The following is a 61,228-nucleotide window of genomic DNA, read 5'->3' on the forward strand; positions in this document are numbered from 1 at the left end:
ACGATGGTTAAACATTACATATTTTGTCAAATAGTGGTATGTGGCCATTTTGGCCATCTCCCTCTCTCTCATAGCCAAATAGGACAACGATGCCGCGTGAGCGTGTAGAAGCAGAATTTGTAACACACAATTACTACAACTCTTCAATGAAACCTAAGTTCCACAAGAACACTAGGCTAGTAGGCCAAATAATAGAAAAAATCTCTCTAACAAGCTTTTATTAATCAACATATAACAATAATCAACTTTTCTATAAAGAGTATTTATAGGAATAGAATTTCTCCTACTCCTTTTAGGAAAAGAAATAATAAACTTACTTTTACTTGAAAAAGGAAAAACAATTTAACTAGGAAAAGAAAAACAATTAAAATCCTAATTCAACTAGGAAAAGGATTTTCATTAAATTTGTATAAGCAAATAAATCCTAATTCCACTAGAAAGAGAAAACAACATAAAATATTAAAATATTTTATTCTCTCTTAACCAATTTGCATCATTCTCTCGAGGTTGGGGACAACTCGTCCTCGAGTTTTGTGGCAATCTTCCATGGTCAATTGGAACCTCGAATAATCCTCTCCATCCTATCCTTCTGCCCAAGACAAGACAAATCAATATGCTACTTATCAATCTTTTATCACTCTTAATAAATCTTTATGTACGAATCTTTATTCTTGAACTCTTTTGCCACTTTGGGATATATGAAAAAAGTACTAAAAAATAATCCATGCACACATCCATAAACTTCATACCTCCTCCACAATGATTACTTAAAATCACTCGTTCACGCCTCTTATTAATCTCTATCAATTTTTGTTCAATAAAATCCTCCTAGAAGAGATCAATAACATTTTCCATTAATCTTTCCAAATTAATGTTAACTGTATTATAAAAAAAAAAATGGGAGAAGCTCATTAACTCCAATGAAATCATAGTGTTTAATGTGTTCAAGGTCAAGCTTTAGTAGATTGAAACTTCGTTCATCAATTGAGAACCCATCTACTACTGAACAAACCAATTATACCAACGTATGATTATAATCAGTAAAATCAATAACCTTTTGTTTTTGAATGTCGAAAGTCTCATCAATGGTGTGAGTTATGGGCTCACCTTGTATGTATATGACTTTATTTTTATCAAGCTCAATCTTGTCTCCTTGACTAAAATCTTCAAGATAGTCATCGAAAATTGGTGAAGAATCCCAATTTATTGCACAAACTCTTTCAATGTATTCATTGTTCTCTTTCATATCGCAGTCCTCCTCAATACCAAGATCCTCCTCCTCCTCCATATAACATGGATTCATATGGTAGTTTTGAGGTCAATTTCCAACGGCTAAGGCGATGTGCTGCTTTGAAAGCGCATCAAACCACTCCTCTGTTCTTTGAAAGAACGCCTCTAATTGTGCATCGCGTGCAACCTCATCGCGTTCATACACGTCATCTATGGCAACAAGTCTTCCCCTAGGTGCTTCTCTTTGTGCCATTTTAGGAACCTAACTTGGGACCTAACCCATTTGCATCATACATGGCTGAAAGCCTTAAAGGATTGTTCTCTATTGCTCATTGCCACTGCCACCAACAACAATGGCTTCACCTGATCTATTAAACCCCGAGTTCTCTCTCTCATGCCGAACCAAACCCATGGTGGGCCTCCTTGCTCCGCCTTTCGCCTCAAGCTTTTTCCTTCTCTATCTTTGCTTTCTCTCTCTCTCTAGTCTGGCATTTGAAGGGGAAACGAAATGATGGTTAGGTTTGTACTGTTGAAGGGGTGCGATGTGGGTTGTGTTGAGGTGGTACCATCTTCACCATCTCATCCTCAATAGTGTTAGTTGAGATTTGGAGCACAATCTATAACAGGGACCACCTGGAATTTCTTGAGTTCTATTTGAGTGCTCTAATTTTGATGGGTATAAAACACACACATTTGCTGGGTATATTTCTAAAACTCACTTATTTCATTTCTTTTTTTTCTTTTTCTTTTTTCATTTAAGTAGATCACTAGATGATGTAAGAAGTATGGATTTTTTAAGTGGGTTTGTTCACAGAACAGATAAATAGTAATGGTATTTTTTCAATGTGTTTGTTGTTTTGTTGAGAGAAAATATGGAGGGCCGGAGGAAGGAATAAAGAAGTGGGGTTGGGGTTTCACTTTTCATTGTTCCTCACTAATTTCCTCCAATTTTCCATCCATTACCTCTGTTAGTGATTATTTTTTATGTTTGATTTGTTCAATTGTGGTGTTGTTCTAATTTGTATACAATTTTAGTAGGTTTTGGATGTGTATAATTGTTGTAGAGAGTGCTAGCAACAGCTGCGATTGGATAATTTTTGTGTTCTATTGAAGTTCTTGAGCAAGTTTCTAAATTTTTTCAAAGCCACTCTTTGATTTTGTTTTCTTTGGTTTTGTTATGTTTTTAGTGTTTTTAACAAAGAAAGTCCAAAGGTAGGTTGCAAACCCCTAATGGAGTAGACCATAGCCGGGTAAAATGTCAAATTTCAAACCACAAATAGGCAACTTAAATTTTAGCCAAACCACATGTGCGTAAGTTGCAATTTGTCATTATTCTTAAATAGCTCTATTATTGTAGTAACATTTGTTGGCACTTGTACAGTTGTACTTTCACTTTCGGCAATAAGTTTTTGGTTGTTCTTGATGTTTCTTCATCAACAAGATCGTTACCAATGTTATTGTCTCTTGTGTGGCCTTCCGACCTATTATTCCATTTTTTTCTTACTGCCTACTTGTTTCTTATGTGTATACTGTATGGTATAGCTGAGACATGATTTATGGGTCGAGTTAAAATCGGTATGGGTGTTTGAAGCTTGAGTGGGCCAGATGAATCTTCTTGCTTAATGGGTTGAGTGGGCTTTTTCAAATTGAAAAATCCTCCACATTCAAATTTCATGACCTTGAAAGGCTTGAAATACATCAAATTTCAATCGTCCACGTGGTCATAAAGGTTGTAGACTTGCAGTACTGGTGAGAATTTTGATTTGATAATATATATATATATATATATATATATATATATGTATATATAGTTTTCTATATTAAATTTATTAGTTGTTTTATTTAATATATTAGTTGTAATGTATATTTGGGGAATTTTTCATATTTGGGTTATTATTGAGGTCACTCAATTGAGTGGGGTGGCTATCATATGATTTGGTGGTTTTAGGCTGTGTAAGGGGTGTCAGTGAATTCTGGCTCATATCAGAGTTTAAAATTTTTAGTGGAGTTCTTGATCAAGGGTGATCTAGTGTTTTGGTTGTTGCAAAGATTTGAATTTTTGCTCTATATTAAAGATTCAAAATTGATGCTGGACAACCAATTCTCAAATATTTTTACAGAAAAATTGTCTAGAAAAAGAGAGATTACATTATAAATTGCATTTTCTAATTTTGCATAAAAATTAATTTAGTCCTATAATTTGAATTTCATTCAATTCAGTTCTCTAATTTTTAATTTTCTTTAATTTAATTATTCTATCAACTTCCATTATAGGTTGCTGATAATCCCAAAATGATGTAATTTTTGTATTTTTGAAATTTTAAAATTTAGAAAAAATAATAAAAAATATCGATAAAAAATTAGATTATTTTTCTCTCAAATTAGGAAGAACATTTAGATTTCCCTAAATTTACATCAATATGAATTTTTATATATATTCAACTTACTACTCAAATTCGAAAATATAGCCACCCAAATTCATCTCTTCTGAGCAACCAAACAAAGCCATAGCATCTAATCAACAGAAATCCTGAGTTAAAAACTTCCAAATTAACCTTAAAACCCACTAATAGCATCATCAACATGTAACTCACAACCCAGATTTGTGGAAACCCGATAACAAAAATTGTTTTTAGCTCTTGAAAATAGGAAGCTCTGGTTAACTCAATCGTATCACCCAAATACCCAACAGACCAACTACCATAAGCAAGATGACCCAAATGTGGGAAGGATCCATCGGCAAGAGCTCAACTAATGTCAGATGAGGTATAAGGCTTTTAGCAAGCCATCACGAAGCCGCGTCGAGGTAGGCCAGGGGGGCAACGACACCACAAGCTTTTTGAAAATTTCATTTACTACCTTAAAAACTTGAAAAATTTTATCTTAATTATCTATAAATTAACTTATTAGTCCCCCCTAGAATTTGATAATAATAAAAAAAAATGTTATGGGCTTAGACTTTAGACTGTTTCCCACATATCTTAAAATTTGTTAAGAGAATCCCACAAAAAACCTGGTCTATTCCTTGGCCCATCAGCTCTTCCAAATAGCAAACATAAAAATCTCTAATGTACATTGGTTGCCGCTGTTGCAGTCTTAACACTGCAACAACTCAACAATTGGCTTTGTTTCTTGTTGTCTTCTCCACTCCAACCTCCATTCGAGTGAATCAACAACCGGTGACCGACTACCTTTGAACCAGTGGTGTATCTCTCTCTCTCTCTCTCTCCCTATATATATATATATTCTGTTTTATCTGTGCCCCTGATATCTCTCTCTATTTGGATAAAGGATCTCTCTAAAAGAAGTGTTCATTACTTTATTTGGCTTGTAAATGACGCTACTTCATTCACAACAACAGATTAGTGGCTTGTAGCTCTAGCACGTTTTTCTATTATTTTATATTATATTTAACTTTTCAGTATAGGTTACTAAACTAGAAATCAAATTTAGAAAATAAATATTGTTTTTAGTATGTGTAATTATAGACTATTGAAGCATTAAGATAAAAACAAATTTACAAAGTTGTTTGCTTTTATTATTTTTTTTAACATAAACAATATTTTACAGTTTTTTTTAAGTGAAAAGATTGGCTATATATATATTTTTTTGGTAACCCAGATTGGCTATATAATTACTATATAAAATTCAATATTCAGGTTTTAATATGTGGGTAATTTAATGAGAAAACAATCGATAATTGATGCATATTTTAAGAGAAAAAATATTTAAGATTTGGAGACTACTACACAATTATCTATTTAGAATATTGAAATTTCAAATGTTGCACACCTATAATAGCTCAAAGATATGAATTTAAGGAATATTGCTTTATTTGAATCGTGATCTTAAGTTATAACGAATGATATTGGAATGAGTTTTTGAGTGGTTGTTTACTTGTTTAGTGACGTGTGTGTATATAATATATATATATATATATATATATATATTGAAAAATTATTTCAAGATCAGTTATAAATAGTTTTTAAGGTGAGTTTGATTCAACTCTTTTATATTGTGTTATCTGAAACTAGCCCCATCACACGTGCTTCACGTATGCGATGAGGCTTTTTTTTTTTAGTGGTCCTATTTTTTTTTAAAAAAAAACTGTATTTAATTATTTTATATATATAATTTTTATTTTAAAATTTTAATTTATAAGTGAATAAATCAATTTGAAAATTAATGGGAGAGTTGATCTATTTTTTAGATAATGTTTTAGTGGGAGTTAAAGTTACATTTTTACCAGATTGTCCTTTAGTCTACTTAAATATAGGACAGGTTGTTTAACTTATTTTTCTATTTAAAAAAAAAAACAATAAATGTATAGTTACTTTGAAGAAGTGGGTTAGTGGAAGAGTGTTCCTATTTTGTAGGCAATATTTTAGTGCAAGTTAGATATGTATTTTTACAAGATTGTCCTTTAATTTTGTCTCTACTTAAACATAGGACTGTAGGAGCATTTTTGAACTAAAAAATGAAGAATCCAAATAGAGGAAGCCCATTAAATAATAATATAGATAAGATATTGATAGATAACTTGAGGTAAAGTAAAGTAACGTTAAAGACCTAAAGCAATGGAGCACATCTCCTCCTAAACTTATGGCCACGATGGCCGTACTCCTAAAACTAAGACACCACTAACACTAATAACACAATCCAAATACAAATCAAATACTAACAACTTCCTACTCGCACAAATCCCTATCTTAACAAATACCTATAAACATGATAATTCTCGATAAACATGAAACAACTAATAAATAAACATTAATATTATTTCCTAACAAATTAACATACGTAACATTCCTTCACCACTGAAATCAGCCTTTGTCCTCAAGGGCTTAATCTAATATTTATTGTTTGATCTTTTCGGGTTGCTTCTCACACGCTAGATAACTTCTTGGATGAGAAAAGTCGAGGTGGTACAACTTTTGGTTCAACAAAAATGTCTTCAACCTGATCAAAATATTGCTCCATGAAAACTAAAACTCCAACAATTAGTCTAATGGACCCACAATTCCAAATACATGTACATCTCATTCCTCCCCCCTTAGACTAGACCCTTGTCCATAAGTAATTGATCATTTATATTTTGATCATTAATCAAATTTTCAAAATTACATTTAAAAAAAAAGGAAAAAAAAAAAAGCTAACATGATACATATAAAAAAAAAATAGAACTCAAAGAAAGTCATTCATAAACTAAAGAAAAGAAAACAAAGAGGAACTTGCAAAAGATAGAACCTGAAAATTTATTGGAGCCTCTGACAATAAATGTCTTTAATCAAAGAAAAAGAAAAGAGGATGTAGAGCTAAACTAAATATCTTCAATCTGAAGAAGAATGAGAGATAGAAAGTGAGATAGAAATTGTAAAATGTACGTGAGTTTGTGGGTTTTAAAGTGTAGGAGTTTTAATTTACATATTTATCCTCGTTAGTTGAAAACTTGTAAGTAGATATGATGAGGGTACTTTAAGTATCCAAAATGTAGAATCTAATAAATAGGGAAAGCCCCTTAAATAGTAGTATAGAAAATGACAATTTCAAAATGTGTGGTATTAAATTGAGATTTTTAAAAAAGAAGTCTTTTTTTTTTTTCTTTTTTTCTTTTTTTTAAGTTGGGTGTTTGGCAATTTGTTAAAATTTCTGTTTGAAGTGTAAATTTCCAAAAAGTACAAAATATATTATTAATTTTATCTCTTCGTTCTTCCTGAATTAAACGTATTTTCTGATCAAACATCTAGACCAATCACAATACATCAAACACAACAACACCACTCTTTCAAGGACTTTGCTACTCAAACACAACCCATAAATCCAGATCTACTCAAGAAAAAAAAAATTGCAATCCCAGATTCGCTCAAAAAGAAAAGAAAATGAAATGAAAAAAAATGGTGTGAAATGTGAATGAGTTGGAAGGTCTTTTGAGTGCCGAGATAGAGAGAGAGAGAGAGAGAGAGAGAGTGCTGGTGATGGAACAAAGAAAGGTGAGAGAGTGTTGGATTTAGTGTTTAGGGAAGAAGGGCAAAATTGGGTTTATTGAAAAAAAATGTACGGTTAATTAAAGGACACGATAGAATGTTTTTTGCTGTGTTTTTGTATTGCTTGGTTGTCCAATACGAAAAAGTGACCAAACGCAAAAATTGCAATCGTGCCTTTTGGGCCCAAAAAGCCCATCTATGGGCCTTTGAAGAGTTAAAGTTAACTTGTATAAGAATGTTTATTTTTTTTTTTTTTAAGAATATGGTTATATCTCTTTTCTTCTTTTCCTCGAAAAAATAAAAGAAAAAAATAAAATGGGTATATTTAGTTTAGCTACTAAAAAAATTCTTGATTTCGCCACTATTAGTAAGGTTTATTGAAATCAACACTAAAATTGCGTTTGGAACTAGAGTTTGAAGTTAGCTTATTTTATTATTTAGTTTATTTTTGCTACTATTCATGGGTCTCATAACACTTTTTTTGTACTATTTATAAGTTTCACTGTACTATTTCAGCTAGTTTTTACTTTTATCTACAGTACTTTTAACAAAAAAAATTTCAATTTCAGCTATGTTGGGTTTTAAGACTTTAGGTTTAAATGTATTAGAACTTCAATTTGTAATATTGGCAAACCATAATCAAAACGTTTAGTCTTATTTTAGACTTGCTCAAAGTATGTTTAAGTGTAAAGTTGGAATCGAGTTTATTGCAAGATTTACTGTGTAAATCTGCTTAGCTCAATCGATCGAAAATTAGACTCAATCAATCGAACCTCGTGCAGATTTTTTTGCAGAATTTTCTAACTCAGCCCAAGCCCGTTTGACGTGTAGCGTTTTATGTTTTGTCTTAAGTATAAAAGGGAAAACCCCTAACCACGTTTTCTGGTTGCTCTTTATGCTGTGTGTGTGAATCTCTTGTGAGATCTGGAGGTATTTGCCTTCACATACACTTAGGGTTATCAAGATCAAGATTGATGTCAAAAGCTTGGTGATCAATTTAGCTGCAGATTCAAGAGCTTAAAGATATACAAGCGGGAGTGCTTGTACTTGCTGGGAATCCAAGAAAGAAGTGATCCATGAATTCAGAGCTATCACGTGATCATGGTAGTAAGTTTCCTATTCGAGGTAATAATAGGATGTCAGTAGTCTAAGTCGCTATTGTGTAAACTTCAATTCTTTCATAGTGGATTTATTTTACCTTGAGGATAGCTAAGTTAAATCCTCTCTAAGTTTTTTACCGGCTTGGCTTTCCTGAGTTATCATATCGTTGTGTTCTTTATTTTCTGCACTTTACAATGATATGATATATTTGTGTTGACCTAGATTTAAATAATTTACCTAAGTTAATCACTTACCTAAATAACTAGGTTAATCTGGTTGTGTTTAAGGGGTCTAAAAACGTAAAAACTAAATAAGTTATTCCCAAATGGACTCTAAGCTTCTTTTTTTCTTCTTTTTTTGAGAAAAAAAAAATCAACACTAAGCAATAGAAAATTTAGGAATTCTAGGATTTCTTAAATTGACTCCAGATTATTATTGTTATAAAAAAAATTCTAATAAATCTTTTTTTTGGGTAAAATGGACTAATGCTCCTTTCTCCTTCAACTAATATTTTAACCAATTTCATACACAAAAGTTGCGTTTGGTATTGGCTTAAAAAATCAGTATTTAGCTTATTTTTGCTACTATTCAGCTTATTTTTGTTACTATTCAACTTATTTTTGCTATTATTTCATGAGTCTTATTTACAGTACTTTCAGCAAAAAAATTTCAATTTTAACTATATAAACTATTCTCTAATGGACTCGAAATATTCATAAATGGCTACGACAAAAATTTTTAATGTACAAGCTAGCGCTTCCATGCTTGACTTGCTCTTCCCTATACCCACCTACATGCTATCTTCCAAAGTTAAGATCCAGCGAATGCAAACTACTTACCTCAAACTCTATCATTTTTGTACGTACCAGTCCATGATTGTTGACCTCAATGATCTCGCTTGCACTACTACTCTCTTCCTCAATCTCACTCACGCTGCTATGTGTTAAACTGCTTTGTATTCCTGGAAGTTGTAGATGTACTAGCTTCATAACTAAATGTTTGCTTACAAAGCAGTATAAAAGTCTTTTGGACATACGGAACTTGTTAGCTCATTTGGTGTTTAATTATTTCTCTTGTTATTTTATGTTTTGGACACATATTTGGTTATTTTGGGAGAAGAAAATGTATGATTTTTATCTTATGCACGTAAATATATTTATTAAGTTAATTATATCTGTGGATATATATAAGGATGATATATATATATGTGGGGATGTATAAAGGAGGACCCGAATGGCTAATAGGTAATCTATTAATAAAAATTTAATGGCTCATAAAGTACTCATATAAGGATTACCATATATTATAATACATAGAAGGAAGTACTCATTATAATTAAGGGTATTACCGCTATTATTCATGTATTGGATTTTTTATTTAAATGAGAGCATTTCACAACTAGTTGACATGGGTAATATCATTGCCATATTAAATGAATATCACTTATCAAATTATTTAAATGTCTCATGGGCCAAGTGTGAGAATATAAGATTTTGTGGCCCTAATTTAAGTGAAAAATGAAAACTCATGTCATAAGAATTTTATTTGTGAAAGACGTTATGGTAAATAACAATTTCTAGGTAAATCTCAATTGGTATAACACCTTTAGTTAATAAACACCTTGAAATTACAAGTTTTAAACTCCTTGATGGAAGAATAGTAATGAAACAAATCTTAATCTAAAAGAGCCCCTAATTTGGCTTATATATATAGCTTGTGTCTCCATCAAATGGATATATATATATATATATATATATATATATATATATATATATATATATATATATATATATATATATATATATATATAGAGAGAGAGAGAGCTTGAAATTGAGGTATATTTTATTGAACAATGAAGCAGTACGTATATTTTATTTAGCAACTCTAGATTTATCTTACAAATTGAGGTACAAGAATTTTAGCAAGGTTGCTTGAAATCAACACTAAGTTGAATAGAAAACATAAGGAATTATGGGATTTCTTGAATTGACCCTAGATTATTATTCTTTTTTATATAAAAAAATTCCAATAATTATTTTTTGGGTAAAATGGACTAACACCATTAAACTTTAAGGAGGTTGCATTTAGCACTCCCTTCCCCTTCAACTATTCATAAATGGTTGTGATAGATTAAAAAACAAAAGGGAAAAAAATATATACCTATAAATGGCCAAAAAATTCTTCTCTCATCCTTGTTTCCAAATAATTAATGACAACCAGGGGTGGAGCTACATTTTATAGCCGGAAAAAAATAGGTTCTACCACCCCCCCTACCCCATGTGTCCTTGACTTCTTGTTTCTTTTTTTGCTGAATGACTTCTTGTATCATTCAAATATACTTAATTACTTTGACCTTTTTTCCCCCAACACGTTGACAAGCCCACAACTTTCATAAGTTTTACGGTTTTAATAACTTTTACAAAAAAAAACTACTTTCATCTTTTCAATATGTATTTAATGTTGTACTTTCTGGCCACCTTCCAAGAGCTCTCATCACTTATATAAAGTTGTGATTTACAACTATTTTGTATTGGCTTTAATTTCGTACTAAATTTAATTGTAATTTTGTTCAATTTTATGTACCCTGTATTCTATGTGGGATTTCTTTGTATGGGTTGTGTGTGAGAGAGAGTGTGAAAACTCAAGGCAACATTGAAGATCAAAGAAGTTTTCGCGGGTAGCTCATGAGAAGCCTTCCTGCAAAGCGAAGCCATGTGCTCAACACATGACTAAAATGCAAAGAGTCATGACAGATGGTGACAACTGGTTTTTGCAAGTATTTTGCGGGTAAGACCTTCCCACGAGATACCTGCAAAACATTTTGTTTTGCTATTTTGTCATATCTGATACACCATGTCTCTACCCACACTATATATACCCACATTATTCACATATTGTGAGGAGTGCTTTTCAAAGAGAAAACCATAGTCACAATCCTTGAGATATAGAAATTGCCATACCCGCAACCCTCTACACAATCCATTGTGGTTTTCCTCAACTCCTACCTCTCCATATCCACATCCTTGAGAGGTTGATAGCCCAAACACTTACCACACCCATTCTAAGTGTCAAATGAGGTTTTGGTGCTACTAAGAAGCATTGGAAGAAGCCAAGCTTTGGCGGATGCAATCGGGCACATTGCGAGATCTAGAAAGCTAGACAAGACACTGTTTCAAGAAGCCTTGTTGGAGTAGGAGCTTGGAGGGCTTAGGTGCACTGGTTAGATTAAGCTTGGAGGGTCTTTTGATATTCGTATATCCCAACTTATTATTTAGTGGATTGATTTATCGTTTGGAGGGTGGCAGAGAGGTTTTTTGCTGAGTTCTTTAGTTTCATCTTCGATAACACATTGGCGTGTTATCTTATGTTTGCATTTCTCTTCCCTACTCTTTTAACTTTCATTTTATTGCTATGATTTGATAAATATGGCTTAGAGTAGTTTTATTGTTTGTTTGCTCGCATTTACTTTATTCCGCACTTAGTTTAAGTTAGTAAAATCAACCAAGCCGTAATATTTTAATTTAGGGGTCTAAACAAGGTCTTGTGTTTCACACAAATCCGAGTTTTCAACTTATGCAAATGTTCTCATAGTCTTACCATTACTGTCTTCAATCTTTTCACAATTCTGTTTCTTCATCTCTTTTTTCATTTCTATTTTACTTCCAACTTCTATCCATTTCAATCAAGCTTGAATTTCTATTTATTTATTTTGAGGTTGATGATTTTTTTCATTTATCTATAAAACTAATTGATAGTCTATATTCATTATTTTAATCTAGTATGTCATTCTAACATACCCAAACAACCAGATTTAGGTAGAATTTGGTTTGATAAACACATCTAGTGCTATTTGTCTTTATGTTTGACATTTGGAGAAGCAAATCTTAAAATTGATGTTTGAAAATTCAATAGTGGAGGTCATACATTTATGTAATAGAGACACACATATTTTTTATGAATTAATATGATCATTTAGTCTTGACCGGCCCCTAAAGACAATTTTCTAACTCTGTTCCCTAATGACAAGACAACCAATTTGGAAAATTTTGATGATGTTCCTAATTCCAATTCTTTTGTGTCCTAATTTGGCTTTTTTTTTAAAAAAAATTTATGATTTTTTATATGTGCACAATTGTTTTTCATTAATCTTTACTTCTTGTGCATTGTGCATGTCATATATTCTTCAGAACGCATGAAATGAACATGCTTAAAAAATAGATGTGGTGCTGTAGTTAAATTGAAGATGCACAAAATATGAGCTGAATAGATTAAATTTCAGTTTCTAAGAAAATACAAAGTTGGGTCAGTTAGAAATCTAAAGTTGATTGATCCACAGTGTTCAGACACTTTACAACTAGATTGATGATGAAACCAATGACAAAAGTGATTTGTGAATTAGCATTGGTTATTTGCTATGAGGTAGGATTTTTGTGGGGGCTCACATGTGAGTTAGAGGGATGTCTTATATACCTGCATATGAAAATTTCTCCATTGTGAGTAGCAGTATTGGTCTTTGAGTTTTGTTGTCGGTCGGAGGGTGTTTGGCTAAAAATGTGAGGTTCATGATGTTTTTGAAAGAAGATGATAATTCTTGAAAGAAAATTCTAGATGAGAGAGAGAGAGAGAGAGAGAAATAGAAGAAATGAATATTGCATATCTCATAGATTACATCAGGTACAAGTATATATAAGCTAGCTAATCATAACTGAATTATGGCGCCAAACCATCCTAACAGATTTGGATGAAGTCTAATAGAGTAACAGAATACACACATGTGTATAATTGTAACTAACCAATACTTCAAGCACTTAACTATAACTACATACAGTTTTACACTAGACTAAACTATAGGTCATTTAAGCAGATTATGCAGCTGTGCTTTTCTATGAACTGATGCTATGCTAGCTAAACTTCTTGAGGCAACACCATCATCCTTTACATCCCCCCTCAAACTAAGGGGAGGAAGTCCCATGAGTTTGACAAAAAGAGCATGAAAACGAGGAGAAGGCAAGCTCTTGGCAAATAAATCAGCCAATTGATCCAAGGTAGAAATATATTTGAGAACTAAATCTCTATTCAAAACCTTCTCACAAACATAGTGGTAATCGACTTCAATATGCTTAGTGTGGGCATGAAAAATAGGATTAGAAGCTAAGGCAAGAGCTGAGACGTTGTCACACCACAAAATGAGAGGATGATACAAATAAATCCCTAAGTCCTTGAGAAGCATCCTTAACCAATAGACCTTAGCAGTGGTAATAGCAAGGGATCTGTACTTAGCCTTAGTAGAAGATCGAGACACAACAGCTTGTTTCTTGGCAGACTAGGTAATAGGTGAAGAACCCAAGAAAACAACCATGTCAGTAATGGATCTCCTATCTAAAGGATCCCTAGCCCAATCAACATCACAATAGGCTGAAAAGGAAGAGAGGACCAGGCTTGAAGTGAATTCCCAAATGAAGAGTACCTCTTAGGTATCTCAAGATCCTCTTAGTAGCAATGAGGTGATGTTAAGAAGGCTTGCTCATGAACTGACAAGCTTGCTGGACTGCATAAGACAGATCTGGCCTGGTAAAGGTCGAGTATTGTAAAGCCCCAACAAGGCTTCTATAAGCAGTGGGATCAGAGAGTAGAGGACTGACAAAAGCATGAGAATGAGTAGAAGCACATGGATTAGAAGCAGGCTTACAATCCAACATGTGAAATCTAGACAATAGGTCTTTGGCATACTTAGATTGATGCACAAACAGACCAGCAGCAGTATACTCAACTTGCAGCCCTAAGAAGTAACCTAAAGGACCTAAATCCTTAAGGGCAAAGGAAACACCAAGCTGTTTGATAATCTCAGCAACAAAGGCACCATTATTGCCAGTTATAATAATGTCATCCACATACAAAAGGAGGTAAACAACATAAGCTGAATGAATAAGGATGAATAGATTACTGTCAGCACAAGAAGCATGAAACCCCAAGTGAAAATTTGAGATGTAAAGCTATCAAACCAAGCATGAGGGGCCTGTTTAAGGCCATAGCTTGCCTTGTGTAACAAACAGACATGATGAGGCTTAGACTTATCTCTATACCCAGGGGGCTGACTCATGTATACTTCCTCTTGCAAAACACCATGTAAAAATGCATTGGAAACATCCAATTGCCTAAAGGACCAACCAAAATGAACAGCCAAAGCAAGAATGATCCTTACAGTAGTAGGCTTCACCATTGGACTAAAGGTCTCAATATAGTCCAAACCATATTGCTGCAAGTAACCCTTGGCAACCAACCTAGCCTTAAACCTAGCAATACTCTTATCACTATGCCTCTTAACCTTATACACCCATTTACATCCCACAACATTCTTATCAGGAGGCAAAGGAACTAGAGTCCAAGTATGCTGCTGTTGCAAACTAGTAAATTCTAAATCCATAGCATCAACCCAATGAGAATACTTAAAAGCAACAGAATATGAAAGAGGCTCAGTACAGCTATAATCAGTTTGAACAGAAAAAGCTTTAGGCTTGAAAATACCATTCTTGGACCTGGTAAGCATAGATGAGCATTTGTGGTCAAAGGAAGAGTAGCTGAAGTGGAACTAGGAGAAATGGAAGGATCACTTGGAACAGACTGAACTGGCTCAATAGAAGAAGAAGTAGGCAAGACAGACTGGACAGGAACCAAAGAGCAAGAAGAAGAATCAAATTGGATAGAAGTAGAACTAGGAGTAGAGGCTAAAGTGATAGGATTAGAAGAATAACCTAAGCGAGATTGAGACACAGGAAGCAGGGAAGAAAACCAAAGATCACAAGTAAAAGGAGAAGGAGTAGAGGCAGTGGAGAAAGAATCAGACTTAGGAATAGGAAAAATAGGAAAGATAGATTCATCAAACAAGCAAGGACAAGAGATATACACTCTACCAGTAACCACATCCATGCAAATGTAACCTTTGGATTGAGGAGGATACCTAAGGAATATACACTGACTAGACTTGGGATCAAACTTATGAGAAGCATAAGGTCTTAAGTAAGGGTAATAGGCACAGCCAAAAGTCCTTAAGGTATGAAGGGGTGGTCTATGACCATACAATTTTTCCCAAGGTGAGACAAAGTTCAAAACAAAAGAAGGAATCCTATTGAGAAGGTAAACAGCTATACTAAAAGCATATGACCAAAAAGAACGAGGAAGATTGGATTGATGAAGCATGGACAAACTACTCTCTACAATCTGCATGTACTTTCTCTCAGCAACACCATTCTATTGAGGAGAGTAAGGACAAGAAAACTGATGTTGAATTCCATGCTCTAAACAAAAGGATTTAAAGTTATTATTAACATACTCACCACCACCATTAGACCTCAAGGTTTGGATTTTAGCATTAAATTGAGTTGCAACCAAAGAATGGAAATGCAAGAAGACCTTAAACACATCAGACTTTCTTTTCAACATAAATAACCAAGTAAAACGAGTAAAATCATCTATCACATAGAATCTGTGTTCAAGAACAGAATTAACAGGAGCAGGACCCTAGACATCTGAATGCACTAATTGGAAAGGAAATTCAGTACATGATACATGTTTAGGAAAAGGAAATTTGTGCATTTTAGCACTTATACAAGAAGTACACTTGGAACAAATATCGATAGCAGAAGAAATCTATACAGAAGGAGAAAAAGACATAGCTGAATGGAGAATCTTTGCATAAGGATGACTAAGCCTATTGTGCCAAAGTAGAGTTTGTGGAGAAAGGGCAGCAAAACCACCAGAAGTGACATGAGAAGAGGAGGAGGAGGAAGGCAGAGGGGCAGAGACAGGTATAGGGTAGACTCCATCCCTACTCAGCCCTCTGTAAAGCACCTTCCTCGTAAGTAAATCCTGAATTAAGAATTGATAGGCATCAAAATAACAAAATGCATTATTTTGAACACAAAGTTTGTGAACAAAAAGCAAGTTTGAAGCAATTTGAGGAACCCTAAGAATATTGTACAAAGAAAAATTATGAGAAGGAGTAACAAGCTTACCATTACCAATATGTGTCACAGGTAAATCTTGCCCATTGCCAACTGTGATAGACTCACCTGCTGCAGGTTGTTGAGCAAGAGACAATAGACAAGTCTAAAGTGATATGATTAGAGGCACCAGTATCAGTCAACCAATTCTGATTTTGATTAGCACTTGATGAAGCAACCATTGATCTTGCAGCCATGGAAGCAAGCTTGGCTGGAGCATGTCTTCCTTGGTAAGCAAAGTTCATGCGATGGTAACAATCTAAGGCAAAATGTCCATTCTTACCACAGATTTGACATGTGACCTTCTGCCCTTGAGAAGAAGAGGCCTTGGTTTGTGGAGAATAGTGAATTGAGAATCAAACATCTGATTATTACCATGATGAAATTGATTACTTCCTCTACCATTACCACGACCCCCTCTATTATTATTACCATAACCATTCCTACCTCTTCCTCTACCTTGACTGTGATTAAACTGATTAAATTGGTTAGCTGCCACAGCTAAAGATAAGGAATCCCTAAGATTAGAAGCAATTGACCTCTTCTTGATTGATCTTTCTTCTGCATTCAAGAGAGTATTCAACTCTTCAAGTGTGATAACATCATTCCTGGTTCTAATTGCAGAGCAGAATGCATCATACTCTGAAGGCAGAGCTTCAAGAACCAGATGAATGAGCTCTTCTTCATCAGCACAGACTACTACAGCCCCAAGTTTATCCCTGACTTCTTTAATTATTTGAAAGAATGAATCCATAGATTCTGAACCCTTCTTAATACTCATTAGTTCATCTCTAAGACTTAGGACATGAGAGCGTGATATTGATGCAAACATTTTCTCAAGCACCTTCCAAACACCTTGTCCAGACCTTTGGCCTACAGTGAGAGCCAAGATTGATGAGAGATAGTTGAATTGAGGAAAGTGAACAAAGCTTGCTCACAACTCTTCCATTGGAAAAACTCTGGATTAGCTGCAGTTGTAAAATTTCCTAAGCTATCCTTAAGAAAAGGATCTAAAGCATGATCATCATCACTAATGAAATTGATCATTGAGTATGCTACCAGAATGACTTTAATCTGATGTCTCCACACCATATAATTGTTGTAATCAAGCTTCACGGTAACCATACTTGCCTTATTTGACAAGTAATAGAGATGGATTGACACCAAGAGTGATTGATGAATTTGAAGTTGACCCTGTTGTTGCAGAGAACGAAGAGCTAGCAGAGGACGCCATTAATGTGGCTCTGATACCATGAAAGAAGATGATAATTCTTGAAAGAAAAGTCTAGATGAGAGAGAGAGAGAAATAGAAGAAATGAATATTGCATATCTCATAAATTACATCAGGTATAAGTATAACTGAATTATGGCGCCAAACCATCCTAATAGATTTGGATGAAGTCTAACAGAGTAATAGAATACAGACACGTGTACAATTGTAACTAACCAATACTTCAAGCACTTAACTAAAACTACATACAGTTTTACACTAGATTAAACTACAGGTCTTTTAGGCAGATTATGCAGCTGTGCTTTTCTATTGAACTGATGTTGTGCTAGCTGAACTTCTTGAGGCAACACCATCATCCTTTACAGTTTTGTTATCAGTTTTGATTTTGGGAGTGCTGCCGTCAATTGTTTGGCTAAAAGAGTTTATATTTATATTCTACCCATGAATAGTTTCGATACTAAATTGGGCACAAAAGTCATCAAATACCTAATTTTTCCAATAGGGCTAGAATTTTTTCTTTTGGGGGCCGACCTTTAGCTTTAGGATGACACGGGCATTTAAGACCAAAACACACATACACATGGTGGTACTGGTACATAGTTATGTATGTATTTGCTATTTACTAGAAAGTATGAGTAACTTAATAAATTAAGAATTTTAAATGTGTAAAATTGTATTAGAATCACTTCAGAATTTTCATGTATTTTTTTTTTACCAAAGTAATGAATTTAGGGGGCGGGGGACTTTTATAAAATTTGTATAATCTATTTGTAGTCTTGTTATTTTTTAATTGAATTAGAAACACACAAGATTTTTTTTTTTTTTTTTTTTTTGTGGTGAATCTAGACTTAATGAAATGGAAAAATTGCCTTTTGTATCACTCATGAACAGATTTTTTTTTTTGTTGGACAAAGTATGGGTATGGAAATTTTACTACCAACTAGAATTTCGTGACTATAGATAAAGATTTATTACCAAAAAAAAAGACTATATAATCCAAAATAACCTAAAGTCCTCTATACATAAAAAAAGTCAAGTACATTATCGTAAGAAATTTCCAATAGCCGAAATCTTTGAGCAACTTGTTTCCCCCAAATGATACCCTTCGGTTTGGACTAATGCAAAGTCTCTCACATAATATTCACAAAAACATAAATATCTAATATAATAGTGTAAATACTGTGCGAAACATTAATTTAATCTATCTTTTTAAGGTCTAAAGGAAAATAAAAATAGCTGATGTTTTTTTAATAATTTAAAAAGAAAAAGAAAAACACACGGATTGAAAAATCAACTTTGACTTTGACTTCTCTTTTTCTCTCTCATTTTGGACTATCCTCTTCTGTGTACGAGTCTGCTAGAATTTCATTTACTCTCTAAAATAGATTAATAAAAATTAAATATTGTATCTAACATTAATTATTAATCAATAAATTTAGAAATACACTCAATCTTGTTGTAAAAAAAAAAAAAAAAAAAAAAAAAAACCTTAAGAAAGAAACTAGACTGAAAGAAACTGGGCTATTATTGAAACAAAAACCTTAAGAAACATCAGCACTTACCAATGGGACAATGTCCTCCGGAATATCTTTAATAACGTGTCTCTATTTGTTAGAAAAATTGTATATGACTTCTAGCCATAATATAAGCTCATAAATTAAAACCAATCTTTCTAATTAATTCAAACAATATACTCTAAACAATTTAGGTATTAATCATCAATATAGATTTATGCATGCATAGAAATTTTTGGTCACTATATTTATTTACTTATTTATGGGGAAAGTTAATCAAGTAGTACGTAATAATGTTGGAGTTTTTTTCAAAAAACAAATTCCAAACTTAAATATATAGTCTAGCTCAAAGTTATTCTCAAAATAATAATAAAAGAAGCTAGTTTGAAGGCAAGTGCATCCCGTTCTCCATGGTTTAGTTTTGATTTTTGCTCAAAAACTAAAATAAAATAAAATAATCTTAATGATTTAATACTCAAATTGATTCAACTCAATTATTACAAAACAAATTTTGATGGTTTATAGTATTCGATTTTCATAGTTGTTTTCCCCCATTAACATCAAATCAAGATTTCCAAGTTTGGTATACATATGGTTTTACCCAAAAAAACCCTTTCTAGTCTACCAAACTAACAAAGTATAGCTCCTATAAACATCCTAAAATGCAAGTCCACAATTTTCTGTTTTGTATGCACCCAGGTATTTGGCTAATTATAAAATTTAGGAGGAGATTCAGGGTTGAAAATTTCTAAAAAATTCAACAAACATCATAATAATATGTAAGTATTCAGCTTGTTCTTTTCAAAACATAGAAAATCATTCAGATTTACATTTTTTTTTTAACAAAAAACTCCTAATTATTTAATGAATTTATAGGATAACCTGAAAATTTGTAGAGATTCATTATTTGTGATACCAGTCGGAAAACTTATTGTTTGGGAATTATTATGGAAAAGTTGTGAGCTTATTTATAAATCTTTGTGGAATATTGACAGTATTTTGTTTGAAACCACTCAACAATATGTTGTGCAGTTTAATTATTTTAAACCTATATATAAGCTCTTTATGTTTTATCCTTCTGTGAGATGTTAGTGATTACCCAGCTTGCATGGAACCCTAATCTTTCTGACATTGGTATCTAAGCACCCATCTGTATGACTATTATTGAGTTTTTTTTATGAGATGACTATTAAGTTTCATATATGTGATGTTTATTTTGTCCATGTGGGGGCTAATAAGTTCTATCTGTGTGACAGCAATTGACAAGACCTTGGGTTGGATTATTTTCCTGTTTAGGTTGATGTTGTCGTTGTGATTCACATGTACTATGTAATTTCATGACTTTTATCTAAAAATGCTTTATGCAGTATTATTTTAATTATTTTTGCCACATTATCAATGAAAATTGTTAAGCAAAACTTACCTAGAGAATCCAAATTGTAACATATTTTATAAAAACACAACTAGAAAAATATTTTTTCAAGTCAAGAGCATTACTTTGTATATATTAATCAATAGTTAGTGGTGGGAGATTTGAACACGGCACGCATGTCTCTATTGAAAATATAAAAAAATGTCAATTAGTTAAGTTACAAGACTCTTATCAAGTTGAGAGCATTGCCGAGCAAGCTAGAGAGAGTCTATTTGTCTTCAATCTCAGGCATGATTAGTGGATGCGAATTAGCGGATCTAGATGGTCTGAAACAACGTAAAGTCTTCAATTACGAAGTCAAGGTGCGTTGTTAGAAGAAATTTGCTATGGCCAAAATTTTCGTGCAACTTTCTTTCCAGACAAAGAATAGAATAATTTAAGATAAGTTTCAAGTCTTCATGGATGACTTCTATTCAGAGATTAATGGTCTATTGAATAAATAGTATATACAAAAAAAATTTGACAACATTTTTCACATTAGTTGAGTTGATCTACTATTATTAATTCTAAATTGAGTTACTAATATTACTTTTTTATTTACTATTAACCCTCTATCTCATTAACAATAGTCTTTTTTTTTTTTTTTTTGGGGTCTAAATCAAAAGGACGGTCTTTTTATTATTTTTATATATTTTCAAGTTCAAGTTAGCTGCCAATTTCTAACCATGACAATTTTTTGTTTTTTGTTTAGAAAAATTCTAACAGTAACTTGGCCCTTCCAACACGGCTCACTCGGTCCCTCTCACATTTCCCTCCTTTCTTGGGTTCAAAAAATGTAAAAAAGACCTTACCTTTGAACATCAACACTGCCAGAATTCAAACTCACCTCTCTCTCTCTCTCTCTCTCTCTCTCTCAATCTCAAATGGTTCGGCTGATATATCTCTTTACCTTCATTTTCTCCTTCCTAACTCTTTCATATGCCGATGACGCTGCAGCCATGGCCAAGATCCTAGCCTCCTTCGTCCCCGCCCCAAGCGGCTGGTCCGCCACCACATACTGCTGCAAGTGGAAAAACGTTAACTGCGACGGAAGCAACCGTGTCACCTCCATCAACTTAGCTTCTCAGTCTTTCACAGGCACTCTTCCTTCCGATCTTGGCACTATCACCCAACTCACCACTCTCTCTCCAAGGCAACTCTCTCTCTGGACCTCTTCCCTCCCTTGCCAACCTCACTTCTCTCCAAAAACTCTACCTTGACAACAACAATTTCACCTCCATTCCTTCAGGTTTCTTCCAAGGACTCACAAGCTTACAAATCTTAACCTTGAGCCAAAACCTTTATCTTGCACCTTGGACCATCCCCACCGAGTTGAATCAGGCCACTAGTTTAGTCACTTTCTAGGCTAGCAATGCAAACATTATTGGGTCTTTACCAGATTTCTTTGGTTCCTTCCCAAGACTTCAGGATCTCCGACTTTCTTACAATAATCTTAATGGCATTTTACCTAAATCCTTCGGAGGATCCAGGATTCAAATCCTCTGGCTCAACAATCAGCAAAATGGCTTGTCTGGTACCATCGACGTGTTATCTTCGATGACACAGTTGTCCCAAGTGTGGCTAATGAGGAACCAGTTCACTGGTCCCATCCCAGACTTGTCAAACTGTACAAGTTTGTTTGATCTTCAGCTCAGAGTCAACCAATTTACAGGCCTCATCCCAGCCTCACTGATGTCAATTCCCTCACTGAGAAACGTTTCCTTGGATGACAATGACCTCCAAGGGCCTTACCCACAGTTCCCATCTAGCGTGACTACTCACACTCATGGTATCAATAGCTTCTGTAAAAACACCCCAGGTCCTTGTGATCCCCAAGTGACCACATTGCTCGAAATCGCTGCGGCATTTGGGTATCCAATCAAACTAGCCAATACTTGGAAAGGTAACAACGCCTGCACTGACTGGACTTCCATTATCTGCGATTCACAGGGTAATATTATCACTATCAATTTTGCTAAGCAGCAATTCGTTGGGACGATCTCTCCTGTCTTTGCAAAACTCACATCGTTGAGGAATTTGCATCTGAATGATAACAATTTGACGGGTTCCATTCCGGATGCTTTCACCAACATGACAAGCCTTCAGGTTCTTGACGTCTCGAACAATAACCTTACTGGGTTGATACCAAAATTTGGAGATTCAGTGAAGCTAAATACGACCTGTAATCCTTTGATTGGGAAGAATACTCCGAGCTCTGGAAGTGGAGGGAGTGCTCCGCCAGGTTCGAATGGCACATCGCCTAGTGGCAATCCGGCTGGAATGGGGTCAAGTGGTACTTCCATCTTGCCTGGTATGATTGCTAGTATAGTTATTGCTGTGATCATATTTGTTGTGGTCATGTTATTTGTCTCGATTAAATGTTATATTAGTAGAAGGCACAGGCGACCAACAATTTCAGTGAAGATTGAAGTAGTGGAGAATCCTGAAAGTAGAAGTACAAGTGTACGGAATATTGAAATTTCGATCGAAGTTCTAAAACAGGCGACCAACAATTTCAATGAAGATAACATTTTGGGTAGGGGAGGTTTTGGAGTTGTCTACAAAGGAGAATACCATGATGGGACCAAGGTTGCTGTGAAAAGGATGGAATCTGCTGCAATGGGTAGCAAAGGAATCAATGAATTTCAGGCGGAAATTTCAGTCCTTAATAAAGTGAGGCATAGACATTTGGTTTCTCTTTTAGGATGTTGTATCAATGAGAAAGAGAGACTTTTGGTATATGAGTATATGCCACAGGGGTCGTTAACACAACATTTGTTTGATTTGGGTGAGAATGTGTGTTCTCCTCTTACTTGGAAGCAAAGGATTCAGATAGCAATGGATGTGGCACGCGGAATGGAATACTTATATAGTTTAGCACCACAAATTTTCATTCACAGAGATTTAAAACCTTCCAACATACTTCTTGGGAGTGATATGAGGGCCAAGGTTGCAGATTTTGGTTTGGTTAAAATTGCGCCTGACGGAAAGAACTCTGTATGGACGCGATTAGCTGGGACGTTTGGTTATCTTGCGCCAGAATATGGAGGTAATTAAAGCCTAAGATTTTATGTTCTTGTGTCTTAGTTGAATTTGATAAGAGTATAGTGATTAAATGGCCATTCAAAACTTGGACAATCTCCCAAATTACCTGCACAATTAAAGCAAATCACATCACTGAGGTAGTATCAATATGATGTCGGACGAAGCTTTCTAATACTGAAGTCAGTCAACTTTCTTATTTGTGTATAAAAATAATATTGTAAATAATCTCTCATACCTGTCATTGACGGAGTGTTATTAGTATTTTAGTACAGCCTTCATATTGCTCCAATTGCTCCTTGATTTTTGTCATTTTATAGAATCAAGGGTGTTATGGGAATGATCGGGCCGCAAGTCCACATTAGTCCACTCTTTTATGTCATTTCCATATCAATCCCCATGCTTCTTAAATCTGCTTATTCTTTTACAACAGTCTATGATCTTCACTTTAATGCATTAGACACCATGCGAGTCTCTTTATTTCATGTTCCTAATCTAAACAAGTTTATAAATATTATTTTCTCCATCCTTACTACCCAACTTGCTATATAAGTTATTGTAGGTCTTAAATTTGACCTTTGGTTTTCGTCATAAACTCAAAATTTAAATAATTAGATAAACAGAGAAAGAAATATTGAATTCTATAATTTTTTTTGAAGCAATCAATCACTTAGTATGTAACTTTCTAGGCATATTGTTATGTTTTTAACACCAATTTATTTTGACTAATCAAATTATTGAAAAAAAATATATCATGAAGAAATTTCAAAAATATGAACACACATAGAGCAACTAAGTAAATTAATCTAGTGGTAAAATCTTCAATGGTTGTATAAGAGATCTAGGGTTTAATCTCCACCTACACCAAAAACTAATTGGTGTCTTGTTCTAATAATAAAAAGCTATTATCAGGAGCGGAGCCATAGGTTGAAACTCTCTAAAAAAAAAAGTAAATTAATCTAGGAATGAAAAATAAATTACATTTTGCGTTTATATTTTATTTTGTATGATAGTTGCATTATTATACATATTTATGACTCATACATATTAATATTTTTATGATTAATTCTAATAATGTTTTTTAATTTCCTCCAACCTCCCAATTGAAATTTTGACTCTACCACTATATATATATATATGTATAGTCGACCTTGACTAATTTATTAAGAATCTATGAACGACTCAATAATTTGAGACTAGGACTTTGTTATTGTTGTACGTATATAATCTTTTATCTTCATGTGCTTGTGTCATACCAAGTATGTTGACACCAATGTTCACCATGAATAATTATTTTTTAGTTAGATGTCACTAGTTGAACCATTGCAGGCAAGGTTGTCAAAATCGGGATCCTACGTAGGATCGTGGGAGGTAGGTAGGATCGGAGATCGTAGGATCGGATCGTGGATCGTAAGATCCTACTGATTTTCATATTTTAAGCAAAAAACCTATTGATAGTGACTTTGTATATTATATAATCACTTAAAATATGAATCCATCCATTTAAAAAAAAAAAATTGTATCATAAAATGTAATTTGCACGCACTATATCGTTCTTATGTCATTCTAACGAAGCAAAATATATTTAACTTTTGACATAATGTATCTAAAAAGTTCAATACATGTTTAATTAGCAACTAAGTACCAAAATATTATCTACACATATGGAAAATGTTTTCCAAATTCTAAGTTCCAAATCCAAAATAAGTTAGGCTAGTTAGCATATAAAAACTAGCTAACTACAATTTTACAATATGTAATCCAAAAGAGAATTTTCAATCTAAGGTAAACTAGCTAATTAAATAATGAAGATCCTATTTCATAATTTTTCAAATTTTACTTAATTTAGTTAAAAAAATAGAAAAATAAAAACCTTAAAAGTTTTGTCAAAATCATATACACAACACAACAATATGGAATCAAGCTATCAAAGTACAAATAAATGATAAACTACTAATACTAACTACCAAAGCAAATTACCAAAAAGCTTAAAGGCAGCGATGGCTCACGGCAACATCATTGAGAGGGTTGAGAGGTGCTGGGTTTTTGACAGAGGAGTGAGGAGGTGTAGGATTAAGGTGCTGGGTTTTTTCTTGGGTTTTTTTTTTTTTTTTTTTTTTAAACGTTAAAGTTAAGTTAAGAAAGCTTAAAGGCAGTGATGGCTCACCATTAATAGGGTTGAGAGGTGCTGGGTTTTTGACAGAGGGCTGAGGAGGTGCGGGACAGAGGTGCGTGCTGGAGCTTTGTGTTTCTAAATAGTTTAGGTTTTGTTTTTGAAAACTTTAAACTTATACCATAGGTTTTTTTTTGAGATTTTATGTTGACATAAGAGCAAATTTGGGACTTCAATTCATTATTGGGCTTCTAAAACCCGTTGGGCTTGTGGGTTTAGGTTTACCCAAATGAATCCCACTTAAAAAAAAAAAAAAAAAAAATTCAAGCCAAATGGTAGGATCGGTAGGATCCCATACGATCCTACGATCCTATACGATCCTACATGATCCTACCTACGATCCTAACATTTTTGCGATCCTGCTACGATTTTAAACTTTTTGCTGAGGTGGGATCGTAAAATCGTGCGATTTTACGATCCGGATCGCGATTTTGACAACCATGATTGCAGGTCATCTTGATGAGTTCTTTTCCTTGTCAATAGCTACAGGAAGAGTGACCACCAAAGCGGATGTATATCCATTTGGAGTGGTTTTGATGCAGCTAATTACCGGTAGAAAAGCAGTAGATGATACTCTGCCAGATGAGAACCCTCATCTAGTTACATGGTTTTGTGAGATTCTAAACAATAAGGAGCACTTCCCCATGGCCATTGATCAAACTATTAACCCTGATGAGGAGACCATGGAGAGCATATACAGAGTAGTTGAGCTTGCAGGACATTGCACTACTCACAAACCATACCAAAGGCCAAATATGGAGCATGTAGTCAACATCTTAAGCCCTCTTATAGGGCAGTGGAAACCAACATCTCATAAATTAGAGCACAAATTTCCCACTTTTCATGGAGTAGAGGACATCTCTATGGCTTTGACCAACACATGAGCCTTCCTTTGCAAAGATGGCGAACGATGTAGAACCAACAACTCTAGGATCTAAGCATCTATAAACATGTTAAATTCTTTGTGAAAGAGCCAAATATATGTTTTTCTTTGTGTTTTTAATCTTTGTGAAAGTAATTTTTACACATGGAGAGTGAATTATTATATAGTATCTCTGTGAGAGCCGAGAATTCAAACTTTTATATTTTGCATTGCATGCATTTTCATTAGACGCTCGGCCAATAGAGGTCATACAAAATGTCTTGATAGACACTTGGTCAATTGAGATTCTCAGACATGTTTAAAACATGTATTTTAACGATTTGGTCTTAATTTGCTTTCACTTAGTCATCCGAAACTAAACCCTTTCTCTTCCACACTCTATCAAATTTCAGTTAAACCAAAACTTTTGATTCCAACATCTTTCCCTTATCAATTCAAGGTAATCTCATAATATTTTATTGTAGACTCATATCTAAGTTTAGGAATTGGGTTATTTACAAGTTTTGATATTGAGCTCAAGTTTTTATTTTATTTTATTTTTTTAAGTTCTTTTTGTCAAATGTTTGTACATAATGGGGTTGTTCCCCTTTGGTTTTAAATTTCTTTTTGGACATATTTATGGGTAATCTTTCACTTTATCCATGGCTTTTTTCATATTGCACTCCATGTTTTCAATAAAATGTGTGAGTTAGTATCAAAAAAAAAAAAAAAAACAAAATGTGTGAGTGACATTTTATTGTGTAACGTGTGTCGATCCACTTTTCTTATTTCTTTTATGATCATGGCTTCTAAGGGGCCTTGAACTAGTTCCTCTTCCTTTTGTTTTGATAAGAATAATTTAGGAGCAAGGACTCTGCTAAATCGTTTCATGAATGTCTCGATCATCTCCATATGCACCCCAAGAGACCTACTGACTTTATTTCTTTATTGCACTCCCCTACTGTCGCTTAGATACAACATGAAGCTAAGATTCCAATAGAAATTTTATTCATCATAAGCTTATACCCATTGAAGTAGAATAACACACCGATATAGACCAATAAGATTAAACCTAAATCTAATTGACTAGGGCTAAAGGCCAATTATTAAATTATGAAAATTATATTGACTCAAAGAAATTAACTAACCTATAAAAAAATTAAATAAAATACTAATATGGATTTAGTTAATAAGACCAAATATAAAATCCAAAGTACCAATAGTAAAAACATAATAATAAAAAAATAAAATCAAAACAAAAAAAATCGTTTATTTTGGTATTTTTAAAATTGATGAAGGACAATCAATTCTCAAATATTTTTGCAGAAAAATTGACAAAAAAGAAAGAAAGAAGAGAGGCTAAATTTTAAATTGCATCTTCTAATTTTGTCTAAAACTCTATTTAGTTCTGTAATTTTAATTCCATTCAATTAAGTTCTCTAACTTTTAAATTTATTCAATTCAGTTATTCTGTCAACTTCCATTAGAAGGGTTACCGATAAATGTCCTAAAAAGACGTTTTGGTATTTTTAAAATTCTAAAACTAAAAATATATTTTAAAAAATTCATAAAATAAAAAGCCAACCATTAGGAAGAACATTTAGATTTCCAAAAATTTAAATCAATACAATTTTTATACAAATTCAACAAAATACTCATTCAAATAAAAAGCCAACCAAAAAAATTCATCACTCAACCAAAAAAAAAGGCCTAGATTTGTTTGGTTAAAAACTTCCAAATCAACCTAAAATAAAAACTTCCAGATCAAAATTAAAACTCACTAATAGCATTATCAACACACAACTCATAACCTAGATTTGTGAAATTCCAACAACAAAAACAATACTTTGCTCTTGAAAATAGGAAGCTTCAGTTAACTCAATCATTTCACCCAAATACTCAACCCCCAAAGGCAAAAAGACCCAAATTGGCACATCCGATCTGGATAATGGGAAGGGTTCATTGGCAAGAGTCTTGACTAATGCCAATTGGGGAACTAGGGTTTTAGAAAGCTTGCTTGAAATCAACACTATGTCCGAATAGAAAATTTAGAATTTCTTGGAATTAACCCTAGATTATTATTATTATTTAAATATTTTTTGGGTAAAATGGACTAAAACCCTTTAACTTTAAGGAGGATCCATTTAACATCCTCTTCCCCCCTCATTCAATTTTCAACGAATTTCATACACAAAACAAAACTATTCATAAAATGGCCTATAAATTCTTCTATTATCCTCGCCTCCAAATAATAAACGACAACATACCCAATTTGGAAATTTTTGATGATGTTCCTATCCCAATATGATCGCTCTCTCTCGAACATCACCAGATGGAGCAGAAACAAAATAATTAAATTCAGAAATAGGTATGCATTTGTTTCTGTGTCTTACTTTGGCCTTTTTGCATGTTTGGTTCTATGCGGGTGATTGTTTTTCGTTAATTATCTATACTTCTTGTGCATTGTGCTTGTGATATTCTTCAGAATGCATGAAAACAATCAACTAACATGCTTTTAAAATAGATATGGTGTTGTAGTTAAATTGAAGATGCACGTACAAAATATGAGTTTAATAGATAAAATTTCAGTGTCTAAGAAATTAAAAGAGTTGGGTCAATTAGAAATCTAAATTCTAAAGTTGAGTTATCCACGGACCATGGTCGTACATAGTTTTGTATGTATTTGTTATTTACTTAAAAATGTGAGTAAATTATTAATGTTTTGGGAGGGATAACTAAAATAATGCGTGCAAAGAAATTTTTAATCTAATTTCTTTTCTTAGATTTTTTAATATCAAAATTTTTTTATATATATATTTTATATCATAAAAAATTGAATAAATCATATATAATTTAGTAATTGAAATATTCGCAAGTGTTATATAAAAAATTTAATTTAAATAAAGTATTTATGCGGTATTAGTCATATATTTTTAACTTCACTGAGATAATCTTTGCTTTATTAATAATTTTAACTTTTTTTTTTCTCTAAAAAAAAAATTCTACCTTTTAACCTTATGAAATTTTATTTAGAAAAAATCACTTAATTTACCACTTACGATACTAACAAACCTGAGGAATACACTAATGTGGCGTTTGGTACGGGAAATCCACATTACTCCTGGCATCTAGATTTCCAGGATTGTGATTCCTAGGAATCACATTCCTAGGAATGTAGCTATTCCTATGTTTGGTTTTATTGGGAGATTCCCAGGAATGTGAGATAATAATGTTTGGTGTATTCCTAGGAATCTTAAATGAATTATTTGTTTTTTCCATTTTGTCCTTAGATTTGAATGTGAAGTACCAAGCCCATTAAAAAAAAATCTTCCTTTAAATAAATAATGAAAAAATATATAAACTATTAATTAGTCCTTTAAAAAAATATCTTACTCTAAATAGATAGATAAAAAACATTATATAAACTATCAATTAGCAACACATTCATTAAAACTGTGATCTAACGTTTCAAAATGACAAGAATAATACAAAAATAACTATTAGCAGAGTTATTTATCTTGTTTATGTTGTTTTGGCGGGAAAAGATAAAGACAAGAGAGAAGATATTGATAATTTGTTTTATAATTTATCTTAATTGCTTAAATGATAAGGAAAAATGGTTAAAATTGTCAATTTATAAAAAATACAATTTCTTTTAAGTTTGGGAATCTGGATTCCTACCTGTTTTAAAGGGAATCCACATTCCTACTGAGAGGGGTTTAAGGATTCCCCTGGCATCTGATTTCCTAGCGTAATTTACAACCAAACATGGGAATCTTTAAACATTCCTGGGAATCCTAAAACATTACCCCGTACCAAACGCCACCTAAATGGTTAACAATATGTAACAATATTATTTGACCGACAAGTAACAAAGCAGTACAGCAATGAAGAATCATTTGAGAAACTATCATTCTAATTGACATCTAAATAAAAGTAACAAAATACTATAAAATTAGAAAAATAATAATCAATTGAAGAAAAAAAAAATGACTACTTAAGAAATTTTTTTTAAAAAAAACCTATGCATATTAAACACATATTTTGAAGTGATGAATTGTTGGAACTTAGTAGACAAAACTTAAAGTACTCCTTAGAGAATATTTATTACATATACCAAATAAGGGGGTGAATCTATACTTATACTTATTGTAATGAAAAGGAAAACTTGAATTCTATATCGGTCATTAGTGGATTTTTTTTTTTTTTTTTTTGACAAAGCATGGCTATGGAAATAACGATGCTGCTAGTCAGTCTTTTATAATTTTATTATTAAATAGAATTTCATTAGTTGATGGTGACTATAGATTTAGATTTATAACGAAAAAAAAAAACAGACTATATGGATCTAGATAATCCAAAATAACCTAAAGTCTTCTACACGTCAAGAAGTCAAGGACAATCTCCGAAGATTTTTCCAATGGTCGAAATCTTTGAGCAACTTTCAGCGAAAAAAAACAGAAAAAAATTGAGCAACTTGCTTCCCAACAAAGAATGGTAATATTCTTTCAAAAAAAAAAAAGGTAATATTTCTATATATTAAAAAATAAAAAATAGAAAGATTTAAAGTTTCCAAGTCAAGCGTTTGTGTTGAGAGTTTAATGAAAGAGTATTTTGGGTAATTACACGTTACTACCCTAAACTACATATCAAATTACACTCTGCACCATGCATGGTTAACACTCTAGTTAAATTATAATTAACTCATGTTACACTTTGCACTCCACCGTCAATTCCGCTTATGACTTGGATGGAAAACCAAAGTTTAGAATGTAAAGTGTATTGGGAATACAGTTTAAGGTGGTAAGTATAATTTCTCCTTTGTTTTTAAGGAATTGAGAGAATGGGTAATTGTGTCTTTTCATGTGACGTTGTGTTTTTCCGTCCAAGTTAATAGCTCAGTTGACAACATGATGCAAAGTGTAACATGAGTTATAATTTAAAGTTCTAATTGTGCATTCTGAAAGGCCAAGGTGTAAAGTATAATTTGAGAAATAGTTTATATATAATGGTAAGTGTAATTTTTCACAATGTATAGGATACATATATATGGGATGAGACCTACATATGTCGTAAGAAGAAGTATCATGAGACTGTCTCATAAAATACTTTTTTTTTTTCAACTTAAACAACACTCAAGTTCGGTCAATATGACCAAGGGCTAGCATATAGCTTAATTAGTATTTTCTTATGCACAAAATGCTTGGAGTTTAGGGAGAAAATGATTTGAGCTGCACAATCAGTAACAAATTATAACTATTTCAAAAAGAAAATTTTGGTCAATATGAGCATGATCTTGATTTGATTTTTATTTTTTTTATGAATAGAAATTCTCTACTGTATTTTGAGTGTTTCACTTCATGTTTTACAAGCTACAATATTCTGTGTCTAATTTTTTATAAGAATTTATTTGGTTTAAAAGAAATAAAAAAGGTAGTCAGCTGGCATATTTTTCTTCATTTTTATATATGTTCATGTTTCATGTTCAGCTCAGCTGCCATTAAACTTGGGTTCATATCAAAATGATGGTGACTTCAAAGATAAAAAAAAGTTTGGTACATATTTATCAAAAAAGAAAGTTTGGTACATATCAAATTGATGGTGACTTAAAAAAAAATTATTAATATATCAAAAAGACCGTGACTTAAAAAATAAAAAGTCACCATCATTTTTATTCTTACCAAACTTTAATAGTGGTTAAGCTGACAATGATGGTGCTTCGCTGTTCAACATTTTAAGTATAGAGACGAATGAGGAAAAAAAAAAAAAATGACACACATTCCATTTGCATCCATTTTTCCTTCGCGTTTTCAAGCTGGTGGTGGTGGGAGTAGACCAAACGTTTTCCTATAAAAATCCACATTCCAGCTCTCCATTCTAAGCAGACATAGATATTTCTTCTCATTAAGAACTATGGGTTGCTTAATAATATGCCTCTCTCAACTCGCTTTCCTCGTTTTTCTCTTGCATTCTCAACCTACTTCATCGTCATCTTTCTCCTCTTCTTCTACACTATTGTGTTCCCAAGAGCAGAGCTCAGCGTTGCTCAAATTTAAGCAACTTCATTCTGATCCCACTTCTTCTTCTTCTTCCAAATATTCTGATGACTGTGATCAAAAGAAAGAGTCTTGGAAAGAGGGCAGAGATTGTTGCTCATGGGGTGGGGTTACGTGTGATACAATGGGGAGAGACGTGATTAGCCTTGACCTTAGTTGTAGTGAGCTTCAAGGCACCATTCATTCCAATAGCAGCCTCTTTCTTCTCCCTAACTTGCAAGAGCTCAACCTTGCTTTCAACTGCTTCAATTCACCGATTTCATCTGGGTTTGGTCAGTTTGCTAAGTTGGAAAAACTTAATCTTTCTTCTTCCCAGTTTTCTGGTCTAGTCCCACATGAACTATCCAAACTCTCCAAACTGTCCTCACTAGATCTCTCTGGCAATAAACAAGTTAGTCTCAATACATCTGTTATGAGGAGGCTTGTTCAAAATCTGACCAAGCTTACAGAACTCCGTTTTGATGCTGTTCAGATGTCACTTGTTTCGCTTGATTCGTTGATGAATCTGTCCTCTTCTTTGACAGTCCTTGGTCTTAACGGTTGTGGATTGCATGGCAACTTACCATATAACATTTTCCGCCTACCAAACCTGAGGGAGCTCAGTTTAATTTGTAATCCTGAACTCAGAGGGGCTTTCCCAACGACAAATTGGAGCAATCCCTTGATGTTTTTGGATGTCTCTACCACAGGTTTCTCAGGACCATTGCCGAATTCCATTGACAATCTAAAATTCTTAAAGCATTTGGGATTGTCTCAGTGCAATTTCAATGGGTCGGTACCTGCATCATTTGGTAACCTTACGCAAATTACTGAATTAGATTTATCAAGTAACAATTTGGTTGGTGAGTTGCCATCATCACTTTCAAACCTCAAGAAGCTGTCTTTCTTGAATCTCCGATGCAACAAGTTAAGTGGTAAGATCCCATCATCTCTTTCATGTGGGCAACATCCAATCCTTTAAAATACTTTTGAATCTAATGGAATTGCAATTTTACAGGATCAATACCCGAGTCCTTTGGAAACCTCACGAAAGTTACTTATTGTCACCTTTCATCTAACAACTTCATTGGCCACATTCCATCATCACTCTCAAATCTAAAGGATCTCACTTTTCTGGACCTCGGAGGCAACAACTTTGAAGGTACACTTCCAGATTTTATGACCAAGCTCACAAAACTCACAAATTTGGACTTAAATTCTAACCACCTTTTTGGTCAAATTGGTGAATTCCAACATGCCAAGTCATTGGAGATTCTTTTGTTATATAACAACAGGCTAAATGGCTCTATTCCAAAGTCAATCTCAAACCTTGTGAAACTTCAGAAGCTTGATATTTCTTCAAATAATCTGAGTGGCACTATAGAATTTGATATGTTCTCAAAGCTCAATGAAATCGATTTTCTAGACCTATCCTATAACAGTCTGTCTTTAAGCATCAACAACAATTTAAAGTATACCTTCCCCAAACTTAAATACTTGAAACTAGCATCTTGCAACATAACTAGATTTCCATACTTTTTAAGAACCTTAGAGTTCTTAGACACCTTAGACCTATCTAACAATAGGATCAAAGGCCAAGTCCCAAAATGGATGTTTAAAGTGCTAGGGAGTTTGAAATCATTAAATCTTTCTCATAACTCTCTGACAAGTATAGAGCAAATTCCAGGAAAGAACTTAGAAAATCTTGATCTTCATGCCAACTTTCTTCAAGGAACTTTTCCTGTTCCACCATCTTCCGTGGTTTTCTTTTCTATATCAAACAATAACTTGTCCGGGGAAATCCCTTGTTCAATTTGCAATCTTACATCCCTCCAAATCCTTGATACCTCCTTTAACAATCTAACTGGTACAATTCCACAATGTTTGGGATACTTGAGTGATTTTCTCTCGGTGATCGATTTGCGAACAAATAGATTCCATGGAACCATCCCTGAAATGTTTGCAAAGTGCAAAAGCTTGAGAACTCTTGTCTTTAATCACAATCAATTGGAAGGGTCATTACCACAATCTTTGGTCAACTGTAGAAAGTTGGAAGTTCTAGACTTTGGAAATAACAAAATAAATGATTCATTCCCCTATTGGTTGGAAGCGCTTCCAAAGCTACAGGTTCTTGTCTTGAGGTGCAATAGATTTTATGGTCAAATTGAAAATTTCAAGGCCATCTCATCTTTTGCTATGTTGCGAATAATTGATCTTTCTCAAAATAATTTTATGGGTCATTTAACTTCCAATTTTTTTGAAGGATTGAAAGCTATAAAAACAGTCAATGAAAAAGTTCCATTGAAATATATTGGGGAAGACTATTACCAAGACTCAATAATGGTGGTATGGAAAGGGCAGGAACTTAAGCTAGAGAGAATCTTAACCATCTTCACTACCATTGACCTCTCATGCAACCAGTTCCATGGGCAAATTCCAAAAGTACTTGGAACACTTCAGTTTCTTCGAGAGCTCAACCTCTCCCATAATAGCCTATCTGGCTATATCCCATCATCGTTGGGAAATTTGTTGGTACTTGAATCCTTAGACCTCTCTTCAAATATGCTCAATGGCTCCATACCAATGCAATTGACAAGGTTAACATTTTTAGCTGTTTTAAACCTTTCGCAAAACAAACTTATAGGACCCATACCTCAAGGTCTACAATTTAATACTTTTCAAAACAACTCATACATTGGGAACAAAGGATTGTGTGGATTTCCATTATCAAAGAAATGTATGATTGTTGAACCACCACCATCTGAAGAGGACAACGATTTAAAGTTTACAAGTGGATTTGGTTGGAGGGCTGTGATGATGGGGTATGGATGTGGATTTGTGTACGGGATAGCCATTGGATATCTTGTTTCCAAGTCTAGAAAACCTCAATGGCTTGTAAGCTTGGTTGGGATATCTTGTTTCCAAATCTAGAAAACTTCAATGGCTTGTAAGCTTGGTTAAAGGAGAATAGTATCTAAAGAAGAGAAGGGGGGTAATATTTAAACATCAAGAGGAAGATGAAATTAAAGCAATTAAGGGGTGGTTGATGTGTTTTGAAAAAAATTTCTCTAGAATATTATTGTACTATTGTTTTATATATGCTTGTCTTAGAAGTTGCACAATAATTTGTATGTATAGATGTTTACTTCTTCATAGAATAATTGTGCTCATATATGATGAACATATATATATATATATATATATATATATATATATATATATATATATATATATATAATTTACCGGAATTCCATGTTTCGTTTGTTTTTTTAGATTGTGTGGCATGTTGGAATTTAGTTCTGGGATGGTCTTGTGCTGGCTACTAATATTTTCTTTGTATCAATGAATAATTGATTTTATATCAAAAGAAAAAAAATGGAATATTTCAAATCATAATCATAAAAATACTAGAATTCAAAATGAAAAAGGGTTTAGACATGGAAGTTAGATCTGGTCCTTGATCAGGAATGGAAAAGTGGAAAACACACCCTTATTCAAGGAAGGTCGAAGTTTTGTCAGTTGCCACCCTCCCCCACTCACCCCGCCCCCCCACAAAAAAGGAAAAGAAAAAGACCTACTCTGTAGAAACTTCCAAGGCCCATGAAGGCTTATTTACCTCTTCTTTGCCCAAATTCTCAAGGCCAATATAGTCTGATGTTGGAACTTCCAGCACATATAGAAGGTAGAGCACACAAGTGTGAGAGATTATCGTTAGAGTGTGAGCTTTTCTTTCTCCTACCATGGTCATTGAAACCTATTAAAGCAAATATTTTAAAGGTATTTGGGATTATTTCTTAATGCGTTGTTTGAAAGACTTTATTGTTGTGATGTACCTGTTAAATATATTACTGGTAATGGACCTGTTAAATATTGTGTACATTGTTTATGCCTTCTATGTGTTTGATAATTTGTCTCTTATGATACAAAAAAAAAAAGTCATCTGTGAAATTGAAATCCATTAATAACTAAGATTCCATATTACATATGTTCTTAGCTTAGTCTTGATATTTCTTATCGGTAACTTCCATTAACTTTGAGTTGGTAAATCCATTCCTGGTTGACAATATTGATTAAGACTCTTACCAGGAAGTGGTTTGTTTAACCAACATTTTAGACACTTAAACAAATCATCATCCATTTTACCTTCTCAAAAATGTGGCATTTGGCGATCTGCCCACAGGTTTTTTTGTCTTTAGTATGGCTTTGATGTTTCTACAAGCTGTAAGTATCCTAATTTATCGCTAGGATGCCCTTCCTTCAAGTTATTTTTATAACCAATCTAGGCTATTACGTATGGAAACTTGGGTTGAATCTCATGGTGCATACATTGAAATTGAAGTGAGTTGTAGCGATTTTGAGCTATAATGACAAAGCCAGCAACTGACATTTGATATAAAATTAATGTAGGCTGCATTAGTTTTTCTAGCCCTTCTAAGTAACAAAAGAAAGGTGATCTCATGAGCTTTAAATATCAATTGTGTATTTTTACTTCATTTAAGCTACCCCACAATTTCTCTGACCATTTGCCTGGGGAGAGAGAGAATTCTTGCAAGTGACTGTATTTTCTATGTGTAGCCTACATATACTTATGCGTACAAGATTTGCAATTCATCTATATAATACCTAAAAGCTTAAGCATAGTATTTATTATTATTATTATGCTCATGTTGAAACACATCAACATAGCATTTCGGTCTACTTCAATCCAATTGGTACATTCGTTTTATTTCGATCCACTTCAGTCCATCCGGTCCACTTTAGTCCATACAATTTGGTCCACTTCTGACCAATTCGGTCCACGTTGGTCTATTTCAATCTATTTTAGTCCATTTTGGTCCATCGGTCCATTTTGGTCCACTCTAATCCAATTCGGTCCGTTCAATTTACCTCAGTCCATTTTGTCCTCTTTGATGATGTTTTAGGAGGAGAAGATTATGTTAAAAGAGGAGCTATTTAATTGACAATTATGTCAAATTTTTAGTGTAATATTGATAAGTATCTTGACAAAATTATATTTTCTTATGTTATTAAAGTTTTGTATTTTTTTTCCTAATATTATATGATGGATTTGCTCATACATGCTTCCTTCTTTAGCCATTCAAGACATATAAAGGATGAATCATTTGTATGAAGTACTAGAAAAAAATCCAACCACACATTAATTTATTTACAAAATACCTCGCATTATATAATAATTGAATGTAAAATATATTATATTTTCTTAAAAAAATATACAAAATTTAAAACACTTTCTAATAACAAATATATAGATAGCTTAATTTACAAAATCTAATATATTGTATTGACTATACTTTATTAGAAAATAATCACTTCATTTTAAGAAGGGATTGAGACTAATACTTATAAGTCTCATATACTATTTTAATTTTTTAATTAACAGGAAAAAAAATCATCGAATATTTTTTTAAAAAATCATTAAATTTTTTTGGAGCATAGGGCAAATCTGCTATTAGTGTTTATAAAGCCTGCATGTAACAAAATTACAAAAATATTATTGAACCAGAATTCACTAACCACTTTTCTCAACAAAAAAAAAAAAATAATAATAATAATAATAAAAATCACTAAGCACTAAAAGTGTTTTTAATGGATTAAAACGCCAACACCGCAATAAAAGTAACATCTTATGATTCACATTAAAGGATTATTAGTAGGTAGACAAATCCAAAGTATAGCTCTTGTTAGATCTGATATTTTGATTAATTAAACTAATAAAATAGTTGACTCGCAATATTTTTTAAGACTAATTTGGGAATTTATGGCCAAGAGTCTTGTAACTTAATTGGTTTTTTTAGTATTTCTAACAAAAACATTTAGAGTTTAAATTTTCTATCTCCCATTGTAACTATTGAATTATCAAATAAAAAAAAACATGTGAACATATGGGTCCAGTTAATGAGTGCACTAGTGCATTCATTAAGGTTGATTTTTTAATTGCAATCGATTTCCTTTTTATAAGTACTCAAGTCACTTCAACCACTTCCTAATACAAGCATTGAGCTAAAAAACAATCATACAAGTGGGATTCGTTTAAAGCCTCCTTAACAAGTGTACAAGAGCATTGATTAACAAGCCAAAAAAAATTTACTTGAATAAAATTTTCTTTGAGAACTTCTCAAATATCTAGTAAAAACTAGAATCCAGACTTCTTTCCCTGAGTTTTCAAGGCTACTGTTAAGCTAGAACGATATCTAGTCTTACTGCATTTCCATTATGCATTCGGTGGTATCAGGGATCTACTCAATCAAAACCATTCTGCATCACCCTCAACCAGTTATCACAAAATGTTGAAGTGAATACTCTTAGCAAAGTTAGCTTAAATAGGAAATTATTGAGGTTTTAGCTAGTTATAGTTTCACTAAATTGTTATTGAGGTTGGTATGAATGGGTTATGAGCTTAGTCGCGGAAAAGGAATAAGTAAATGGGAAGACTAAAAATGCAAGTACAAAGACTAAGACTTAAATTGTTAGTGTTTGTGAGACACCCATTAGAATTCTATCATCTGAAGTGTAGACTACGATGGCTTTGTTGAAAATGATTGTGAAAGAAAGGAAAACGGAAGAGGTGCCCATTCCATTAGTGCTTCTTGAGTCATTAGCCAAAGTCATGATAGACCATAAGAAATCAACGAACCTGTCCTAAGAAATCAAGGAATCTATGATGGCTTTGTTGAGAACATAAATAAAAATTAGATAATATTAATAAAGTAAAAAAATGAAGATAACAAGTACAACTATGAGGTAGTTATCATCACTCTTTCATATAAAATACACACCTTCCAGCTCTGCTTTAAAGACATAATATATTTGCCTCTGATCTCATTTGGAATTATGAGGTGGTTAATATGGCTCTCTCAACACTTCTACTTCTTACTGCTCTTCTATTGTCTTTTTACTTCATCATCATCATCATCTATTGCCTCTACTTTGAAACCACTGTGCTCCCAAGACCAGTAGTTAGCATTACTCCATTTTAAGCAATTATTTACCTTTTCAGAATTTGCTTCTTATGATTGTAACCTTTTGGGTTATCAGCATTCTTATCCAAAGATGGAGTCTTGGAAAAAGGGCACTGATTGCTGCTCGTGGGATGGGGTTACTTATGATAGGGTGAAGGGAAACCTGATTGGCCTTGACCTCAGTTGCAGCTGGCTTCAAGGCACCATCCCTTTAAATAGTACTCTCTTTCTTCTCTCTCACTTACAACATCTCAAGCTTGCTTTCAATGACTTTGAACTTTCGTTGATTTCATCTGGGTTTGGTCAATTTACTAGGTTGAGATATCTTAACCTTTCAGGTTGTGTGTTTTCAGGCCAAGTCCCACTTCATTTATCGCACCTCTCCCCATTGGCCTCACTAGATCTCTCTCAAAATCATTTTGTTAGTCTCGAAACATTTGTTGTTAGAAGGCTTGCTAAAATTTGAAGATGCTAAGAGAACTTTATCTTGATTTGGTTGACATGTCTTCTGTTTCACTTAGGTCTCTGATGAATATTTCTTCTTCATTGACAACCCTTAGTCTCTTTAACTGTGAATTGCAAGGGACGTTACCAGTTGATATTTTTCGCCTACCAAACCTACTTACACTCTTTAACGTCTAATATTGAACTCAAAGGGTTTTCTCCATTGGTAAATTTGACAAGTCCCTTAAGGTTTTTGGATCTCTCTTACACTAATGTCTCAGGAGAATTACCAAAATCAATTGACAATCTAAAATTCTTAAGGAAATTGGGATTACGTCAATGCAATTTTAACGGCCCAATACCTGTATCACTCGGTAACCTTACACAACTCACTGATTTGGATTTATCTGAAAACCATTTTAGTGGTGAGATACCATCATCACTTTCAAACCTCAAGATGCTATCATACTTGGGTCTAGAATACAACAATCTCAATGGTAAGATCCCATAATCACTTTCATTTTACAATGTATAGTTTGTGCAAATTGTTTGAATCTCATAAAATTGCAATTTTGCAGGTTCATTTCCCTCATCAATTGGGATCCTCACAAAAGTTACTCAAATTTTCCTCCGATCTAACTACTTCACTGGTCAAATTCCATCACTTTCAAAGCCAAAGGATCTCAATCTTATTGACTTAAGATTCAACAACCTTAGAGGTAGAATTCCTGATTTTTTGACCAACCTCACAAGACTCACCAAAGTTTACTTGTCTTAAAACCAACTCACAAGTCAAATTGGTGAATTCCAAAGTAGCAATTCCTTACAAATTCTTAGATTGGAAAATAACAGGCTTTATGGTTCTATTCCAAAATCAATATCTAATCTTGTGAATCTTATAGAGCTTGATATTTCATCAAATGACTTGAGTGGCATTGTGGAATTTGATCAGTCTACAAAGCTCAAAGAACTTCAAACTCTTGATCTTTCATATAACAATCAATTATTGAGCATCAAAAGCAAATTTAATGATACCTTCCCTGCTCTTCAATCTTTGAACTTAGTTTCTTGCAACATAACCAAATTCCCAAATTTCATAAAACTGTCAAAAAGATTAGAAAACTTAGACCTATCTAATAATAGCATTTACAGTCAAGTCCCGGAATGGATGTTTGAAATTGGGGAGAATTTGGTATACCTAAATCTTTCTTATAATTTTTTATCAAGTATAGATAGACTTCCATGGAAGAATCTAAGGTTACTTGACCTTCAGGCCAATCTATTGCAAGGAAAGCTTCTTGTTCCTCCATTTTATACAAAAGTTTTTTCTATCTCACACAATAAATTGACAGGGGGTATCCCATCTATGATTTGTAATGTAAGTTCCCTTGCAATCTTTGACATATCTCACAACAATTTGGGTGGGCCACTTCCACAATGTTTGGGAAACTTCAGTTATTCTCTTTTAGTGATGGATTTGCAGATGAATAATTTTCATGGCATCATCCTTGATACTTTTTCATGGGGCTATAGCTTGACAACTCTTGTCTTAAATGGTAATCAATTTGAAGGGCTATTACCAAAATCTTTGGTTCGCTGTACAAGTCTAGAAGTTCTAGACCTTGGAAATAACAGGATAAATGATTCATTCCCTTCTTGGTTGGAAGCTCTATCAAATCTAAGGATTCTTGTCTTGGGATCTAATAGACTCCATGGTCCAATTGGAAATCATAAAACTGATGGGATGTTTTTCTCTTAACTACAAATTCTTGACCTCTCCCACAATGAGTTCATTGGCCTTTTACCAAGAAATTATTTTGAAAACATGAAAGGCATGAGGAGTATCGATGAAGATAAACCTGAACAACAATATTTGGGTGAATATTATCTTCACGAATATCCAACTGCAACTTATTATCAAGATTCAGTAGTGGTAACAGTAAAAGGATTGGGGATAGAAGTACTGAAAATCCTGACCATCTTCACAGCAATTGATTTATCAAGCAACAAATTCCAAGGAGAGATTCCAGAAGAACTTGGAAGGCTTAAATTTCTCCAACTGCTCAACCTTTCCCATAACAGCCTAACTGGACATATCCCATCATCTTTGGCAAATTTATTAGCACTTGAATTGTTAGATCTCTGTTCAAATAAACTCGGTGGGGAAATTCCCATGCAATTGACAAGCCTAACATTTTTGGCCGTGTTAAACCTTTTGCAAATCCAGTTTACTGGATCCATACCTCAAGGTAAGCAATTTGCTACATTTCAAAATGACTCATATAATGGGAACTCGGGATTGTGTGGATTTCCACTGTCATGGAAATGTAGTGCTGACGAGCCTCCACCTCCACCACTAGCATTAAATTTCCAAGAAGACAATAATGATTCAATGTTTGGAAATGGATTTGATTGGAAGGCTGTGTTGATTGGGTATGGATGTGGATTGGTGTTAGGATTAGCTATGGGATATGTTACGTTTAAAATGGGAAAACCGCAGTGGCCAGTAAGGTTGATTGAAGGAGAACAGAATGGAAAGGTGACAATGCCCAACAACCAAAGACCCAAGCGAAGAAGAAGTTAATGTGTGCTCTGAGGTAAGTGTGACAAAATCCTCTTTGAATTTATATTGTGTGGTTTTGTATAAACTTATCTAAGAAGTTAAAACAGTATTTTTGTGAAGTTCATAATCTGTAAGTTTTCTCTGTTTTGCATGCAAGGTATTGTAAAAAGTGATGAGGACCCTATTCTCTACTATGAATCAGTCAAGATTACTAGCTTTGACTTACAGGTGTTCATTAGAATGGCAACTATCAAGGAGTGGATCATGCTTGTATGAATTATGGTGTCGTTTCCTTATTCCTCAAAAAATCATTTTCAGATTTTATGTATGTACATTTGAGGGTATTCTATGTGTTTGTTTTAAAATTGTGTCGTGTGTTGGACTTAATCTTGGAGCTGGTGTTGTTCTTAGTTGGCTTATCTTTATGTATGTACTAGTTGCAAATCAATGCGATGCAAAGAAAAACTTTGTTTAAAGGTGTAAGCCGATTTTATTTGTCTCGAGCTGAAACAAATAAACTTAAGTTCTTATATTTTTATCTAATGGCTAAAGCCAGAGAATAGAATGCCCTAGACAAAGCCAACTGTGTAAAAATAAATAAAAACTGGTGAAGAAATGGAAAGTCACCACAAAGAAAACAAAAGATAACAAAATGGGAAAGATAGAGAAATATTAAGGTTATAAGCGTGCGAATATCAAAGATAGCAAAGTGCTTGTTAATAACTTACTATTATAGAAAATCACCAGAAAACGTAGCCATCTCTCTCTTCCAACTTTATTCCGTCAATCCACCCTATATACATATGCAAAAATCTAAAATAATCAAATATTTACAAATATTTACAAATAAGTTTTAAAAAATCTAATAAAGGAAAACGAAAAAAAGAAAAAGAAAGATGTATTTGCATACAACAATTACAAAATAAAAGAAATAACACTAATAGCCATCAAAAGCTATATTAGAGCTTCTCTGTTTCCATATCATTGATAAATTTATCAATGGTTAGTGTCAGAAATCATGAGTACAAATAACGAATAAGTATTGAGGAAACAAAACTGAAAGGGAAATAAATAAAAAAAGGATGATGGATTTCAATTCTTACCTAAGCTCACAACAATAGCAATAGTTCATGTCCCTTCGGGGTGTGCATTGGGCATTGTCTGGGAAATGGAATATAAACACCTAGAGAAGCCCCACAAACTCTATAGAATGCAGAAATAAATCACATAATTCTAACACACATTTCCACAAACATGTAAAATGCAACAAATGGGAGATCTAGTATCATACAGCTTTTAATAAGAAAACAAACATGGGAAATCCAAAATCTGAGACACAATAACAAACACACACAAAAGCTGTAAATAAAAGAAGCCATTCATTGTTGCTCTTTTAATCACAGTATCTATCACTCTATCTATAAACACACTTGGACACGTAAAATAAAAATAAAATTAAAAATAAAAAAAGAAAAATTAAAGAAATAGAAAAAGAAAAATCTTTCGTTTGAACTTTGAATCAAATATGAAGTTTTGGTGTAAAATTTTCTGGTTGCTACCAATCAAATATATGTACTCTCTCTTATATTTCTTTTTTCTATTTGTGTACTCAAAAAAACAAAATAAAAAAGGCATGGTGAATACCGTAGCAATGTATATACCCTGTGTTACTAAATGAAAAGCTGCAATATAAACGACTGGTCGTATTTGGTTTGGTTTGGAAAGAAATAAGCTATTAAAAAATGGTTGCTACTTAAGTCTGTATGTAAGTCACCCTCTGTTCGTATTACTGGGAAACAGGAGAGTTATTGGGGGAGTTTCCTCTTTACTTTGGTCCTTTTGCTCTTGCTATATTTTGGGAAGGAAGTCAGTTTGCTTATTGTTATACTGTGCGGTTTAACATTGAGAGCTGTGTCTTCAAATATAAACAACAGACTCAATTATCAAAATTTGATGGAATTATAGTTAAACAATTAAATTCACAATTTTTTAATAGCTTAAATTTCAGAGGTAATCGATAATTTAATATGGTATAAAAAAAAATGTCATGTTAACCGGTGTTCTTAAGGCAATTGTTAATAAATTATTTTAAGAAAGTTTTTAGCATCATTTTCATGGGAAATATTTTTAAAAAATCCTAAAAAAAAGAATTATTTTATCATTTTCCTATAAAATGTTTCTTAAAATTGTTCCTAAACCAATGCCCTTAAAACATTTATTAACATTTCCAAAAAAAAAAAAATATTCTTAAACTTTAAGAACAATAATTAATTTAACATAATATAAGCAGAAAAAATCCATAAATTTTGGGGAAAATTGGTAATTTAATCAATATTTCAATCAATTCCTCTTTGCTTCCAATACGTTGAACAATTTGTCTTCTTTAGTCGTAAGTTATAACATTTAGTTTATGTATTTGGCACTTTTTAATAAATGGCAAAACATTTTTTTTTTAGTGGAGCACTCTAGAGAGTGCTCCATTCAAATAAGCATTAAATGCCAAACATATATTAATGTTGCATATTCTACAAGCTTATTATTCTAACCAGAAATTTGTTACACTCACTTTGGAGCACTCTCTAAATTCAGCAAATTTACGTAGATTGTAAAAAATAAAATAAAATTGCCTTGGCTCCCCAGCAATTTTGTAGAACACGTTTCGCTTGAATTTTTGTTCAGTTCTTTGGGAATGCTCTAAAATGGGATGAAAGACTTGGTGAATATATAATTTAGTAGTCATAAATATTTTTGAGAAAACATTTTCTACTAATTACTTTGATATCTTTGAAAAGTATCACTAAAATTTCTCATGATCTAGAGTCAGAGTCGGGGTTTTTCTTTTTTTTTAGGACTAAGGCTATAATGATGTATTTTATTGTTGTGATATTTAATTTACAGTTTTTTTTTTTGGTTACATTTTATTTATTACTGGTTAAAAATGTAAGCAAATAAGTAACATCAAATTCGCTTAAAATGAAATTCATAGTGGATTTTATAACATCAATAGTTGAGGAGCTCATCCCTTATTTCTCTATTTTAGATTTTGCGGAGTAGTAGGTTTATCGTTGAGGTGGTTTGTGTATAACAGAAATCAAAGAAACAAAAAGAAGAAGCTAGATCAGAAATGAAGGCTAGACGACAAGTAGCTTAAGCAGTTTTGATAAAAGCTACATGTAGTTTAACTTTGGGTAGTGAACACGAGAGCAGCATGTGTGTGATTAGTTGTACAGTGTATTTAGTTAGTTAGAAGTTAGTTATCTGTTAGTTTTTCCCTCTCTTTGCTTTGTATATAAAGATATGTGCAATCGTTATTTTGATCCATATTAATGAGAATTCACTCTTAACCAAATCTTCATAGTGTAAGAAGAGTATTACAATAGGTTGTTGCTATTGTGCTACTATTATAATCTTCTTATTTTATAGTGGAATTTTCTTTGTTGGAGGTAGGCATATTGTTAAATCATGTAAATTTTCTTTGTTTATTTTTCATCTTTCTTCTTTAATTTGGTGTTAGTGAGTCTATTTTCACAATAGTTGTTGATATTGAAGATTAGTCAATGCTAAACTTTTAATTTTTTTTTTTTTTTTTTTTTTTTTTTTTTTGAGAATAGTCAAAGGAATTTTAATTTGTTATTGAGTGTTTTTTAGAGAATAATTATTAAACTTTAGTGGAGCCTTGCACACTTGTGAATATTTATTGATGTTTGCCCGTTGTTTTGTGTCTATCTCATATATTGGGTTGATATATATTAGAGTAATTTATCTAATTCACATAAATTACATTAGTTCTTTTTTTTTTAATTCATTGTTTTTAGAGAGATAAGTAAGATTCAAATTACAGACATAAGACACTTCAAAAAAAAAATGTCGTTTACTCATTACTACTTAACTATCATTTTAACCCTTTTTTACCTTCTAAAACAATGCATGGACTGAAATAATCTTGTTTCTCATAGCAAGTCAGAGATACACAACATATACTTTTTCTTTTCTTTTTTTGATAAAGTACACAACATATACTTAGTGGTGGGTATTTAGCATTTTCCTAGTTAATGAAAACATAAAAATATTGTAGATGCTCATTTTTTTAAGAAGTCCAGCAAGAGGAAAAGCCCAAAGACATGGGCAGAAGAGAGTGGGATGGAAATGTCATTAAAGCCCAAGTGGCAGAAATAATAGATCATGGGTCCATAAAGCAAACAAATAGACCCTGAAAAAGTAAATGGGCCTAAGAAGGCCTAGAAGAAAGAAATAACAAACCCCTGGGCTGTATGTATGTAAAAAAGTGAGAATGGGCCACGACTATCACAGCAAACCCAAAGCAATGTAAGTAAAGAAAGTAAGGGGTAATGGAGAATCCATGAGCCCCAAGGATGAAGTAAGAAGCACTTGGGTTAAGGAAGCCCAAGGAGTTAGAAAAAGCCCATGGGAAGTATAGAATTGGAAATGATGCCCCAAGAAAGTAAACGGGCCGAGGATGGCCAAAGGAAAGCAGGCAAGACAAGGGAGCTCGCAAGTAGTAAAGGGCCCAATAATTTTATTGGGCCATTAGAGAAGAAATGGACAATAAAGCCCAAAAAGGCCTAACGGCCCTGGGTCAAACAAATCTCACAGCAGGCATAATAGAATGGTGTGGCAGGAAACAAATAACAAAAGCTGAGAATAAAAGCATGGAACATCCCATAATCTGGCAAGGCCCAGTTCCTAAAAGAAGTAAGTCATAAATGAGAAGTCAGAGAAAGCAACCCACGCCATAAGAGGTAAAAAATGAGCGGCAGATTGGACAGATTGACCTTCAAACTGCGGCAGACACATGAGCAGCGGGCAGAATTTGGATGAGCATGGAGATAAGGCACGCGCAAGGCCCAAGCACTACCATTTTGTACTTAGCCAATATAGGAAATGGTGAGGTCATGAGTCAGACGTAAGAAGGCATGGTTTGGCGGTGAGGAGGGGAGAAAAAACTCATTTCCGTGTTTCCTGCTCAAGTTCTTTTAGAGGCAATGTCTTGCTGGGATGACATACCACCCAAAAGAGGTAAAACTAAGTTGGAACCACTAGGTGCATGCCATGAGGGACGGAGAGAATGAGAGTACTTACATCATGGCAGGTAAGAGTGCCACGGCAAACAAGCAATCAAAAAAGTCTTCTTTGTCTGGTGAGGTGGAGTGACGCGGCTAGTGGTGAGTAGCGCTGGCTGGGTGACTAACTAGTCAGTGATGGTCGGTAAGGACACCCACACTAGACAAAAAACAATTAAGGGCTAAAATGGTAAAAGCCAAGCATGGCTGGCACTATATAAAGGGCCTTTGCTGTGCTCGATAGGGAAACCCTCGGGGGGAGGATAATCGCTAAGAATTAAAAAGATAGCAAGAGAAAAAGAAAACCAAAGAAAAAAAAAAGAAAAAAAGAATTAAGAGAGAATGCAAAAGGAAGGAACTAGGGGACAGAGAGAAGAGTGAAAAAACCGAGAGAACGGAGAGAACAGAGCAGAAGGCATGCACCGAATGGGTCAATCTCCCTCTCCCTCTCCAACCCCTGCTTTCTGGTAACGAAGAAAGATCTCGTAAAATATAAACCATTTAGGTCCGCCCCTTCAAAGCAGCTACTTTCCTCTTTCATAGAGATTAGTCGCATTGAAGATGTGGTTCCCTTTCTTGGCTTAGACCTGGCAACGTGACTTAATGCGGCAGGCTGACTTTTATTTCTTTTAATAAGCTTGCTTGTTTATTTAATACTTACTATTTTGTTGCTACTTTGTAAAATGGGCATTACTTATCAAAGCCCACTACTTATTTTATCTAAATCCTAAAGGAATTTTCATTATTGTCCTTATTGTATCTGTCTGCTGTAATTCATGTAACAATTTTGTCTGTTATGGGCATGTGATCAAATCCTGATTAACAGGGGCACTGTTTGCGCACAAGCCGGACCAAGGAAGGTTGCTCTTGGACAAGTCCCAACTCTCTGATCCAGAAATCTTTGGGCCTAGTGTAGTGGCAGGCGGCCCAGCCCAGCATTTGCAAAAAAGGCCCACACAAATATTTACTTACCAGATTCTCAAAAAAGAAAACATATAAATTTTATTGAAATGGAAAAACATGCCTCCTTTAATTCACTGCATCATGCATCCAATAGATTTTTGCAGTTTTAACAAACATTAACAAGTTTCTTTAATGATTTTTATTATTATTATTATCCACGTGAATTTCATGACTGAAATTGAAGGGGACTACTTAATTTAGAGTTTTAGACACGGGTTACTAGTTATCAATCGCCAAAAACCTTTTGTGCAATTTTCTTCCCAAAAATATTAGGTAGAGATCCAAGTTACACCATTTGAAGTCAAGTCTTTATTAAAAATTTAGGTAGAGATTCAAGTTTCACCATTAGGTAGAGATACAATGGCGCTTAAATAAATGTGTTGTGCCTCGACACAATGATAACTCTATCAAGACCCCGATAGTAGACATGATATTATCTTTACCCTAATGTGATATAAGGTTGATGAGTTCACACTGGGATTTTTTTATTTAGCAAAAAAAAAAAAAAAAAGAGTAAAGTGACTTAAAATGCAAGCTAGTTGAATCAAGACATGGTAAATTGCATGGTCCATTCACACAATGATGGGACTACTGTTTCCCTGCTTTAGTCTTCAACAACCACCCTTTGTCTCATGCATTTTTTCAAAGGAGTTGTTTCTTTCACACAAACTACCTAATTTCTTTAATATTTTATGTTAAAGAGTTTCCCCCCCTAACTTCTCCTAAAGCAAGTTACAGTGTGTTGTCTTCATAATCACGAGGCCCCTCATCACAATTTTTGTCCCCCATTTTGCACAAAAAAATACACAGATATTTTGCAAAAAAGAGAAACTACATCACAAATAGATAGAGTCCTCTGTCAATGTGAATTTCATGACTAAATAGGGATTAGACGATTTAAACAAGCGTCACTGGTTAATAAGTGGTTATCCATCACCAAAATTCTTTTGTGCAACTTTCTTCCCCAAAAAAAAAAAATTAGGTAGAGATGATGAGATATACAAGCTACAACGGAGCCTCTGGAATCACAAGGTCTTCTTTATTTTGGGGCCCTAATTCCTTTCTTTTTTTTTTTTTCTTTTTTTTTTGAGGGCCCCTAATTCCTTTCTTAAAAAGACTTAAAATGCAATTTAATTAATAGAGTCAACTCAAGTTTTGGTAATTGCATGACCCTTTTTTCAAGGAAAGGACACCCATGTTTTTCCCTCAAAAAAATTTACGGTATCTAGCAAAAAATATAAAATATAGGAAACATTAATGGATAAGCATTTGGGTATTTAAAAAATATTTATTTTACACATTTAAAAGATATTTTTATCTATTTTACCATCTTATTTTATAATTTAACTAACATTTCAATTCTTGTTTTTTTAACTCAATTCATTTATTTAATCATTTCTTTCTCTTCCTCCCCACTCTTTCTCTCTCTTCCACTCCTTTTCTATCCCATCCTTTAAAACAAATCAAATAAAATAAAATATTTTTGTTTTACAATTATGGTACAGTAGTTTGTATGTATACAAAGTACAAACTGCTCATAATTGCTAGAAAGTTTTAGCAATAACAACCAGATAAAGCATGTTTTGTACCTCTAAGAATGTAAAATAGCAATTTGGAGGGTTTTACACCTCCAATGCTAATGCTCTAAGAGAACTTGTATATGTGCTTGTATAATATATATATATATATATTAAATTTTTTAATAGCTTAAATTTCAGAGATAATCGATAATTTAATATGGTATAAAAAAATGTCATGTTAACAAGTGTTCTTAGAGCAATTGTTAATAAATTATTTTAGGAAAGTTTTTAGCATCATTTTCATGGGAAATATTTAAAAAAAAAAATCCTAGAAAAATTAATTATTTTATCATTTTCCTATAAAATGTTTCTTAAAATAGTTCCTAAACCAATGCCCTTAAAACATTTATGAACATTTCCAAAAGAAAAAAAAAAGATTCTTAAACTTTTAGAACAATAATTAATTTAACATAATATAAGCAGAAAAAATTCATAAATTTTGGGGAAAATTGGTAATTTAATCAACATTTCAAGCAATTCCTCTTTGCTTCCAATACTTTGAACAATTTATCTTCTTTAGTCATAAATTATAACATTTAGTTTATGTATTTGGCACTTTTTAATAAAGGGAAAAACATTTTTTTTTTTGAGTGGAGCACTCTAGAGAGTGCTCCATTCAAATAAGCATTAAATGCCAAACATATATTAATGTTGCATATTCTACAAGCTTATTATTCTAACCAGAAATTTGTTACACTCACTTTGGAGCACTCTCTAAATTCAGCAAATTTAAGTCGATTGTAAAAAATAAAATAAAATTGCCCTGGCTCCCCAGCAATTTTGTAGAATACGTTTCGCTTGAATTTTTGTTCAGTTCTTTGGGAATGCTCTAAGATGGGATGAAAGACTTGGTGAATATATAATTTAGTAGTCATAAATATTTTTGAGAGAACATTTTCTACTAATTACTTTGATATCTTTGAAAAGTATCACTAAATTTCTCATGATCTAGAGTCAGAGTCGGGGTTTTTTTTTTTTTTAGGACTAAGGCTATAATGATGTATTTTATTGTTGTGATATTTAATTTACAGTTTTTTTTTTGTTACATTTTATTTATCACTGGTTAAAAATGTAAGCAAATAAGTAACAGCAAATTCGCTTAAAATGAAATTCATAGTGGATTTTATAACATCAATAGTTGAGGAGCTCATCCCTTATTTCTCTATTTTAGATTTTGCGGAGTAGTAGGTTTATCGTTGAGGTGGTTTGTGTATAACAGAAATCAAAGAAACAAAAAGAAGAAGCTAGATCAGAAATGAAGGCTAGACGACAAGTAGCTTAAGCAGTTTTGATAAAAGCTACATGTAGTTTAACTTTGGGTAGTGAACACGTGAGCAGCATGTGTGTGATTAGTTGTACAGTGTATTTAGTTAGTTAGAGGTTAGTTATCTGTTAGTTTTTCCCTCTCTTTGCTTTGTATATAAAGATCTGTGTAATCGTTATTTTCCAAGTTAATGAGAATTCACTCTTAACCAAATCTTCATAGTGTAAGAAGATTATTACAATTTGCATTAATTTTTTTTTTTTAGCTTGCATTAATAAATGTTAGACACTTCACACTAGTGTTCAGTGATTTATTTCTAACCGTAATGATTCTCTAAAAAGTTTATTTCTGTCATTTTTGTGATGTGGCTTAACATTGGATATTTGGCAAAGTCGGTGGCCTTTAGTTTGCTCTGGTGGAAGTAGGAAACGATGTCCCATTTGGTTCTCGAGGTATACATCACCGCACAAAGAAAATCAAGTCCTAGTTGTATTAGGAATTTAGGATACATTAGCCGACTTTGTTAGTATATATATACTATGTTTGGGCTTGAGGAATTGTATTGTGTGAGAAAGTGTAGTGTTACAAGACTAATGCAAATACAATAGGTTGTTGCTATTGTGCTACTATTATAATCTTCTTATTTTATAGTGGAATTTTCTTTGTTGGAGGTAGGCATATTGCTAAACCATGTAAATTTTCTTTGTTTATTTTTCATCTCTCTTCTTTAATTTGGTGTTAGTGAGTCTATTTTCACAACAGTTGTTGATATTGAAGATTAGTCAATGCTAAACTTTTAATTTTTGTTTTGTTTTTTTTTTTTTTTGAGAATAGTCAAAGGAATTTTAATTTGTTATTGAGTGTTTTTTAGAGAATAATTATTAAACTTTAGTGGAGCCTTGTACGCTTGTGAATATTTCTTGATGTTTGGCCGTTGTTTTGTGTCTATCTCATATATTGGGTTGCTATATATTAGAGTAATTTATCTAATTCACATAAATTACATTAGTTCTTTTTTTTTTAATTCATTGTTTTTAAAGAGATAAGTAAGATTCAAATTACAGACATAAGACACTTCAAAAAAAAATGTCGTTTACTCATTACTACTTAACTATCATTTTAACCCTTTTTTACCTTCTAAAACAATGCATGGACTGAAATAATCTTGTTTCTCATAGCAAGTCAGAGATACACAACATATACTTCTTCTTCTTTTTTTGATAAAGTACACAACATATACTTAGTGGTGGGTATTTAGCATTTTCCTAGTTAATGAAAACATAAAAATATTGTAGATACTCATTTTTTTAAGAAGCCCAGCAAGAGGAAAAGCCCAAAGACATGGGCAGAAGAGAGTGGGATGGAAATGTCATTAAAGCCCAAGTGGCAGGAATAATAGATCATGGGTCCATAAAGCAAACAAATGGACCCTGAAGAAATAAATGGGCCTAAGAAGGCCTAGAAGAAAGAAATAACAAACCCCTAGGCTATATGGATGTAAAAAAGTGAGAATGGACCACGACTGTTACAGCAGGCCCAAAGCAATGTAAGTAAAGAAAGTAAGGGGTAATGGAGAATCCATGAACCCCAAGGATGAAGTAAGAAGCACTTGGGCTAAAGAAGCCCAAGGAGTTAGAAAAAGCTCATGGGAAGCATAGAATTGAAAAGGATGCCCCAAGAAAGTAAACGGGCTGAGGATGGCCAAAGGAAAGCAGGCAGGACAAGGGAGCCCGCAAGTAGTAAAGGGCCCAATAAGTTTATTGGGCCATCAGAAAAGAAATGAACAGTAAAGCCCGAAGAAGCCCAGCGACCCTAGGTCAAGCAAATCTCACAGCAGGCATAACAGAATAGTGTGACAGGAAACAAATAACAAAGGCTGAGAATAAAAGCGTGGAACAGCCCATAATCTGGCAAGGCCCAGTCCCTTAAAGAAGTAAGTCATAAATGAGAAGTCAGGGAAAGCAACCAACGCCATAAGAGGTCAAAAATGAGCGGCAGATTGGACAGATTAACCTTCAGACCGCGGTAGACACATGAGCAGCAGACATAATTTGGATGAGCATGGAGATAAGGCACGCGCAAAGCCCAAGCACTACCAGCCTGTACTCAGCCAATATAGGAAATGGTGAGGTCATGAGTCAGACGTAAGAGGGCATGGTTTGGCGGTAAGGAGGGGGGAAAAACTCATTTTCGTGTTTCCTGCTCAAGTTCTTTTAAAGGCAATGTCCTGCTGGAATGACATACCACCCAAAAGAGACAAAACTGAGTTGGAACCACTAGGTGCATGCCATGAGGGACGAAGAGAAGGAGAGTACTTACATCATGGCAAGTAAGAGTGCCACGACAAGCAAGCAAACAAAAAATTCTTCTTTGTCTGGTGAGGTGGAGTGACGCGGCCAGTGGTGAGTAGCTCTGGCTGGGTGACTAACCAGTCAGTGATGGTCGGCAAGGACACCCACACCAGACAAAAAATAGTTAAGGGCTAAAATGGTAAAAGCCAAGCACGGCTGGCACTATATAAGGGACCTTTGCTGTGCACGGCAGAGAGAGCCTCGGGGGGAGGATAATCACTAAGAATTAAAAAGAGAGCAAGAGAAAAAGAAAACCAAAGAAAGAAAGAATTAAGAGAGAATGGAAAGGAAGGAACTATGGGACAGAGAGAAGAGTGAAAAAATCGAGAAAACGGAGAAAACTGAGCAGAAGACATGCACCGAATGAGTCAATCTCCCTCTCCTCTCCAACCCATGCCTTCTGGTAACGGAGAAAGATCTCGTAAAATACAAACCATTTAGGCCCGCCCCTTCAAAGCGGCTACTTTCCCCTTTCATAGAGATTGGTCGCATTGAAGAAGTGGTTCCCTTTCTTGGCTTAGACCTGGCAACGTGACTTAATGTGGCAGGTTGACATTTATTTCTTTTATAAGCCTACTTGTTCATTCAATACTTACTATTTTGTTGCTACTTTGTAAAACGGGCATTATTTATCAAAGCCCACTACTTATTTTATCTAAATCCTAAAGGAATTTCTATTATTGTCCTTATTGTATCTGTCTGCTGTAATTAATGTAACAATTCTGTCTGCTATGGGTATGTGATCAAATCCTGATTAACAGGGGCACTGTTTGCGCACAAGCCGGACCAAGGAAGATTGCTCTTGGACAGGTCCCAACTCCCTGATCCAGAAATCTTTACTTTGGTCCTTTTGCTCTTGCTATATTTTGGGAAGGAAGTTAGCTTGCTTATTGTTATACTATGCGGTTTAACATTGAGAGCTGTGTCTTTAAATATAAACAACAAACTTAATTATCAAAATTTGATAGAATTATAATTGAACGATTAAATTTACAATTTTCTAATAGTTTAAATTTCAGAGATAATCGATAATTTAATATGGTATAAAAAAATCACGTTAACAAGTGTTCTTAGGACAATTGTTAATAAATTATTTTTGGAAAGTTTTTAGCATCACTTTCATGAGAAATATTTAAAAATAAAAATAAAAAAACTCCCAAAATATTTAAATTGCATGGTCCATTCACACAATGATGGGACTACTGTTTCCCTGCTTTAGTCTTCAACAACCACCCTCTTTCTCATGCATTTTTTCAAAGGAGCTGTTTCTTTCACACAAACTACCTAATTTCTTTAATATTTTATGTAGTTTCCCCCCTAACTTCTCCTAAAGCAAGTTACAGTGTGTTGTCTTCATAATCACGAGGCCCCTCATCACAATTTTTGTCCCCCATTTTGAACAAAAAAAATACACAGATATTTTGCAAAAAAGAGAAACTACATCACAAATAGATAGGGTCCTCTGTCAATGTGAATTTCATGACTAAATGGGGACTAGACGATTTCATGCCTCCTTTAATTCACTGCATCATGCATCCAATAGATTTTTGCAGTTTTAACAAACATTAACAAGTTTCTTTAATGATTTTTTTATTATTATTATTATCCACGTGAATTTCATGACTGAAACTGAAGGGGACTACTTAATTTAGAGTTTTAGACACGGCTTACTAGTTATCAATCGCCAAAAACCTTTTGTGCAATTTTCTTCCCAAAAATATTACATAGAGATCCAAGTTACACCATTTGAAGTCAAGTCTTTATTAAAAATTTAGGTACAGATTCAAGTTTCACCATTAGGTAGAGATACAATGGCGCTTAAATAAATGTGTTGTGCCTCGACACAATGATAACTCTATCAAGACCTCGATAGTAGACATGATATTATCTTTACCCTAATGTGATATAGGGTTGATGAGTTCACACTGGGATTTTTTTATTTAGCACAAAAAAAAAAAAGAGTAAAGTGACTTAAAATGCAAGTTAGTTGAATCGAGACTTGGTAAATTGCATGGTCCATTCACACAATGATGGGACTACTATTTCCCTGCTTTAGTCTTCAATAACCACCCTTTTTCTCATGCATTTTTTCAAAGGAGCTGTTTCTTTCACACAAACTACCTAATTTCTTTAATATTTTATGTAGTTTCCCCCCTAACTTCTCCTAAAGCAAGTTACAGTGTGTTGTCTTCATAATCACGAGGTCCCTCATCACAATTTTTGTCCCCCATTTTGCACAAAAAAATACACAGATATTTTGCAAAAAAGAGAAACTACATCACAAATAGATAGTCCTCTGTCAATGTGAATTTCATGACTAAATGGGGACTAGACGATTTAAACAAGCGTCACTGGTTAATAAGTGGTTATCCATCCCCAAAATTCTTTTGTGCAACTTTCTTCCCAAAAAAAAAAAATAATAATTAGGTAGAGATGATGAGATATGCAAGTTACAACGGAGCCTCTGGAATCACAAGGTCTTCTTTATTTTGGGGCCCTGATTCCTTTCTTTTCTTTTCTTTTTTGAGGGCCCCTAATTCCTTTCTTTAAAAGACTTAAATTGCAATTTAATTAATAGAGTCAACTCAAGTTTTGGTAATTGCATGACCCTTTTTTCAAGGAAAGGACACCCATGTTTTTCCCTCAAAAAAAGTTACGGTATCTAGCAAAAAAAATAAAATATAGGAAACATTAATGGATAAGCATTTGGATATTTAAAAAATATTTATTTTACACGTTTAAAAGATATTTTTATCTATTTTACCATCTTATTTTATAATTTAACTAACATTTCAATTCTTGTTTTTTTAACTCAATTCATTTATTTAATCATTTCTTTCTCTTCCTCCCCACTCTTTCTCTCTCTTCCACTCCTTTTCTATCCCATCCTTTAAAACAAACCAAATAAAATAAAATATTTTTGTTTTACAACCATGGTACAGTAGTTTGTATATAGACAAAGTACAAACTTACTGCTCATAATTGCTAGAAAGTTTTAGCAATAACAACCAGATAAAGCATGTTTTGTACCTCTAAGAATGTAAAATAGCAATTTGGAGGGTTTTACACCTCCAATGCTAATGCTCTAAGAGAATTTGTATATGTGCTTGTATATATATATATCACATTTTAGCCAATTAGGCTAAAAATTTATCAACATCAAATCATGTGAAATTGTGTAAAAATATATAATTGCTATAGTAATTATATAAACTCGTCGAGGAACGGCGCAATGTGCGGATAATGTTATAAACTGCTATATGAGAAGGATACGTAGAATGTATAAGATATGTTAAAATAATAACATTAACACCTTTTTTCCAATTCACAAAAATAAATTCAATTAAATTTACCAAAATTTCTCATGATCTAGAGTCAGAGTCGGGGTTTTTTTTAGACCTAAGGCTGAAATGATGTTTTTTTTTGTGATATTTTATTGACAGTTTTTTTTTTTTTTGTTACATTTTATTTATCACTGGCTTAAAATGTAAACAAACAAGTAATGGCAAATTCGCTTAAAATATAATTCATAGTGGATTTTTTTAACATCATTAGCATGTTACACTTTTAGAGTCAAGTCTCCGAAATCACATGGTGGATTTTCTTATTCTGGCACCCTTAGTTGATTCTTTTGTTAAAGGAGTATGGTTAAAATGCAAGTAACTTGTGTCAAGTCTTGATAACTCGATTTTCCTTTTCCACTTTTCAAAGAAAATATATCTACCGACTTGTCCAAAAGCAGCAAGGTACAGATTCAAGTCTCCGTAATCTTCTCTCTTTTTATTTTTTATTTTTTTAAGAATCAAGTCTGCGTAATTACATGGCCCTGTTTACGGTTTTCATTGGAAAACTTATATGTTTGGCCTTGCAATTTTTTCAAAAAACGCAGCTATAGAGTGCGTTTTTTGTAGTGTCACATTCTCCGCCAATTTTTGCATTTTCATATGAATTTGATCATTTTCAATTTTCATTTACAGTAATACATGCTCTCTTTTCATATTTAAGAAAATAATCTAAGTCTATTAGAATCTCAAAATCTTATTGATCATTTGATATCAATTCGATCAGTCACATAAGTTGGCTGAAAATTTTAATATTTGGAATTTATTGCAAATTATATTTTATTTTTCTTATTAATCTGAAATACAATTTTTAAGTATATGATATTTATCTTATGAATAATTTATTTATTTTACTTGTATATATGCTTGATCATGCTAGTTCAGATTGGTTGCCTGCTTATTCTCAATAAAAAATAAAAAAATTGGTTACTTGCTTTGTTGGGGAGCTCATCCCTTATTTCTCTATTTTAGATTTTGAGGAGTAGTAGGTTTGTCGTTGAAGTGGTTTGTGTAAGAAGAGTATTACGATTTGCATTAATAAATGTTTTTTTTTTTTGAGCTCGCATTAATAAATGTTAGAGACTAGTGTTTAGTGATTATTGGATTGTTTAAAAATTGAAGTTTTCTAACTGTTTTGATTTTCTAAGAAATTTACTTTTGTTGTTGTTGTGATGTGGACGTAGATTTTCTTTGTCTATTTTTCTTCTCTCTTCTTTAATTTTGCGTTAATGAGTTTATTTTCACAATAGTTGGGTTAATGTGGACGCAAACTTTTAATTTTTGTTTTTTTGAGAATATTCAAAGGAATTTTAATTTGTTATTGTATTTTTTTTAGAGAATAATTATTAAACTTTAGTGGAACCTTGCACACTTGTGAATATTTCCTGATGTTTGGAGCCTTGCACCTTTTTATTAATTGCCAAAAAAGTTTGTGCAATTTTTGATAAATTACCAATTGACTTAAAAGTTTAAGTTATTAGGAAATATTAAATTTAATTACTTAATTATAATTCTAATACTCTTCCTAACATATGACCTCAAACCCTCCTTAATAAGTGAGGCTCAACACATGGAATTTTTAAGATTGAACATTTGAGATAGAGAGGAGACTAGAGACAAAGATTGAACTTAAAATATCTTGCTCTAATACAATGATAAACTATTGATTAACCCAAAATCTTTAAGTTGTTTGGAAATGTTTCACTTAACTATAAATTTCACAATTTTCTTTCCAAAAAAATTGGGTAGAGATGCAAATTACACCATTTGGAGTCAAGTCTTTGAAATCACAAGGCCCATTTTCTTTATTTTGGGCCCCTGGTTCTTTTGTATTAAAGGCAACCTAAAATGCAAGTTACTGGAAACGACTCAAGTCTTAGTAATTTCATGGCCCACTTAACGTTTTATATAAACTAGTCTCAGAAGATGCAACATTAATTTATGCAATTTGTGCTGTATATACTTTAAATTTTCTGTGTCACTACTTAACGTGCGGAAGACTATTAGGAACGGAGGCTGTCCGGGAGTAAATCTTTTTTATTTTATTTTTTATTTTTTATTGTGCTACTGCTATTTGCTTCTTTGTAAAATAAGCCTCAAATCTATGTATATTTGAGGGCGTTCAGTGTGTAGAACTTTGCAGGGAGCTCCTGCTTAAATACATTTTTTATTATTTTATTTAACTTATGGATATAAAGATTTGACGCTTTAGCTATTGTGAAAATGTTGTAATAATTGATTGTGTCCATAAAACAACTCTAAATTACAAATCTAAAAATGTATCAAGTGTCGCATTTTAAACTACATGTCTAATCAATTAAATAAAACCATGAAATGGACATTTACACTTCCAGTGAACAATGTTGATAGCTGAATATGATTAAGTGAATTTTTTTCTTATTTTTTGGTTAATCAGAATGTTTAGAAATTTGACTATTCACATTATTCCCCAAATGTGTGTACCTAATTTAGTAACTAAAAAAAGCTATCACCAAAAAATAAAAATAAAAATTGGTTTTATAAATACATTAACCCAATATATTGGGTTAAATAACTTCTTCTTCTTTTTTTCAATTGTACGACTTTTTTTTTTTTTTTTTTGTTGAGAAAATTCAATTGTACGACTTGAAACATCTATAGCGGCCAAAGCACCCAAAAAATCTCAGTCGATGTAGTCCAATCTTTTATTTAATTCATTTTAAAGGAGTACTATTACCTGTTTAATGGTCAGTACAATATATACTACCAGTAAGATCGGTACCAGTATGACATTGACTTCCTTGGGTAAAATATCATTGCAAAAACAGTAGTATACTATGGGCACAACAGTTTCACAATAATTTTACAATATTTTCACAATTAATTAGGTCCATTGTTGACATCACTTTTTTTCCTATCTTTAACAACTTACCACATATACTGATGATGCACAAAAAATCATCAGTGAGTTGATCGTCCAAACATGTCAATGGATGCACCTGAAGAACAAAAGAGAAGAACCAATCAAAGGGTACCGGTGGGGTACCAGCTAAAGACCCTCCGAAGGTTAAGTTAGAAGAGAGCTCCAACAATGCTAGAGAGTATGTGCTTTAGAGAAATTGTGCGTACCCTGTATTCTGAAAGTCCATGGGTTTTTATAGTAGAGTCGGCCTCCGTTTCTTGCGCACCAAGGCGCTTTCTTATAGGGAAGATCTTCATTAATGGGCGTATATTACGAAATCCTTCTCAGTTAGGATTTTATTTGCATTAGGATTCTATGAGTTAAAGTCAATTGTGAGACGCAAGTTATTTCCATTTAGGAGTCCTTGGAGCTTAATCAAACCGGAAGGATGCCACGTGGCCCTTATACCCGTCCACTGTGTGTTTGTGCACTTTGGCCAAGGCACTTGTGGGTGACTTGGTTCGTCTGTCCACCCGTAGGTAGGAAGACTTAAAATTTTGACCAAGGCACTTGTAGGTGACTTGGTTCGTCCGTCCACCCGTAGGTAGGAAGACTTAGAATTTTGACCAAGGCACTTGTGGGTGACTTGGTTCGTCCGTCCACCTGTAGGTAGCAAGACTTAGAATTTTGACCAAGGTACTTGTGGGTGACTTGGTTCATCCGTCCACCCGTAGGTAGGAAGACTTAAAATTTTTTCCAAGGCACTCATGAGTGGCTTGGTTCGTCCTTGCACCATTAGGTAGGAAGACAACATTTTGACCAAGGCACATGTGGGTGATTTGGTTCGTCCTTCCACCCGTTGGTCGAAAGACTTGGAATTTTGACCGAGGCGCTTGTGGGTGACTTGGTTCGTCCGTCCACCCGTATGTAGGAATACTTAGAATTTTGGCCAAGGCACTTGTGGGTGACTTAGTTCGTCCGTCCACCCATAGGTAGGAAGACTTAGAATTTTGACCAAGGCACTTGTGGGTGACTTGTTTCGTCCGTCCACCCATAGGTAGGAAGACTTAAAATTTTTTCCAAGGCACTCATGAGTGGTTTGATTCGTCCTTCCACCATTAGGTAGGAAAACATAATATTGACCAAGGCACATGTGGGTGACTTGGTTCGTCCTTCCACCCGTAGGTCGAAAGACTT

At 33.3% G+C, this 61,228-nt stretch overlaps 2 pseudogenes; both read left to right on the forward strand.

Moving 5' to 3' along the window:
• The first annotated feature begins 21,415 nt into the window (after positions 1–21,415).
• LOC142638427 (uncharacterized) lies at positions 21,416–35,619 on the forward strand (annotated as a pseudogene).
• Positions 35,620–39,435: 3,816 nt separating this feature from the next.
• On the forward strand, positions 39,436–42,591 carry LOC142638428 (receptor-like protein 7; annotated as a pseudogene).
• Positions 42,592–61,228: the final 18,637 nt, after the last annotated feature.

The sequence above is a fragment of the Castanea sativa genome, chromosome 6 (genome assembly GCF_040712315.1).
Source record: "Castanea sativa cultivar Marrone di Chiusa Pesio chromosome 6, ASM4071231v1".
Taxonomy (NCBI): Eukaryota; Viridiplantae; Streptophyta; class Magnoliopsida; order Fagales; family Fagaceae; genus Castanea; species Castanea sativa.